The following is a 71,501-nucleotide window of genomic DNA, read 5'->3' on the forward strand; positions in this document are numbered from 1 at the left end:
AGGTAGCTGGGTTTTGCAGTTGAGTCGTTGCTTTCTTTGTCTGTTGAACTATTTCGATTCCATTAAATATGATAAGGACTTTATTTTGTTGTTGGCATTCAAATATTAATCTCTATCTTTCCAGGTTCGTGCTGAGAAGTCGAACAAGTTAGAGCTGTATTTTCGTCCTGAAGATCCATATTCACATCCAGCTTCTGGGGAACTTCAGACATGCACCAAATTCCTGTTGAAAATTTCCAAAAAGAAAGTTAATGATATGAAAAATGTGATTGACCGTTCTGGACATGCATCAGCAAATCCGCTTCATCTTAATGAGGATATTTTAATTTCTCAATCGACTGAAACTACAGAAAATATCGTCAAGCCCAACTGTGAATATGTGTTGCCTTCATCAGAAGCCAAACCACAGATAAACAATGGACCTCAAGAGCAGCTTTCTGCTGATATCGTTGCAAGGGTATCCGAGGAATATCACTTCAATGGTGATCGATTTTCATATTGATCATCTTATTTCCCATCTTTCATGGATGCTATGCTCCTTTGATTATGCTATTCATATTCCGTCTTTATTCTATTTTGTGAAGGAATGGTGGATTATCAGCATGTTCTTGCTGTTCATGCTGATGCAACTCGAAGAAAGAAAAGAAACTTGGCTGCTATAGAACCTGAATCAGGTCAGCTTCTTTCTTGATTTGAGTTTTTTCTTAGGATTGGAGTTGCTCTTCTTTGTCTCACTTTTTCTACACTCTTTGTAGAAAATGCTGATCCAGTGAATGTTGATCAGGACGATTTAATGATTTTAGTCCCACCACTCTTTTCATTGAAGGTTCGTCCACAAAAAATAATGTAAGATGCTTTTGCTTTGTGTGGGCTTTACTTTGCCTGAACTAGGTGTCATTCTATCTCTATTCTAAAATGTCATTTCTTGGACCCTATCTTCATGTGTTTCATAATCTATCTTCTCATTTATGAAAACTTGGCTTCTTTGGTTTCCTGTCCTAGTGATTGTGTGTGACTGCAGATTAAAACCATCTGGAGATCTGAGTTTGAAAAAGAAACAAGACACAGTTGTCCAGAAGCGTTCAGAGGTAGATTACTTTGTGGGGAAGAAATAAGTTGTTTGAGCTTTTTATATTACATCACTATCTGTTCTGATGTATTTACTTTCTACTGGTAAACATGTGTAGCAACGAATAGTATATTGAGTAATAATTTTCAGATAATGCTGAATTACATCAAATACTTTGACCATCTTGATTAGTCCTTCCTATTATATTCTTTGTTGTTTCCCATCTGGATAAAGATTTGGTTTTCTGTATCTTCTAAGATGTCCGCTTAGCTATTGAGATTTTGAATATTTTCATTAATTTGATGCAGTTGGAGATAGACCAGTGTCTTGCCATTGACTTCAACATCAAAGATATCCTTATATATTTATGTAATTGTGGTTATATACATAATTCTCTCATGCTTAATTTTCTAAAAATTAAAATAGTTCGTTGCTTCATTTCGCAAAAGAGACTTTTATGTGAGAGTTTATGTAAAAGCGGAGAGAAAAGCTTGGATACTGGTGTATCTGCAGCGACTGAAGGTGGACAAGTTTAGCCAGATGAACTAGATTTAATCCTTTGTCAGAATTACAAACTGAATCTGAAATGATTGCAGAATGTGATCTTTTTGAGTTTGCAGTGTCTTTCTTTTGTTTGGACTTAACATTCTTACAGATTCCTAAGAAAGTAGATTGGGAAAAATCCATAGCCAGAGAGTCAGATCTATGGCAATGGCAGACAATTGTGTGTGAATTGTTTGAAGAACGGCCAGTATGGGTGAAATATTCGTTAGCTGAACAGTTACTTGACCGAGGCGTGAATGTCGCAGACAGAGTTCTCAAAAGGTGCCTTTTTTAACTGTTTTGTAATGTGGGCCGAGTAAAAATAACCTGACTAGACTCAACTTGCTCATCGAGATTTATTTCCGATTTCTAGACTTCTTTTTCTGGCAGCATATTATTTCTCAAATGGGCCATTCATGCGGTTCTGGATAAGAAAAGGATATGATCCCCGCAAGGATCCTGAATCTCGCATGTAAGTTCGTAATCAAATCAACTTAAAAGTTTCTAGAGTTATACATGCATCTTCTACATTCTAGAGGTGTAAAAGGTTTTTAATCGGTACTGATAAAGAATTGAAATCGAACTTTAGAAGTTCTTTCTCTTGAGTGTGCTAACTTCCTGTGACTTGATTAGATACCAGAGGACAGACTTTCGAGTACCACCTCCGATAAGAAGCTATTGTGATACCAACCTGGTGTCCGGGTAAGGGCCTGTATAATCTTTAAAATTCTTGGCATTTGTATCTTTTCTTGTGGTGATTAGATTACATTTTAGATAGGAAGCCATGAATCATGAGAATTTCATCTTTCTCTATTGCAATTTTTTCCAAATTAAAAGTAATGACAAATCTCATATGACTTGTTTCTCATTACTCAGTGGTCTTCTTATACTAAACAAATTGCCTTCAATGTCAGTCTATAAATCAAAACTGTGACATCCTTTTTTTTGTATCAGTAATGATGAGGAAACTCTGAAACATACAATTCATTTATGTCCCTTAAAGTGCATGATAAGCAAAAAGTGACTAAGGTAACTGGAATCAATACAGCACAAAAAGTACTTAAAAGGGGTTTCCAGTGGCAAATTCTCCAATATAGAAATGATAATGATGTTGCAGGTTGTTTTTTAGGACAGTACATATCAAGATCATAACTGGCAAACAAAATCAGATCCATTTACCATGCTAATCAATGTAAAGCTCGACGAGGAAGCCATGCAAACATTTAGGTGGGAAATGCGACCAATGTAAAATTGGAAGAAACCCTTGCATACTTGGTGGGAATCATGTAGTATTACCATGTAGTATAGCAGCAAACTAAACCCATTAAGCCTTTAGGAATTTTTTTTTACTGTATAAGTTAATTGAGACAGTGCAACTTGATAATTTGTGGACAATCAGGTCTAATATGCTTCTCTTCTTGTCATTCTTGGACAGATCGAAGTGCAGGTGGAAGGATATTTGTGAATTCCGAGTTTTTCCTCGTAAAGCTCAACTTTCATTGCAACTCTTTGAACTCAGTGATGACTATATTCAACAAGAAATCCGAAAACCTGCCAGTCATGAAAATTGCAGTGTATGATTTGTTTACTATCAAGTATTCTCTTTAAGGGAACATGATTGCAAACTTTTTACAGAAACCCCCTGACTCCACAGTATAAATATTTATAGCAGAAAGATAACTAGAAAAGCTTGTCCCGGTAAATACTGAAGTTATTTATTCGCAGATGCAGTTTCTGAAAGCATCTATTCTATCTTCCAACTTCTGCTTCAATTTGAATACATATTGTTAGCGATTTTTGTAGTTCTTCAATTGGATGTCATACCTAAGACATAATTTAATATTCTTGCTGTAAATTTTCAGAACAATGACCAAATCTACCAAATTTACTTTTAGGCTCTGTAGGAAGACATCATCAGCTCAGGAAAATTAACGTTCTTTCTGTAGTGTGCTTTTGGTTACTAATGCATTTTCTTTTTTCTTCAGTATTTATAATTATACATAGTTCTTCTGGAGGGGATGTGTTATATCTAACTCTCTCTCTCTCTCAATGTAATTATATTGGTTTTTATATGTCAGTTTTATATCTGTCATATTTCTGTGTGTGAGAAAATATTAGTTTGCCTGAGTAGGTTTTGAACATATTGTATTTTCTGCAGCTGCAAACAGGTTGGTTCGCATCACAGATGCTTGACATCTTGCGATTACGTGTTGCTCAGAGGTTTCTGTCAGTATATCCTGAGGGTGGTGCACAATCATTGTTGAGATCTGTTACTAATCGGTTTGAGAAATTGAAGATATTGCATCTTACTATGAAGGATAAGAAGGCGAAACAAGCTGATAAAGGTTCAAATAAAATCACTAATTTAACAATTAGCTTCTAATTCTTTTTAATTCTTTTGGAGGGATATGTCATACTTATTTAATTCACATTAATAATATTAGATACGAAAGCTGCTTCCCAGTATAAGTAGTCTGCCATGTTAGTCTGGTACTCCCATGTCCAATGCCTCATATACTTGACCTTTCTCAAGTCTTTTACATGGTCCTGATATTTAATCAATATATTTGTTCATATTTATATAGGTTACCAAACTAATGAATAAAATTTCTGATTGCTCATTTGGTTTCTCCTGTGATTATGGTTTTATATTTCCATGTTGCAGAAGTTTTAGAAACTGAAGATAAAGAAACTAATGATGAAGCTGAAGTTGAAGTTGAAGTTGAAGATGAAGAAGATGAGGAAGATGAAATGGAAGATGAAAATCTTGGTGAGGATGTGGATATAGATGAGGCGCTCGATATGGTGAGTCAAAAAATCACTTGGCTCATGTGCCTCCCAATGTTGCATCAATGACAACAAATAAAGTAATCACTTCATTTTTTTTCCCAGGTTGATCTAGAGAGGGACTTCTCCCTACCAGATACATGTATCCTTGCTACCATTCTTTACTTTTCACCTCTATCTTCCGTGTTTCTTTGCTTGCTTCAATTTCATACGTTCTCTCGTGTGAATTGGTTTCTTACAAATTATCAACAATTGCTATGGTGGATCACATAAAACTCTGTGTCGTACCTGATCTCTGGTATCCTATACTTCATTTAGATATAGAAAATGATAATATCTCAAAGGACTATCTGCAAGATCTTTTTGGCAGTTTTCCCTTTGGTTCTGCTGGGGCCAATGAAATGCAGGACGACCCCTATGATGAAGAATATCAGATTTATGATCAAGATAGTGATGACGACTTCTCCAATAACGAGGATTAGTTAATTATCGAATGAGATGGGGCTTCTTATGGTACAACCTACTACCTCTGCTTTGCATTAGTTTATAGGAGTATTGTTTTACTTCACAACTGTACATCTTTAAGTTTTGATGCGAAAACGTCTTCAAGCTTCTTGAATAGCTCTTTGCATGTGCTGCGATTAGAATTGCTGAAAAGCTTGGAATATATATGATGTTAATTCCAGGTCTTAAGTTGATATTAGCATGCATTGAATCCTCATTATCCTTTTTTTAAATCCTTGAATGTTTGAATCAACTGTTTCGTGTTTCCATTCTAGAACTGTGATTTGTTGTTAAATGCTATGTAATTTTTAAGATTATGACATTTTTTTGAAGATTTTGGCAAACCTAACATCTCTATATGATTTAGGGCTTTTTACTCATCTAAAAAATGATGGCGGTCAGCGGGTTATGGCTCACCGAGACGGAGCGAAACCACCCTACTTCTTTAGGTTAGATATAGCAGTTGTAGATCAAGTAGGTATACTTTATTTATCTTCGAATGTAAATGAGGTTGTTTCAGTGATTTGTGTCTTGCTATCAACTTATATACTATTCGACACGTTCTTTCACAAGACACTAGAGTAAATGGGTGAGGAATACCATTTTTGGGTGATTGATAAAAGGTAAATCATGCTTAGGTGTTCTTGTACTTATGATTTAATGTTTCAATTACATTTTTTTTCATTTTATTAGGTTCTTTTAGTTATATAATCCATATTATTAGATTCTTTTTTAATAGACTTATCAAATTCTTTAATTTTTTGGTATATTACACATAAACTAGAGTTGGTCTCCTGTACAGGAGTTTGTACCGAACGATTCAAAGCTTTGCATGTCGATCCAACTCGGCCCATTATCGCATAGCTCCATTCAATTATATTACGTAAATGACATCTTTATCAACAATACATAATAGTATTTTTTTATCAATAACAAATAATACTTTTATTAATATGATAGAGATCGAGCAGTTGATAGAGATCGAGCCCGAGTTCCGTGGAGGGTCTATACTCGCGGGAAGAGGGCTGTGGCCCAGTACTAAATTATTATTTCATAATAGTTTTGGTTATTTCCTTATTATGATTATTTCCTTTTATTGTTCTTTTAATTATTTGGGTCAGCCCGCTGTGCATGGGCTTAGGGTTAGTATTTATAGGAGTTTTCTGGATCATTCTAGGTATTGAGAATTATTATTGTGTTTGGGACGGCTTGCCGTAGGCCTCAGTTGAGGAGAGATATTACAGTACGTATTTTACTTCTTGAGTTCTGCCTTAACTCTATCAATTTGGTCCGACCTGCCGGATCGAAAGATGACGATGACGAGAGACCAACAACGCATGGAGCAGATAGAGAAGGCACTGGAGGAACTTCGCGCTACCCAGTCTGCAGCGGCGGCGAAGCAAGCAGCGTCAGATTCTAAACTTGACGCCATTCTCGCCCAGTTGAAATCCTTTGATCACTTTGATCGGGGCCCTGATCCCTCGCTGTCGGAGTCAGAAAGTTTCCCCACTCCGATGTTGCAGAAGATGGAGATGCCCAGTTTCGACGGATCTGATGCTCGTGCATGGCTTGCACGTGCAGAGCAGTATTTCTTGGTGCACCAGACACCTGCGGCGAAGAAGGTGGAGTTCGCCGTGATAGCCTTGTCAGGGTCATCGATGTCTTGGTATCAATTGCTGATCAGGAGAATACCTAATCCCGATTGGGTAACTTTTCGTCAGGAATTGCTGATTCGATATGGCGATGAGTCCGCAATTAACGGCTATGAAGCCTTGCTTGCAGTCAAGCAAACAGGTTCTCTCGAGGAATATATCGCCGCTTTTGAGAATAGGGTTTCACAAATTCCTGATTTCTCGGATGCGCATTACTTGGGATTTTTCTTGGGTGGGTTGAAGAAGCATCTGCGATCCCAGATTCAAGATAGTGTAATTTTCAGCTATTCAGCCGCTTTACAGGCTGCTCGAAAGATAGACCATGCAACATCGCCAGCCCCACCGTCGAATCCTACAAGGTCTGTCCCCACGATGAACTACTCGACACGGCCATCTTACACGCGCCCGAGCCATTCGGCGTCACAAGGTTCCATACCTCAGGCAAGCACATTGCCTACGTATTCCCAGGGTTCATCAGCTCCGCGGAGTTCTAGGAACTTTCGACAGGTCTCCAACGACGAATTTAGGAAACACATGGCAGCAGGAACGTGTTTCCGTTGTGGAGGAAAGTTTGGTCCTATGCACCGTTGCCCTCCTAAAACATTACAGGTGCTGATCGGTGATGAGGATGATGAGCAAAGTGACGAGCTGCAACAACCCTAGGGGGTGAGTTTGGAGGAAAAGGAACTGGAGGAGGCAGCAGAGCTACAGCAGCTCCAATTATCAGAACTAACGTCGTTTGGTTTTGATGGACCTCAGACCATGAAACTGTTCGGTAGAGTGGGAGACACAAGGCTGTTACTGATGGTTGACAGTGGGGCGAGCCACTGTTTTGTGTCCGAAAAGGTGGCCCGAAAGCTAAATTGGCAAATTGAACCCACAACTTCTTTTTCGGTGGTATTGGGTGATGGCTCTCGAGTTCACACTGGAGGAATATGTAAGGATGTTCCACTCACACTGGATACTGAGACATTTTATATCTCTTGCTATGTTTTTCCTATTTGCAGTGTGGATATGATATTGGGTGTGTCGTGGCTGGCTACCCTAGGAGAGGTGAAAGCAAATTGGAGAAATCTTACCATGGAATTTTCGTTGAATGGGCGTTTACAATGCCTGCGTGGAGATCCCTCACTCACTCGCAGGGCCTGTTCCATTCACGAGCTCTGTTCAGGTGAGCAAGGAGATGAGTGTTGGGCGTTGAGGTCTTTGAATGGGGGTGCGACGTTGGAGCGATTCGGGGTTTCTGAGTCCCTTTCGCCATCTGCTAAGAACGAACTGGAGGCTGTTTTGGCAGCCTTTCCGTCTGTGAGTGCGCCCTCAGCGAGTCTTCCTCCAGCAAGGGAGTGTGATCACCGAATTGTGCTTCAACCAGGAGCTGGACCTGTCTCGGTGCGTCCCTACCGATACAATCATTTGCAAAAAGATGAGATGGAGAAGTTGGTGGCCGAGATGATTGCAGCAGGGATTATACAGCCGAGCAACAGTCCGTATTCCAGTCCTGTGCTGTTGGTTCGCAAGAAGGATGGATCATGGCGTTTCTGCGTTGATTACCGTGGGTTGAACAAGATAACAGTACCAGACAAATATCCAATACCAGTAATCCAGGAATTATTAGACGAGTTACATGGAGCAGCATGGTTCAGCAAATTGGACCTTCGAGCTGGGTATCATCAGATTCGAGTGGCTCGAGCCGACGTACCCAAAACCGCCTTTCGAACTCACTCAGGACATTATGAGTTCTTGGTCATGCCCTTTGGTTTGACAAATGCTCCAGCTACGTTTCAGAGTTTGATGAATGACATTTTTCGACCATTCCTACGCAGATTTGTGTTGGTATTCTTTGATGATATCCTGGTTTATAGCCGTTCCTGGCCGGAACATTTAGAGCATCTTCGACAGACATTTCAAGTTCTCCATAACCAGTCATTGGTCATCAATCCCAAGAAATGCCTGCTTGGACGGCAAGAGGTGGAGTATTTGGGCCACCTCGTCTCGAGCCAAGGAGTGCAAATGGACCCAACGAAGATATCAGCTGTTTTACAGTGGCCGATTCCAAAATCTGCCCGGGGATTGAGGGGTTTTCTAGGTCTCACAGGATATTATCGGCGCTTCATTCGAGATTATGGGAAAATTGCAGCTCCCCTCACTGCACTACTGAAGAAGGAGGCACTGCGACCTTGGGTGTGGTCGACCGATGCCGAGCTAGCTTTTCAGAATCTCAAACAAGCTCTGACCATGGCACCAGTTTTGCGTATGCCGAATTTCTCAAAGGAATTTGTTGTGGAATGTGATGCGTCAGGGAGAGGTATAGGTGTCGTGCTTATGCAAGAGCAGCAACCTATAGCTTATTATAGTAAGGGTCTCTCTCCTCGATTGTTGTCCAAGTCGGCCTACGAGAAGGAATTAATGGCACTCGTTTTAGTTGTGCAGCATTGGAGACCGTATCTGTTAGGTCGCCGATTTTTAGTCCGGTCTGATCAAAGAAGTCTACGACACTTACTCACACAGCCTTTGACAACTCCAGCTCAGCAGAATTGGGCTGCTAAGTTACTGGGATTTGATTTTTCTGTGGTGTATAAGGCGGGTGATCTTAATAGAGCAGCTGATGCATTGTCGCGCCGGGATGAGGAGGGAGAATTAGCTGCGGTCTCTCTTCCTCAGTGGGTAGACTGGACTGCCGTACAACGAGAAGTGAGAGCAGATTCACGCTTGTCTCAGATTGCTACAGCATTAGAGGCGGGTCAGGCAAGTACTAAACACTACACCTTGGTCCATGGTTTGCTATTTGATAAAGGGCGGCTGGTCATTCCACCGCAATCTGATTGGATTCCTAGACTTCTCGTGGAGTTTCATTCGACTCCAACAGGCGGCCATTCAGGTGCTTTCCGTACTTATCGCCGTTTAGCTTCCAATGTTTATTGGCCGGGCATGATGAAAAGAGTGACACAGTTTGTGGCCGAGTGTGAAGTGTGCCAGCGGAATAAGTACAAAGCAAAGTCACCAGCAGGATTGTTGGCCCCTCTGCCTATACCTTCGGCTGTTTGGGAGGATATTAGCCTTGATTTTGTGTCAGGATTGCCTCGTTCTGGAGGGGTTGATTGCGTGTTGGTAGTAGTGGACCGGTTTTCCAAATACGGTCATTTCCTAGCCTTGCGCCATCCATTCACAGCTAGGACAGTGGCTGAAGTATTCACTCGAGAAGTGGTGCGATTACATGGCATTCCTAGTTCTATTGTATCAGACCGTGATCCCATATTCTTGAGTTTTTTTTGGCGTGAGCTATTTCAGTTGGCCGGCACTAAACTGAAGATGAGCTCGGCGTATCATCCGAAAACCGATGGTCAAACCGAAGTGCTCAACCGTTGTTTGGAGACGTATCTTCGTTGCTTTTCCTCTGAAAGACCAAAACAGTGGGGAAAATGGTTGTCATGGGCCGAATATTGTTACAATACAGGATATCACACTGCAGCAGGTACCACGCCGTTTGAGGTGGTTTATGGTCGGCCCCCACCTACCTTGATGCGTTTTTTGCCGAGGGAGGTTCGAGTTCAGGCCTTGGCGGACTCATTACGTTTTCGTGACGTCATATTGGATCAATTACGGTTCCATCTTGAGCGAGCACAGCAGCGTATGGTTCGAGAAGCAAACAAGCACCGCCGGGATGTTGAGTTACAGGTGGGCGACTTCGTTTATCTAAAATTTCGACCGTATCGACAGACAACCTTGTTCAAGGCTGGTAATCCCAAGTTGGCGCCTCGTTTCTTCGGGCCTTTTGAAGTTGAAGCCCGCGTGGGTGCAGTGGCTTATCGTTTGAAGCTGCCAGCGACTTGTAGAGTTCACCCGGTATTCCACGTTTCGCTGCTTAAGAAGGCCATTGGGCAGGTACAAGCCGAACCGACGCTACCTGAAGATTTGTTATCTGTTGACCCTCCTTACTTGCCGGAGGCAGTGCTACAGCGTCGAACGACAGTACGAGAGGGCCAGTCGATTGAGCAAGTATTGATCAAGTGGAATGGATTACATGATGATGAAGCGACTTGGATGGACATTGCGGACGTACGTGGTCAGTTCCCTTACTTCAGCCTTATCAGGACAAGGCTGTTTCAGTGGGAGAGGCAGTTGATAGAGATCGAGCAGTTGATAGAGATCGAGCCCGAGTTCCGTGGAGGGTCTATACTCGCGGGAAGAGGGCTGTGGCCCAGTACTAAATTATTATTTCATAATAGTTTTGGTTATTTCCTTATTATGATTATTTCCTTTTATTGTTCTTTTAATTATTTGGGTCAGCCCGCTGTGCATGGGCTTAGGGTTAGTATTTATAGGAGTTTTCTGGATCATTCTAGGTATTGAGAATTATTATTGTGTTTGGGACGGCTTGCCGTAGGCCTCAGTTGAGGAGAGATATTACAGTACGTATTTTACTTCTTGAGTTTTGCCTTAACTCTATCATAATAACAAATAAAATTGTACATGTAAATCATCATATTGTATCTTCTTCTTTGAGCACTCCTTTTCTTGTAAATTTTTCTCAATTTTTTTCGAACTATTTGATTGTCTTTTTAGTATTTCCAAACAAGTCTCAAATAGAAACATAAGCTTTGAGGTTTTCCTTCACATTCTAACTACAAGTTTAACGATAAATTTTTATGCGCAATATAATTAATGGAAAAGTTAACGGATTTATAAATCCCTTAAAAAAGATCCAATAATATGGATTATAAAACTAGAATACGTAATAAAACGAAAAAAATTATACAATGGTCAATTGGAATATAAAATCAAAGTACAACAACGTTTAATTGTGTTTTGATAAAAAAAAAAAATTGAGTTGAGTATTAGTTTGAAATATAAAACTACAAAATCAAAGTCTTCAAGGTGTCTCTATGGATCATTTTCGGGCAAATCGCTGAATTTAAGCAAAATCTATGTACAAATATTATTTGACTAAATTTTCTGCTCGATTAAGGAGGAGGGCGGTCTCGGGGTTAGGTCATTCGAAATGATGAATAAGAGCTATCTCATGAAAATGGCATAGAAGGTGGTTGGTGGGTGTGAGTTCGGATATGATTTGATTAGAGATAGATATCTCGATCGCTTTGGGCGTTGTAAATCTCTGGTGGCTGCTTCTACTATCTGGATGAGCTTACGTGAGGAAATTGATGGCTTGGTGGCGGATTCGTACTCGTATATTGGTGACGGCACTTCTACTTCGTTCTGGTATGACGACTGGCTTGGGTATAATCTTATGAATAAATGCGGTATTCCGCTTTTCATGCTTCCGTTTCTTACTCAATCGGTGGCTGATTATTTCTACGATGGGGTCTGGCATTTCACGCAAGCCTTTGTTAATGCTTTTCCTGAGATAGTATGTGATATTTTACTCACTCCTCTTGGTTATGAGGGAGATGTGCGTTTCTGGAAACCCTCGTTGCAAGGGAATGTCACTACTGCGTTGGCCTTCAACAAGCATTGTCATCATTATCCGAAGGTGTCTTGGGGTTCTTGGCTTTGGGAATCTTTTATTCCGATTCGACGTTCTTTGATCTGTTGGCGTCTTCTTCATTATAGAATGCCGACTTATGATCGCCTTATCCGCTACGGTATGATCATGCCTAACGTCTGTTTGCTTTGCTTAAAAGGAAGTGAGTCTCAGGATCACCTTTTCTGGAATTGTGAGCGTGTGAAGAATATTTGGGCTACGTTACTTGGGTGGTTTAATTTCACGCAAGGGTTGCAAGAGAATGATATTCATAGTTTTTTGGTTGCAGCTTGGCAGTATAAACTTAGTCCCCTCACCGGTAATTTCTGGAAAGTGGGTATCATCACGATCATCTGGGCCATCTGGATGCAGAGAAACAATTGTATCTTTGATAATCAAAAGTTCGAAGCAAGTCGTGTCATTCACACTGTGAAAGTTGCTTTCAAAGAGATTGATGATAACTTTTCTAAATTAGGCTACATGTGGAATTCTTGGTCGGATTATCTGATTCTCCGGGCAGTGGGTGTTACTACCAGGAGTGCTCCTCCTCCGGAGTTTGTCGAGGTGCATTGGTGGCCACCTGTGGCGCCGTGGATCAAAGTGAATACTGATGGATCGGCGACGGGAGCTCCGGGCACTATTGCTGCAGGTGGGGTGTTTAGAGATAACTGGAATGTGGTGCGTGGTTGTTTTCACTTCAAAGGTGGCTCGGGTTTTGCCTTCGAAGCGGAACTCCTGGCTGTTATCTCAGCGATTCAAATTGCTCACAATCGTGGATGGCACAAGCTTTGGATTGAAGCAGATTCCACCTACGTGATATCCATTCTTAATTCTCGTTCTTTAAATGTGCCTTGGCGTTTTAAGGTGGCGTGGAATAGGATTTTAAAGATGTTAGATGCTTTCTCGCTGCAGGTTTCTCACATCTTTAGAGAAGGAAACAAGGCGGCAGATTTAATGGCTAACCAACAACGTTCGGAAGGGTGGTGGCCGCACGAGATTGAGGAGATTAGGGCTGCGGTTCGCCTTGACATGGCTTCGCATAGCCATCTGCGTCAGAAACGGTAGTTGGGGCTGGTGGGTTGTTGTTTGGTTCGGCTTTTTCTTGGTTTTGTCGCCATCTGTTTGGGGAGATCTTGGTTTGGGTTTTTCTTCGATCAATTGGCCGACGTTTGGATTTGGGGTTGGAGGTTGTGGAGTGCTCACGGAGATGGCATATACCCGGATGTTTTGCTCTGCTTTTTCTTTGTTTGGGTTTGTTCTTCTTACGGCGACGGCGTCTAACCGGCCGTTTAGTTTTTTTTCTTGGGGTGAGAGCCGGGATAGTTTGGGGACGATGGTTAGGCCGGAGTTCCGGAAACTTTCCCTTCCGCTCTTTCCTTCTTTCGTTTTGTGTTTAGACGAGTACTCTTTTTCCTTTTCACGGTTTTTCCCACTGGGTTTTCCGTGAAAAGGTTTTAATGAGGTTCGGCCCTTAGTCTGCTCCTTCTGTGCTTTCAAGGGTTTTTTTGGGTTTTTTCTTTTCTTTTTTATATATAAAATCGTCATTTAATAATTATTTGACTAAATTCACTCATTTGAACTCTCTTGTACGGATTATTCTAGGTGAATTTACATATTATTTTATAATTATATTTTAAGAATAATACTTTATCGGTCCACAAAACAACTTCCTATTTTTTCTTTTTGGGACGTGCACAAAAGAACTTCCTACCTATTTTTGGACTATACCCCACCACTCTCAATACTAATTAAAACAACTTTTCATCATTCTCAATACACTCAATAACTTTTTCTTCACTTTCAATACTCTCTACGACTTTTTTTCTTAAAACCTGTGTCACTCCCTTCTAAGAAGTTATTTTGTGGATGGAGGGAGTATTTTATTCTTGTATAAAAGATAAAAATAAGATCATTCAACGTAATGAATATAAATAACTATTTTGTTTTTATATGCAATTTTGTAAAATAACTGCCAATTTAATATTATAAAACTCATGGCATTGACTATACTAAACATACTAAATATAATTTCTTAAGATATCATAATAAAAAAGCGAAAAAAGGTAAATATGATTGCAATTATATTCTATAGTAACTAAACGTATATAACTTCATTGCTAAAAGTATAACTTTGTACCGATGTTTTACATAATATGAGTATCTTATAGAATTTTTTGTGTATAATTGAATATTTATATGCTAAGGTCAAATATTATAAGACAAACATTATAATATATATTAAAATTAATACAAAATATATTGATTTGTTCACCAATTAATTACTCCCTCCGTCCCAATAATCTTGTCCCACTTTCTTTTTTGGTTTGTCCCAATAATCTTGTCTCATTTCTTTTTAGGTAAATTTTAATTAAGGCTAATTAACTTCTACTTAAACATGATTCTAATTAACCCCGCCCCTCCCTAAATCACATCTACTCGGCTCTCTCTCCACCACCTCCCCCCTTCTCCCTCTCTAAATTCGCTCCACCATTTCCCCTCTACAAATCAACCGGCGCCGCCCCTCCCTTTCCCTCTGTTCCGCCGACGCCGCCTCCCACCTTCCCCATTTCTAAATCCGCTGCCGTTTTCCCCCTCTGTAACTCCACAGCCACCGCCGCTCCCTTCCCCTCTGTTCCGCCGGCGCCGCTGCTTCCCCCTTTCCCCCTCTGTAATCCCCCAGAAATTAGGGCTTGTCGGACTCGTTGTAGTGACAACGAAGAGCACCCTCCGCCTCTTGCCTCTCTTCCCATGCCGCCTCTAGCCGTCGGGTCGCCTCTTCTCTCATCCACCGTTCATGGTACTTCGCCTCTCCTACTCTATTTTTCTCAGAAGTGGTGGTTAGTGGCGAATCTCGTCTGGAATTTAGGAATTAAAGAAGAGGGATAGAAGGGGATAGAAATTAGAGATTTTGTTCTTCTGTTCTTGAATTTGCAGAGCATTCCTTGAATTGGTTTTCTTCTTCTTGTTTACTGAATTTGCAGAGTGTTGATTAGTTCTTCTCCTTGAATTTTTTTTTGTTGAATTCATGTTTCATGTTTCTCACCGGAAATAAAAAATTCTTGCCTCTTCTTCACACGAATTAGAAAGACACGAATTGGCAGTGGCTGCTCCCGCTACTGCTCGGCTTAATCAGAGAGGTGGCTTCGCCTACTGTTGTCGTCGCCGGAGTTAAACATGGTGTCGCCGGCGGGGTAGCGTCTGCATAATGTATGTTGAGGGAGAGAGTGCCGAGTGAGAGAGACATGTTTGAGAAGGGGGTTAAGCTATACTTACTTTTTCTTAAACATGTGGACCTTCTATTTTTTATAACACTAATTTCACACTCCTTAATCTCTGTGCCCAAAAGAAAGACAACAACATTATTGGGACGGAGGGAGTATAAGAATCAAGAATATTTTAAAACATAAACAATATTGTAAACATAAATTATGAGTATATTATTCTTTTATTTTCTTTCACTGCCTATTTTATTTAATAGATGAACTCATCACTAAATGATACTCCCTCCCTCCCCATATTTATGCATATATTTCCTTTTTGGTATGTCTCCTAAATTTATGCACATTCTATTTTTGGATACTACCATATATATAATTTTTACAATTTTATTCTTATAACTTACACTATTTACGCACAATTAATCTACTTAACAATATTCTCAATGTGATATCATTTCTCAACTATCAATACTTCAAACAATTTTTTTATTAACGTCCCGTACCATGGTCAATTATGCATATTTATGGGGGACGGATGAAATATAAAATATACTTTTAAAAGATACTTTTATTTATATATCAATAAAGTATTTGATGGATAGCAATCATGATCTATTAATCAAAAGTAAAAAATATAAATCTAATATTCATTAGATAAATCAATGATAGTTTTGGAGAGAAATTTTTGCAACTAAATTCTTTACTTTAATATATATAGATTATTGTTTGTTGATATATTTCTTTGGGTTAATAGGCGGAAAATACATGAACTATCACCAAATTTGCAAATTGCACATGACCTTCAAAAATAGCCTCAGAATACATCACCTTTTAATTTTGTTGTAATTTGCACACGGCGAAATTTCCGGCAAAGAATAAGTTTGATCGGTGATTACGTGGACATTACATGATATATTGCGTGGCATTTTTTACACGTTGTCAAGACACGCGTTCAAAACCACGTCGTTTTGGACGTCTTCTTAAATTTTAATTAAACTAATCCCCAATTATGCAGCACACGCAGTCACCTCCTCCGGCGAACCCGCCACCAATGGAAGCCCCATTTCACAGCAGCACTCTCTCACAGCAGCACTCTCAAAGCAACACATACAACATCACAATCCATAAAAATTCTTCAAGATTTTCGAAACACCAGCCCTCGAGAAACAGCAACCTTAATCTCGAACATTTTCGAAACACAAGAAAAAATCGACGATTGCGGGGGATTTGGGGGTTTTGCAGAGGCGGCGTTGATTGGGGGATGGAAGACCGACGGCTGCAAACTTGGTAGATCTATGATAAACTAAACTGAAGATCTAGGGCTCGGTGGTCGCCGGGAATTGAAGAGAGAATCGAGGGAAGAGACTGAAATTGGGTACCTAGGGTTCCAGGCGGCGAATCGTGGTGTAGTGTTTGTGTCGTGTCGTCGCGTTGTGAGGTGGTCATGGTGTGGTGTTTGTGTCGTGGCGTGGTGGTGGAAGGCGACGACTGGAGACAAGGTCGCGCTGTGCGGCGCAGCGGAGATGGAGGATGGCGGCGAATCTGGGGCGCAATGGGCCAGGGAAGAAAAAGAGGGCACGCTCTAGCGGCTGGCCTGAGCGGTGGTAGCAGAATCCGGTGGCGGAGGTTGGCGTCCGGCGATGGTGTGCAGGGTGCGGCGGCTAGGAGTGATAAAAGAGTGGGCATGTCGGAATCCGGCTGGCCTGAGCGATGATGTTTCCCTCTTTTTTTATTTTTTATTTTTTTATTTTTTTAAGTAGACTCACACAAAACGACGTCGTTTTGAGTGTTAGAATATAACTACAAAATGACGTCGCATTACTTGAACGCCGGAGCATCCACGTCGGCAAATTCCGGGAGCCACATCAACACCGATTAATGTGTTGGTCAACGCGTGTGCAAATTACAACAAAATTAAAAGGTGATGTATTCTGAGGCTATTTTTTAAGGTCATTTGCAATTTGCAAATTCGATGATAATTCATGTATTTTTCGGCTATTAACCCTTTTCTTTTGTAATGGTTAGCAGTATATTTTTACTCTAATAGGATTCAATATAGTATCTTTCTTTAAAAAAAATGGAATTAAGTACATCTTTTGATATTACATGCAGAATACAATAATCCTCACGAAATATAGAAAAGTGCAATTTTGTTCTTATATTATCATCGTTTTCTAATTGAGCTTTTATATTTATTGTTTATTATCTTTGAGCTTCTATACTATTATTTGCTTTAAATAAATTATTTACTATATGTAATGTTTGTTCTTTTTTTATATATAAATTACTACTTAACTACTTATTTTTATAAAGAATATATAATTTGTGTATATAATACTTCAAATCATATATGTATATGTTTCAAATAACACATCCATAATAACTACCAAAATTTAAATAATAACTAAGAATACATTAAATTGTAATTTTAATTTTATTGAAGTATTATTATATATATATATATATATATATATATATATATATATAATCATACAAAAAATAATGAGTAAAATTTTGGAATAGCCAAAATGGATCATAAAACACAAATTTTGGCCACTCATTGAAAAAACATAAATTTTGGCCATTTTTATAGCTTTGGGACGTTTTTGCCCTTAATTGGGCGGACTGGGTAGGGTCAGGAGCGCGGGTCGCGTGCCGGGTAGGATCAGGCACGCGGGTCGGGTTAGGCACTTATGGCACTATTAGTGCCATAAGTGCCAACGAAATTTTTTTTACTCCCCTTGCCCTGTCTACCCCCCAGACCCCCGACCCCACCCACCCCCAAGCCAAAAACAAAAATTTTTTTACTCCCCCTAGATAAAAATAAATCAAATTTTACTTTTGTTAAATTATTTTATTGCACTAATAGTGCCATAAGTGTCAACGAAAATCCAAAATAAAATAAAGTAAAATGGTCTTTTTAGCACTTATGGCACTATTAGTGCCATAAGTGCCAAACATGCAGAACAAATATAGAAACAACAACATCATCTAAACCCTAAATGGAACATTTAAACCCTAAATGGATAATCTAAACTCTGAATGGAATATCTAAACCCTAGGGGAAGTGTTTAAAAAGTTCATTTTGGCTTGGGGGTGGGTGGGGTCGGGGGTCTGGGGGGTAGACATGGCAGGGGCCGGGGAGTAAAAAAAAAATTTCGTTGGCACTTATGGCACTAATAGTGCCATAAGTGCCTAACCCGACCCGCGTGCCTGATCCTACCCGGCACGCGACCCGCGCTCCTGACCCTACCCAGTCTGCTCAATTAGGGGGTATATTAGGCATATTGCCTAATTAATGACCATAATTTGTGTTTTTTCAATTAGTGGTCAAATATTGTTTTTGCATGTTCAATGTGGCCATTTGACACCATTGTTTCAAAAATAATTGTACTAATACTTTTGGACTATGTTCTTGAAAGCTCAATAAATATTCTAATTCAAATTTAATTAAATTGAAAGCCTAACATACCATAAAGCCCATTTTTCTTTTGAAGTGGAACCAAAAAGCCCAAAATTTGATTTAATTATTTCGAAGAATGATGATAAAATAGCAGTACTTCACTTAGTAATAGGGTTGTAAACGAATCGAATAATTTTGCTCGATTCGAGATTCGATTCGAAATTGCCCGATTCGTATTCGAAATGGTGATATTCGCTTCGATTCGATTCGATTACAACCCTACTTAGTAACCCCCCCTTTTTTTTCCTATGCGCCTCTCTTCACTTTCCCAAATCTCTCAAACTCTGCAAATTAAGAATCCTCCGCATCCAACTTATACTGTCGTCTCCAACTCGTCAACTCCCTCAAGGCTCAACGACTTCATCTAGGCCACACATAATCACCGTCTATTTGTTGTTTGCACTCTTTCTCGGTCTCTCTCTGTCGTCCGACGGTAGCTGCCGCCTAGCCCTCGCCGGCTTGCCCCGTCCCTTCGACCGACGACAGAAGTGAGGTAAGGCGGCAGCCTATTAGGGTGTTTTCGAAGTTTGATTTTTTTTCCGCCTTACTGAAGAATCCATGGATTAAGTCGAACATTTTGTAGATATACAGAAATACTTGAATATTTTGTAAATCTCCAAATAATCAGACATTAGACAAAATACTTGATGCTCATTGCTTTTATTCATGGATAATGTTAAGATGTATGAAATCATTTGTTGAAGACAAAAAAACAATATAAAGCCGCCCTAATTTTATTTCTAAATCAGTCTAAATTATGTCGTTTCTTCATCTTCACTCTATTTTTTGTTTTAATTCTTTCATCATAACTCTGCTTCTCTATGCGCCTCCTTTTTCTTCTCTTCTTTATTCAGACCGTCTTCTTATTCTTTCTTCTTGCTGGCAGAATGTTTCCTTCCTTTTCATCTCTTTTCTTCAGTTCCTTCTTATTCTTTTATTCTTTATTCTTGTTGGCATAATGTTACCTTCTTTTTCGTCTCTTTTCTTCAGTTATCACGGGTTGGTAGTGGTAATAGTAGTGTTGGAGTGGCGATGACAATGAAGGATGAATGTTGGTAAATTTGAGAAGCTACGATTAGAAAGTGTGGATCTCTATCGTATTTATTATAGAGTCAAAACGTGGAGGCCACACATGCTTGTCCTCCGAGATTAAAGCTCACATATTCATTTGTTCAACGGAATGAATTGGGTCAATTTATTTTTTACACATATATTTTTTGATTAAATAAATACTAATCATTAATTTTTAATTATATAAAAAATTAAATTCGAATGCAATCTGAATCATTGATTGTGATTCAATGAAAAATTTAGTCTTTATTCTCTATCTAGGGGAGTGGCCTATATATATATAGATAGATTCTTACCAATAAAGTTAGATCCCTCTCACGTAATTGGTTTCTCCAATTAAAATAAAAATAAAAATAAAATGTCTAATTAATAAATTTAGGTGTTTTGCTCAAAGGATGTAGGATTTAAATTCAAATTTGAATTTATCGAACATCGAAATTTTACATACTGATAATCGTCAATTTTTTTTTTTTGATAAAATAATCGTCAAAATTGAAAATAGAGAATTCAGATCACCTCCCCTTTAAACCCCAAGAAAGGGAGAATACAAATTTATTTAAAAATAGTAAATAAATATAGATACATCATCCCCTTTAAACCCCACCCTCTCTTCTCTATTATTGTCACCCGCTTTTTATGCTCTGAATTTTTGTGTGCTGAATCATCACAAATTTGGACGGACAAAATCTTATGCTCTGAATTTTTGTGTGCTGAATCATCAGAAACTTGGACAAAATCTGAATTTTTATGCTCTGAATTTCATCGAATTTGACAAAATCTGAATTTTTATGCTCTGAATTTCATCGAATTTTTATGCTTGTGAATGTCTGAGTTTGTAATTAAATCTACTCTCAGTACTTACCACAAAAAAATTCCCCTAAATTTAGGTTTACCCTTATATATTTTATGATAAAATCTTAAAATTCCCCTAAATTTAGGTTTCGACAAAATTACCCTTATATATTTATGATAAAATCTTTCTTAAAGGTTAACATTGTATATTAAAGGCATTTCCTTTTTATGCAATAATTTTTTTTGACAAGATATACGCACTATGTAATAAATATATTATATATTTATATTTATATTTTATTTGAGAATTTAATAAAATTAATTAAACTCACACACTCTCTCTCTCACTATCGTCCCTTTCTCTCACAGCTTTATTAATTAAACCCTCAAACCCAGGCGCTGAGAACCCAAATTTTCAGTTTTCATTGCAGCAGGGCTTCGGCGCGAGGTAAATCTCTCTAAAGTTGGGGTTTTGATTCTTGATCTGGCCATGCATCGTATTAAAGAAATGGATTTCTTCCGTGATTGAAAATTGAAGGCATTTTGGCGATTCAACCTTTTTCAGATAATCTATACTTTGTGCTAACTCTCTGCTTGTGATTTGTAATTTTTTGATTTGAAATGTTGGGGGTTTCATACTTTATTTGGTTTAAGTTTGCGACGAGATAAGTTTTGGAGGTTTTCGAATTTAGTTTTGATTCGTGCAAGAATTCATACAACATACTGCACAGTTTTATGGCATATATGTTGTTTTATGCAGCTCAATATTGTCAGTGACACCGTATTATCCGATAGAGGAGCTTTGATAGAATTGTAGAATTGTGTTTGAAATTTATGTTTCTACTGCAGTTATAACCATCATATACCTAGAGCATACATTGTTTGAGTTGCACACAACATTGCCTTATTCATATTATCTCGAAAATCTTTTAATTCTCGTCTTATCAGGTTTTGACTGTTAATCCTTTATAATTGAGATGGGCTTGACACGGGGCATGAAGCGTCCGGTTGAAATTCTATACAAAAGACTGAGTAGTCCGGTCAATCACAGTCATGGTTCTGCTTTTGCGCACAACAAAGGAGCGTTATTTACTATGCTCTCGGAGAGAAATGCAGCTGGAGTTCCAAACTATTCCAAATGTATCAATGGCTTTGGAATACACTTCACTCGGAATTACTCATCCGAAGTATCTTCATCTGAACAAGTTAATCTCATAAAACAACTGAGGGAGAGAACAAGTGCTCCAATAAAGGAAGTGAAATCCGCTCTTGTTGCTTGCGACTGGGATATTGGTGAGCCTACAAATATGCCTTCTTTCCTTTTCTTTTCAAATTTGTATCTGTGCATGCATGATTTATGACGTGTTGTTGCAGAGATTGCATTGATTCCTTTTCTTTTCAAACTTATTTTGTATCTGTGCATGCATATTTTATGACGGGTTGTTGCAGATGCTGCACAGAAGGAGTTAAGGAAAAGAGTCTTTTTCTTTTCAAATAGTACTTATTTTGTATCTGTGCATGCATAATTTATGACGGGTTGTTGCAGAGGCTGCACAGAAGGAGTTAAGGAAAAGAGGTGTTGCACTTGCATCAAAGAAATCTTCTCGAACTGCTGCCGAGGGTTTTCTTGCATTGGCTCAGGATGAGAAGAAGGCGGTACTTGTTGAACTCAACTGTGAAACTGACTTTGTCGCTAGGAATGAAATATTTCAGCATTTGGTATGTATAGTGTTCAACTGATCTCATTTGCTCTCTATTATTTCATTGTAAACTGACTTCATTATCACTATAAATTGGCTACTATCTTTGTATTAAGTAATATTCTGTAATCATAAAATGACATCAAAATGACATCATATTGGCTAGTATTTTTTTTTATTAAGTAATATCCGGTAAACAGAAAAAGACATCATATTCTTCAAGGATCTTTTGTTTCCAAGATTAAGTTTTCATTTATGATTCCCGATGTTTGCAGTTATTCCGTTCCTTTTTCTTGATCTGTTCACGAATATGTCTTTTGTGCAAACTATGATTCTTCTAGGCCTTATGCTTGGCAAAGTCTGCGTTAGTGCTCGAAGGTTCTCCACAAGCATCAGCAACTATTCCAGTCAGTCCTGAGTCTCTGGAGGTGAGAAACTTTCTTAGGAATGTATGGAAAAGAGCACACATTTCTTGACTAGGGATGATGGTACTATTTGTTTTTCCATTGCGCTTTATTCTAACTTCAAATTCTACTTGAAAATCTCACTATGTTATTCCTCAGGTTTAATTAACTTCAAATTCTACTTGAAAATCTCACTATGTTATTCCTCAGGTTTAATTAAAGTTCATGGTTCCTATTATATTGCTTTTACAGGATTTAAAGATAAACTTTGACCATCCTAAGTTAACTGGAGAGAAAACAGTTCAAAATGCAATTACTGAGGTGGCTGTAATGACGGGCGAGAATGTAAAACTTGGAGGGGGTTTTGCAATATCTGTACCTTCATATGGTGTTGTGTCTACGTATCTTCATACAAGTCCCATGCCAGGTAACTTTCTATTTTGTTGTAAAGGTTTGACCTAATTTCTTGTACGAGTCTTCTCTTACTAATACGAGGAACTGATACATGTGTCTTTTCAAATATTGGAATTAATTAATATGAAATGCTATGTCATTTTTAATATTAAATCGAAAGTTCAGGTATAGGACGCATTGCTGGACTTTTATCTCTTGAGGTAGAGGATAAGGATGCTCCTTTGGATGCTGTTCAGCGCGTTGGATCACAAATAGCAATGCATTTGGTTGCTGCGAAACCATTGTTCCTGACGAAGGAAGATGTTTCTTCTGATGCACTTGGCAATGAACGTGATATTCTTAGGTCTCAGGTACTTGTTGGATATTTTATCATCTTGTTGTGGCAATCTTTTAAGACACAACTTCTAGATATGGTTAACTAAAAATATATGTCATTACCTTCAATTGTACTAGTGTGAGACTGGATGGTCTAGATTTTATGTTTGAGGATGTTAGCTTTTAACCCTCTCCGTAAAATTCTCTGTCCAAGTCATGGAGCTTCTAAATGTAAATCTTCGTTGCCGTGGATGTCAATATTTCAGTATTGGTAGTAAATGTATGTCGCTATATTACGCAGGCAGAAAAAACGGGGAAGTCTCAGATGGCTATAGATAAAATGGTTGAAGGTCGACTAAGAAAGTATTTTGAGGAAGTAGTTCTCTTGGAGCAGAAGTTTATCGTGGATGATTCAGTAAACATAACAGTGAGTTGGCCTTTGAAATTTCCTGTCTTCTCTCTGGCTTGTAATTTTGCCTCAACTATTTGATTGATAAAGCATCCCATGCTTGATTCTTCTAAAGCTAAATGGAATAACGATGGAAGGGTTACAAATGATTATTATAAGGCTCTTTTAGCTGTTGATCTGTAGCATTACTGCAGCTTTTATGTCCTATTGATGGTGCTCAAATTACGAAGCATTCATTGGCTTACAAGTCAAATGCTACTCAAATTTGAGAAGTCTCTGTGTATGACAATAGTTGGCTTAAAACCAATTATGAGTATAACTTCTCACAGGAGACTTCTTTTTAGTAGCATTACCTACGGTTGTGTGGCGTGTAGAATGGTTTTGTGGACTATGTTTGCAACTTTACGGTTTATATCATTAATACATCATGCCACTATTGCAGAAAGTGCTGGAGAATCTGTCGAAGGAAGTTGGATCCACCGTGAAGATCGGGAACTTTCTCAGAGTTGAAGTTGGTGAAGGGGTTAAGAGGTAATTTCTGTCTACATTTATACTCTTACTTCATAAACATGGATAATGTAGTAAGTAAACATTTGGTATTTCTTGGTTTATGTCATTACATGTATTATCACAATTTGACCATCATATCTTTTCTAAAGCTCATTCTTGATCCACTCCGTTCTTTTATCGTGCCTCCTTCCCGTTCCCTTTGTTTGTCTTCAAGCAGACTTCTTCCTTCATCATCTTCTCCAAAATGAAGCCATTCATTGTGTATACATTATTTTTGTATTCATCGTGTAAACAGAGGATTAAACGTTTCACGCTCATGTAACTTATTTCGTGCATCCGTAAAAAACAGGAAAACATAAAAGAAGTACAAAACAAGGATTACAAGTCGAGATTGTTGGTTGCTTTTTTGTTATTTCATCTGTTTCTCTCCCTTATTCCTACACATCTGATTGGCTTTCTATGTACAGGCTCGAAGCTGCCGGTGCAACAGAACCTCTGTCTCAGACTGCTTAAAGACGGGAGCGCAAACCCGTCCGTGTTAACATCACAGAGATCGGGGCGAATAGCTTTCTATAACATTGAGAATATTAGGACCTTTATGCATAACGCCTGAAGGATTTCAAGGTGATTTTTGAGGTGTCACTGTATTTTTGCACATTTCTCAACTTTGATAAATTTTGCTAAATATCTAGGAGATAGTTAGAACTAGAATAATCACCATTTTCCATTTGCATTTTCATCTTGCAATCAAGCATTATGGCATGTCCTAGGTGAACTACATGATTTATGATCCAATAACATGTTTTATTATGTCCATAAAAGTTACAAAAACTTGTGATTTTTATTTTTGAATTTACCCAAAGTGCTACACCTTCAAATAAATGAAAACAAATAAATAGGTATTTCCGCTGCTATTCCCACAATAAAGTTTATGATGGAATAAAATAAATATATGACGACGTACTTATATTATCGAGCTCTGAAATCACTCAAGTCTCTAACTAATAATGGTGAGACTATTAGTCTGTGAATCAAACTAACTCGTGTTTCATCAGCATTAGTACACCTATACGTGCAACACGAGCGTTATTCTTAAATAATAATTTAAATAAATAAATATAAAAATAAAATATTGTGTGTAAGTTAATAGAGTTTTAAGTCATTTCTTGATTTTGCACTTTTGACACTGCAACGTATAATTAATCATGTATAAAAATTGGTCTTGACAAAAATAAACCAACATGAGAAAGAAATAGATGTCTTGACTTTTATCGTAATTGCATAAGTGACAATTAGAGGGAATTTTCATCGTTCAAACTTAAATGATAATTTTGGATCAACATGAGTCAATGATTTTTTTTTTTTGGAATTAGAAACTTTTTTATTTGCATTATTTCCTATAAGAATTGCGCTTCCAAAACATCGTATCCCCGTCATGTTATCATCAATCAAGTTTTATTACACAATTCATTTGCATGATCATTATTTCTCAACAACATAACTGGAGTTCCAACCTTTAAGTATATTTCATGATGTGGTATACTCTTGAATATTTGATGTTATTCAAGAATTATAGAGTACGTACATGTAGTACCAAAAACATAAATAAAATTAATCAATATTTGGTTTCCTAATTTTAAAAATATATCATTAAGTATTAAGTTATAAATATGTAATGTGTTTAGTTATTTAAGTATTAAGTTGCAAATATTTATAATGTTTTTGGTAATTTAATATTAATACTATAAATAACATTAAATAAATTTAAAAAATAAGAAAATATATTGATATAAGAAACATATCTGAATTCGTAACTTGAAAATATATTACTAAATAGTAAAGTGTAAATTCATTATATACTTAATTTTAATTTAGAAAAACTATTATTTAACGTATGGTAAACTAAAGTATAAATAAAATAAATATAAAAATATCGAGATAAATAATTTTATTATCAACCCAACAATTTGTCTTAAAATAGTTATTATATGTTGTTAATTTAACACTAATAAGTATGTAAATAGTGTATATCATATTATTATTATTATTCAAAAACATAATTAGAAATAATATACAACATTGCATGCACAATTCCGCCCATTCAAATTCTGCAATACAAAAAAGAAATAAAACTTGAATTCAAATCCCATAAAAAACAGTTTACTAAAATTGTGTTCAGAACTTTCGAAAAAGTCGGTCAATTAGAATTTTAAAAATGGGCGGCAGTTATTGGCAGGAAAATATAGCCGTTAAACTGCTCTTTTATATAATATATAGATATATACATGTCGTTGACTGTGACCAATTGGAAATTTATTCTCGAACTAACACTTAGGATGTGTTTGCTTTTTATCCCTCTAAATAGAGGGATAATATAATGTGATATAAATTTATCGCTTAAAGTGAGGATCACGTTTTTTATATTATTTGATTTGAGGGATAATATATTTATCCACTCGTTATAAAGTGACATAAAATTATACCACCATTTTTAGGGGTATAAAATTATCCCTTTCTCAAGGGATAAAGAGCTATTCGAAAAATTATACAACCTAATTGAATTTTTCATACATCAAAGTAAACGAGGAATAATATGATAAATATAGTTTATCATTTTCTTATACCTCAAAGCAAACACATTATGATATGAAATTCTATTCTCATGTTGGAAAAATGATGCGTATCCAAACGCGTCGTTTTCTTCTCCATCATCATGCTTGTTTGAAACCCTCTTCACTCTCCTTTATCAAAAAATCGTCTTACAAGGCGTTTGGGTAAACTTACTTTTGAGAGCTTAATTAGATTAATTATAAGATATTTTAAAAATTTATAAAATATAATGTATAAGATGATGTTTACTTTACGTGATTAATAAGATATATAATTGAGTATTTTTATTTTCAATACTAAGATTTTCCTTTGAAATGATTTGGTACTTCTACCATTAATCGTGTCTAGAATTTAATTTACCTATATTTTCATTTGTTCAAATAAAATTTTAGTATTCATTTTTTTTATTTGGCCTTCTTGATTACCTGAAATTGAACAATAAAGTTTATATTTGAAATTGTTATTTTATATTTTTTTTAATACGGGTTATTAGCCTGTAAATACACGAACTATTTATATTTTCTAAAATTTAATATGATTTTTATTTTTAGCCCACAAATACATGAACTTAACATTTTTTCTTATTTTTGACATCGACAAGAAAAAAATTCTAATTTACTATTAACGTGAAGGCCGATATACCATGTCATTCATTCTCTATTCAAAATAATGAATCAAATTACTCTATTCAAGTGCATATTTTGTAGTCCACATTATGTATTTCGACCTCCACCTCAACAATAAATAGAGTTTTTTTATATCGATGTCAAAAATCAGAAAAAAAATATTAAATTCGTATATTTGTGAGCTAATAATAAAAGTCATATTAAATTTTAAAAAATATAAAAAGCTCATGTATTTACTGGCTAATATATAACCCTTTTAATACACTTCACATTTTGCAAACGAAAGATTATTGGCACGCGTACACTCAACCTAATCATCACATTATTCATTAAAGAATATATTTTTTTTCTTCACAATACAAAAAAGTAACTAAATATCTATTAATATATTTTAATGACTTGGGCTGTCAAATGTAACGTAATTTTTTTAATTAGTGGATTCGTTTTAACCACTAATGTGACCAATGATTATCCTTAAGAAATTAATTTATGTTGCATGTCAATTACTCCTTCAATCCCGCGAAGCTTGAGCAGTATTCTTTTTTAGGTTATTCTACGAAACTTGAGTACTTTCTTCATATGATAAATTTTTTCCCTTATTCACATTTTTCACTTTTTCACCTACCATACTTAATACGCAAAATACTAATTCTTTAAAATTTGTGCCAAAAATAAATTGCTTAAACTTCATAGGACGAAGGGAGTATTACTTAAGAAATAGAGATATGTTTTTGTTGTGCCTGGTTCGCTATCATAATGTTTTACTATTAATATGTGACTGTGAAACATTTCATATGCTTACACATATAAGGTTGTAATGAAACACTATGTCACCGCCCACAAAAAATGTCCTAAACATTGTGTTTGGCCGGTTCTTTTATCACTCGGGCGGACAGATTTTTTTTGTACTGTCTCCTGGGTTTTAAAAAGCCCGAGGCGCACGAGACGCAAACATGCCTCGGAGCCTAGGCGCCGCAGGGCTTTAAGCGCAGGCGTGGGCTTTTCGTAGGCGAGGCACAGTAAAGCCTAAAAAATTCTAATATATTTACCTACATTATATTTTATACCAAAAACACAACTTAAAACCACAAATAGTACTTAAACACACATATACTTAATCCAAAACACACAAATACTTAAGTTTTAAAATACGCAAGTCTAAAAGTACGATCAAATATCAAACAAGTAATCAATAATCATCATCCTCAAGCCCATCATCCTCAAATGCGTCATCCCCATCTCCATCATCTTTGTCTTCACCAATGTCCTCTTCCATCTCATTCACTTCCCTCTCCTCATCCGCATCTTCATTCTCATCTAAAAGCCTTCTCGAACTCGAAGCAACTACACTCTTTCCTTTATCAACTCTAGATGCCCGTCTAGTGCTATAAATAGGATCATTAGCTCCCGAAGCCTTACTAACGACATTCCATGTCAAATCACCATCCTCAAACACAAGATCATCTTCATTAGAAGATTCCCCATCCATATGTCCAACCAACCATTCATTGCTATCATCAATCTCTTCTAATAGAATAGGATCTATTGTGTCTTTCCTCTTGTATCGCCTTTCCAAAGTACGATTATACTTCACATAAACCAATTTATTGAGCCGATCTTGTGCCAATCGGTTTCTCTTCTTGGTATGAAGCTATAAAAATATAAAAGATAATAGGTTAAAATCATATTTATGTATTATAGTCAAAGTAAAATAAAATAATAGCTTACATGATCAAAGACACTCCAATTTCTCTCACATCCGGTAGCATTACAAGTGAGGCTAAGAAATTTTATCGCAAATGATTTGAGGTTGGGACTTGAAGATCCATAACAAGACCACCATTAATCCGCTATAGACATTTTAAAAATGACGGTTTGTTAGAATATGAAACATTAATTAATTCAACACTTAATTAGATTTTCAAATATAAAATGTTACATGGTGATTTGACCTTTCTATGTCTAATTTCCATTGCATTGCCAAATAGACCCTCTGCATTTTTGTAGGCATCCAACTCAACCATGACCTTGTCTTGAGTTGCTTCATCGGGAATCAACCTTTGAATGCATTCATACAAGCCTTGCTCAATCTCTTGGCAACTCACTTGATCCGGATTATCATAATAGATTTCCGGATTAAGAAAGTATCTGGCCGCATGTAAAGGACGGTGAAGTTGGCAATCCCATCTTTTATCAATGATCCCAAACGCTTCTTGTAATGCTCCTCCTTGTGACCAAAACTCTTAGCAATAGCCTCCTTAGCTCTATCCATAGCTTCATAAATGTACCCCATAGCCGGTTTTTTATCCCCATCAACCATCCGAAGTACCGTTACAAAAGGACCTCCCAACTTAAGAACATACAACACATTCCTCCAAAATGTGTCTTGCAAAATATAAGCTGTCACCTTCTTTCCCCCCGCTTCCTTTGCCCACTTTGAAGCATTCCACTCTTCCGAAGTCACCATCTTCCTCAAATTGTTCTTTTGCTTATGATATTGTGCAAGAGTGATAAAGGAAGTTGCAAACCTTGTGACCGTCGGTCGATGCAAATTCCTTTGATTTGTGAATCTTCTCATCATGTTGACAACGACGACGTGGTTATATATATAACCATTCATGAAGATCGCCTTCTTGAGGGCATTCTTGATCTTTGGAAGCTTTCCAATATCCTCCAACATCAAGTCCACGCAATGTGCGGCACATGGAGTCCAATAAAGATGTGGTCTTTTTGTCATAAGCAATTTCCCTATCATAAAAGATTAAAAGCTTTAATACTTAAAAAAATAATAAAGTGATTGTATAAAATTGAAGATGATTTAAATTTCTTACCCGCTTTGACATAGTTAGATGCATTATCCATCACCACTTGCACAACATTTGCCTCTCCAACTTCCTCAACAATAGAATCAAGCATTTGAAACAAAGTGATTGCGTCTTTCACAACTTCGGATACTTCCACCAATTTGATGAACACGAACCCTTTTGGAGAATTGACAAGGAAGTTCACAATATCCTTTTGCACCACCGAATCACGCCATCCATCGGATAAAATAGAACATCCCTTTGTGGCCCATTCTTTCTTGAACTCCAACACTTTGGTGTCCGTGTCTTCCACTTCCTTTTGAAGAAAAGGAACTCTTAGCTCATACATGCTCGGTGGTTCCAATCTGGGACCATATTGTCCAATTTCTTCAACCATGTTCTTGAAACTATCACTAGTGGCCGGATGAAAAGGAATAGCATTGTCATAAAAGAACCTTGCAATTGCTTTACAAGCTCTTTCCCTACATAACTTGTCACTAGCACCAAAGACTCATTTTCTTTCTTTTCTTCCCTTCAATACTTCATGAGTTTGAGAACTAGGTTGGCTACAAGCAAGATAAACATCTAAAGGACCTTTCATCCTCTTTGGAGCCGGGGCCTTCTTACTCGTCATGGTGCGTGAGCTACCTCCAATTTCCATCTCTTCATCCTCTTCTTCATCATCAACATCTTCAACACATTGAGGTGGATTTTTAGCAAAATGCTTCATCACTTTGCTAGTTGCTTTCTTTATCATATAAGCATTCACTTCTACTCGAACATGTTCCGGAGCCTTAGGATATTTCTTTGCATTCCTATAACCACCCATTATATGTTGTTTCATGCGAAATGCTCCTCCATTTGTCACTTTTAGACAAAATTGACAAGTCCACGCATAAGGATTGTTTGGATTCGGTGTCCCATATTTTCTAGCCGGATCCCGCTCATCATCAACCCCCGTTGATGATGATACACGGGACTTACCCGAAGACATTGAGATTTTGAGAGTAAAACTGAAATTAAAAAAATAAAATTTATTCAATTATAAATTTATAATATCAATCAAAACTGAAATTATAAAAAAGAACTTAAAAAACTGAATTTAGTTAACTACAATATTGAAACTGAAATTAAAGAAACTAAACAAACTTAAAGCCTACCAAACTAAACTAAAGAAATTAACAAAACTCACCTGGAGGCTGGCGGCGGCGGAGGCTGGCTGGCAGCGCCGGTAGGTGAGCAAAGGGGGGACAGGACGCAGAGGAGAGAAGAGAGGAGAAAGTGAGGCTGCTATGTTATGTTTTAATTTCAAAAAAAAGTGTAACTTAAAACCCTAAACCTAATTCTACAAAAGGCGTGCGCCCTAGGGAAAGCGTGCCTGGGCGCGCTTTTAACGCCTTTCTGCGCCTCTGCTGCGCCTCTTGTAGGCTGCAGCACCTACATAAAAAAAGCCCTCCACCCATGCGCCTTGCTTAAGGCGCGCGCCTGGGCGCGCTTTTTTAAACCCAGACTGTCTCACGATCGATCAGCTAGTTATTTCGTAATTTAAAAAAAATTACTTCTTACGATTATTTAATAATATTTTTTTCTAATTGAAGAGGCAAATATCTCCTATCTTCGTCCAGAAACTATTAACCAGGACGTCGTCGTTAGGGGTGTGCAGCGGGTTGGATCCGGACCGATCCGTCAGGTCCTATTTTGAGAGGACGGACCGACCCGATCCGAAAAATGTGTGCGGGCTGACTCGGACCGAACCCAAGAAACGGGTCCGGTTCGGTCCGGGTTCGACCCGTCGAGGTGGGAATAATTTTTTTTTCCTGTTTCGCACTTAATTTTCATACATAAAACATAATAAATACGATACCAACACATATCAATATCATAGTTCCATCATTCGCAATCCACAATCACAACAAAAAACATAAATCAAAATCAATCCTCCTTTAGTTTTAAATTTTTTTGAAATTTAATATTATTAATATTATTATTAATATTATTATAAATATTAAATATATAAAATAAATAATTAATTTTTAATGATATGGGTCGGTCCAGGTTCGACCGGGTCTCGACCCGAACCGACCCGGAAAAAACCGATTCTAAGAATTAGACCCGACCCGGATCATACATATACAATGGGTCGGTTCGGTCCGGACCAAACCCTTCGGTCCGGTTCGGGTTTGCTCACCCCTAGTCGTCGTGAGCACCTACTACAAGGAAAATGATTTTCCGAAACTCATGCGCACGTTATCAAGTATTGGTGGTGATCAATTGATTGGTAGGTTTAGAGCGTCGATTTTGGGCATTTTCGGATTGCTCAAGACTTGAAGCCACTGGTATAATACGTCGTACCAAAAATATATTGTTTGATGAACAAGTTGTTATAACTTTGCATATTTTAGCTCATCACCAAAAGCAAAGAACGGCATGAGTTAATTTTGAGTGTTCTAGGGAAATAATTTATAGAAATTTTAGACAAGTGATAAACTTTATAATTTCACTTCAATGAGAGTTACTTAAAAAACCTGAACCAATACTTGATGGTTGTACACACGAGAGGTGAAAATGGTTTAAGGTATGCATTTACTTTTAATTTCTTAATTAGCTTATATGTAAAATCAATATACTTATTTTTGTTTTTTGGTAGGGGTGCTTATGAGCACTAGATGTTACCCATATCAAAGTTCGTGTTCCTAGAGAATACAAACCTAGATATCGAACATGAAAAAATGAAATTGCTACCAATGTGTTAGGAGTATGCTCCATGGATATGCAGTTTATCTATGTTTTATCTGGATGGGATCAGCGGCTGATGGGAAAGTGTTAAGAGATGCAATCAGTAGGCGAAATAGTTTGGTCGTTCCTTGTGGTAAGATTGTTATCACACTTTAAAAAATGTAAAAGGACTGTACAAAAAATAATCAAAACTAACACATGACTATATGATTGATAATGTTCATATTATTTGGTGGTCGCTGGATACACAAATGGTGAAGGATTTCTTGCACCATTTCGAGGTCAAAGATACCATTTGAATGATTGGAGTGATAGACACGAACCTACTGCCGAAGAATTCTTTAATATGAAGCATTCTTCAGTTAGAAATGTGATAGAAAGAATGTTTAGCTTATTAAAGAATCTTTGGGGTATCCTTAGAAGTCCTTCATTCTATCCAATAAAGTTTCACAACCGGATCATCCTCACATGTTGTTTGTACTTCTATTAAAGCTCCTCTATCGGATAATATGGTCTCACTGACAATATTGAGTTGCATAAAACAACATATATGCCAATTCAAAAAAAAAAACATATATGCCATAAAACTGTGCAGTATGTTGTATGAATTCTTGCACGAATCAAAACTAAATTCGAAACCCTCCAAAACTTATCTCGTCACAAACTTAAACCAAAGAAAGTATGAAACCCCCAACATTTCAAATAGAAAAATTACAAATCACAAGCAAAGAGTGAGCACAAAGTATAGATTATCTGAAAATGGTTGAATCGCCAAAATGCCTTAAATTTTCAATCACTGAAGAAATCCATTTCTTGAATACGATGCATGACCGGATCAGGAATTCAATTTGATGGACTCCGGAGATGGTTCAACGGCGAAGAACGTCGTTGCTATAGCATCCGATTTTAAGGTATTTTTTAACGGTTCGAAGTTGGTTAATTCGGGGAAGAAGCTTACAGACGCTTCCGTAGCGGAGATTCCGTCACTCCATGGAGATTCCAGAGATGTATCTGGATTGCTCCATTTGAGAACTAGAGTTCAGTTGAATTTCGGATTCGGAGCTGGCTTCGCCAAGGTTTTGTCGATGGCATTGGGGTCTTTGGCTTTGTCTTCGTCGCACCAAGCTTCTTTTCTCCGATTCAATTTCTGATGTGGAATTGCGTTCCCGTCTGTGAGAAATGTTGGCGGCTAAATGCCTACGCCCTGTTGTGGAAGAGCTGTATGCATCTTCTCAAGCTGCTCGTTTGAAAGAGGATTATCTGTTGTTCGTCCACAAAATTTATGAATTGCTCGATGTGGTGAGGAATATAGTTTCGTAGGAGGATGAGGATGCAACGCTGGGACTGAGTAAGTGGCGGAGGTGGCGGTCGCCGCCGCATGTGTAGCGGCGAGGAGACAGAGAGGGAGAGAGAGGCGGTTGGCGTGAGAGAGAAAGAAAGAAAGATAGAAGAAGAGAGTGAGGGGTGAGAGGCGAGGGGCGGAGGCGATATGCCGACGGCGATTCCAGCGAGAGGGGGAGGCTGTCGAGGAGAGAGATTGAGAGAATGGTGGAGGTGGGCCCCGCATTTAACTAAAAAATAATAAAAAAAGGTTGACTAACGGAAGAATTAACTGCGTTTGGTCAGAGGAATTTAATTGAGCGATTTTTAAGATTTCGGGAGCCTATTTGCACACACAGTGAAATAAGGGGAGCTATATGCTGTAGGAACTACTACTTGAAGGGCCTATTTGCACATTTTCCCTAAAAATTATATAAAGTAACATCTTATTGTTTATTTGGGATATGTTTTTATTTATTTAGATTTTAGTAGTATGTTTTAGTAAATATCCATACGTAAAAAAAAGAAATTATGTCATTTAAAAATAAAAGAAAATTAGAAGATAGAGTAAATGATGGGATAATTGTAGTGTAAATGATGATGAAGGTATGAGTGGCACATCAGAAATGAAGACACTCTCAAGTTGAGAGAGAGAGAGAGAGAGAGAATGGGCGTGATCGGGCGTCCTGCTCCTTGTTGTAGTCCGCTGGTTTATCCGAAAGCTAAGACGAGTGCGAGAGTGAGTGTGAGTTTATCAATTGAATTCCTGAAGAGGAGGAGGAAGCAAATTGGAATGGTGAAGGCACTGGAGCAACCTGGGGGTAAGATGGTGGTGGAGTTGGTTGGGGCCTTCAATGAACTGACGGAGAGGATGAGCGTCCTCTCCTCCAGCTCCTCCCGCCTCCTCTTCAAGACCCTCAAGCTCTCTCTCCCTATTCTCCATTCCCTCCCCCTTCTCCCCGACGGCCGCGACCCCCTCTCTAGGGCTCTCTCCCTCGCCCTTTTTCTCGCCCATCTCCAGGTACCTATTTCCTTTCATTTCTAACTACTAGGCTTCAATTCACCTTCTATCTAAATTTGGGGATACTCAGTGTTATCTTTATCTGCTTTGTTTAAAATCTGTATGTCTTTAAGAATTTGTCTGTAGACATGTATGTTGTTATCTATCTAGCTCCATTTTGGGTTGTGGCCTGAGGGTGTATAGTAGTATTTTAAGAGAGAGAGTATTGATGCTGGTGTGGCTGCAGATGGATGCTGAGGCCATTTGTGCTGGAATATTGAGACAAGTAATCGAGGGAGGTATGATATCCATGAATGAAGTGAGGGAACGCATTGGCATGGGCACTGCTCATCTTCTACATGAAAGCATGCGCTTAAACAACATTTCTTCCAAGGTGGAGGCGTTAGATGACGAGAGTGCATTTGCATTGAGGAAATTCTGCCTCACATACTACGACGTCAGGGCCATCATACTAGACTTGGTTCTAAAGCTTGACATGATGAGGCACCTTGATCATCTCCCGAGGTACAAGCAGCAAATGGTTTCTGTACAAGTTATGAAGATATACGCCCCACTAGCACACGCCGTTGGCATCACCAGTTTATCCATGGAACTCGAGGATCTTTCCTTCAGATACATGTTTCCTTATTCATACCTTTATGTCGACACATGGTTGAGGAGCCATGAGACTGTAAGCAAGCCTCTGCTGGACATGTACGAGGACCAGCTCCTTAACTCCCTCACATCTGACCAATGTTTAACTGAAATGGTGCAGCACGTCTCTGTTGAAGGTCGTTTCAAGAGTCGTTACAGTACTATGAAGAAACTATTGAGAGATGGGCGTAAACCTGAGCAAGTGAACGACATCTTAGGATTAAGAGTAGTTATAACTCCATTATCTGGAGTTAATTCATCTGAGATTGGAGAAAAAGCTTGCTATAGAGCACGTGATATCATCCAGTCCCTATGGAAAGAAATTCCTAGCAGGTTCAAGGATTATATCACGCGGCCCAAGTTTAATGGATACAAGAGTTTACACATGGCCGTTGATATCAGTGACAATGGTAGGAATAGGCCGCTGATGGAAATACAGATACGAACAGCTGAGATGGACATGTTGGCAGCTGGTGGAACTGCATCCCATGCATTATACAAAGGTGGCCTTACCAATCCAGAAGAGGTAAGACCAAGCTAGTACAGAGACATGCTTATCTTTAGAATCAGTAATCTTGAATATAGCATCCTCTTGTTTCATCAGTTTGAAAGTTTACTATGATTACTATTACCCTAGGTAGTTATATGCAGGACTAAGAATAAACATGTGTAAAACTAAAATCTTCGGCTACTACTGAGTTTCAGGCAAAGCGGCTTAAGGCTATTATGATGGCTGCGGCTGAACTAGCAGCACTACGTCTTAGAGATTTGCCTTCCTCAACTCCAAAGGGTCTAGATGATAGCAGAAACCGAGTGTTCCATCTTCTAGATAAGAATGGAGATGGTAAGATCAGCGTTGAGGAACTTATGGAGGTAATGGAAGAGCTTGGTGCTGAAGGGGAAGATGCCCGGGAGATGATGCAGCTCCTTGATTCAAATAGTGATGGCCTGCTTAGCTCGGACGAATTTGACTTGTTCCAGAAACAGGTAGCTGTTTAGTGCCATATTACTGTATTAATCTTTTATTACCGATAAGCATTCATGCGATTCTAGGAGGAGATATATGCATTTTGGTATATGATTTGATACCTCTGTGCAATGAAAGAGTGATTCCGCTTGTGTTGCACTTGCAGGTTAAACTCATTCGGAATTTGGAATACAGAGATGGGCAATACAAGATTGAGTTGGATGAGATTGAGAAGCTTCTTCAAATAGAGGATACAACTCAACCAACTCTAGGGTAATCGAGTGAACTGCCATTCCACCATAGATACGGTCTACTCAGAAGCTTTTAGTTGTGTGCTTCCCAGTAGACTATTGTATATGTGAATCATGTAAATTAAACTCACTAAATATCATATGCATGTTGCCAAACCAATAAAATAGACTCATGTCACGGTGCTGAGGCCTCAAAAATTAACAGACTCATGTCACGGTGCCCCTGTGGTCCATAAGAATGGTCTGCCTTGATTGCAGAATAATCAGGGAAACAATCAAGCATCTCCTGATTACCCATGCCACTCCACTGTAGATTAAGTTTACGATAGAAATGGATTAGTGTACCATCAATTCAATAAATTTGCATAAATACTGTTGGAAATACAAACTTCTATAAGAATTTCATACTTTCATTTTCATCTTTGTCAAGCTTGGTATTCATAATTACCACCATGGGGGGCCAAACAATTTCTTTATCAGCTCTCTTGTCCAATGAGAATTTGCGCGTAGCTCCTGGTCTTTGACATCAAAAAATAAGGTTGTAATAAAGAAAGGGACATGTCATAATGAATTCCAAGCTAGTGAAACAAGAAAGGCATGGATCTTCAATACGCAATCAAAGGATTTATCTTATCACCCAATACCTCACCAGCTGGCACTGCCGATGTTCTCCTTCTTTTAAGTTCCTCATCCAATATTCCTTGGCATGCTGGGCAATGCCACTGTCTTTCAGGTTCATTAATCTCCTTAACAGTTAAATTGTCCAAGCACTGAAAAAGCTCCTTAAACCACTTGTTCTTTTTTTTCGTCTCATGGCTTTTCTGGCTTTGATCTGAATCAAAGTCATCACTCAGAGCATCATCTGACTCATCATCAACTTCATGAAAGGCCTGATTATCAGTTGCTTGAGCTGAGGGCTGAGAAGAAGCGGCTCTAGTGTTCCATACTGGAGGTGCTGCATCATAGTCAGAGTTAGGATTACGACCAGATGGCTGTTGTTTAGTATACCCTCTGCCGGAGCCCTGTCCAAGCCCTCCATCATCTCTGAAGTCAAGTTTCTTCACAGTGTCAGTATGCCATGCCTTAGGGGTGGAATGCTGGGGAAAACACTGTCTTGAAGCATTATTCTTGTTTTTGCCTTTGACTGATGGATCAGAAGTAACTGCATCATAAGGATTCCTAATCCCTTTCCTCACAATGATCAATAAGAGAACCAAAGCATCAGTTTCCAGCATATGCAGGGTAATATTTAAGACAATTAAATACTATGGTATGAATGGGTTTCAAAAAAAAAAAAATACTATGGTATGAACTACAATTAGCTAAGCATTTAACCATTTCATCTCTAAAAGATATGACCAAGAAGAATGCTTGTGAAGAAAAAACCATTGCAAAAGATGGCGCATTATGCATGCAAATTTATCATATATCAACGCCACGGAAGAGAATATAAAACACTCTTTGAGGAAAACGAGGGTCTCAGAGGCATTTCCTGGTTCTAGACCAATAATGCTTGCAGAAAATTACACATTTACCAAGCATCATCTATTATTCTGAAAGTCTTTTCTTCATTTTTTTTTCTGGTAATTGTAAATAGTTGCAGATAGAAAATAAGCAAATGTAGACCAACACTTGAACGGAAATCGTAATAATTAAAGCAGAAAGCGTGGAGAATTCTGAAAGCAAACCGCAGAGTAAAAGAAAAGATAAATAACCTAGAGCAGACAATCGGACGACGGAATGAAATCAGCGTGTTCGACAAGCTTAAAGGAGAGTCTCTCTCCTTCCTCGCAGTTGCAGACTGTCACTGTATTCGTGCTTATATTTCTACCCTGGACTCTTTTCTGCCAATTTGATTTAATTTGCGTCAAAACTGCAAAAAAGTTTAGCAAAATTAGTTTTATTGGCCAAGATGAATTTTGAAAACCCAAATCAAATCTTTTGTCTTCATTTACTACGCCTTTAAGTTATCATATTACAAATCTCTATTTTTTAAATTATTATTCGCTCTGTACATAAAGAATATATGACAATTTATTCTATTCTATATTTATTAGTATATATAATGTTTTTCTTTGAGTTATTAGCCGGAAAATCTATGAATTTTTTTCATTTTCTGGTTTATATCACGATCCTAAAATTTGATTTTTTAATACATCAATTTATAATTGAGTCGTAATCTTCCCACGGTTAAAACTTAAAACCTCCGGCCAAATTAAAGCTGATGTGTCTCCTATGTTGCAAAATTGAAACTGACGTGTCAATTTCTTAGACGAAACGACGTCGTTTCATTAAGAATTAAAAATAATTAAGAATAAAATATAAATTAAAAAATCTAAAATATAAAATCCTACACGTCACCTTTCCCCTTCCCCCCTTCCCGCCTTCCCCCACCCACCCCCACAGACCGTCCCCCTCCCCCGTCGGCCACCCCGCGCCGCCACTTCCCTCACCTCCGTTGTCGGCACTTCTCCAGCACGGCGGACCTTCCCCATTCCCCCAACCCCGCCGCCACCACTTCCCTTCCCCCACCCCACCTCTACCTTCACCCAAAGTCGAGCCCTAGTCCACTTTCGATCTTTGTCGCCTTCACTCAAAGTCGAGCCCTAGATCCCCACCGGCGTTGAGCCCATCTGAAGATAGGCTGGATTTAATTGTTGGTTGGAGTAATGAAGATAAGGCGATGGCCGCGGCGGTTTTGGGAAGGGCCGAAGCTTAGTTTTTGCTGAATGCACGTTAATGGCGACGAGAAGTTGTGAGCACGTGTGGGCCCAATGGTTTGGGCCTCGATCCATGTTGCCAGACAATAATCGTCAGGTGAACAACCATGTGCACATTTGGGCCCAACGGTTTGGGCCGAAGAATCGGTGGTCCAAAATAACTAGTCCGTTAACTGTCATGTGCACGTATGGGCCCAACGGTTTGGGCCACGATCCATGTTGCCAGACAGTAATCGCCGGATGAACAACCATGTGCACGCATGGGCCCAACGGTTTGGGCCGAAAAATCGGTGGTCCAAAATAATTAGTCCATTGGGGGCTAAGGCTTAACTCAAAGACCAATTGTCAAAATCTAAGGAAAGACCAATTGCCAAGATCTAAGCGCGTGTGGGCTTTGCAACTCATTGCTTGTGCACATAGATTTATTACATTTACGGATGTATAACTTATATACTATATTAATTATTGTCTACAAACTAATGTGGATAAGCATAAATATCTCTTTAATGCTTATCACTTTCCCACAACTCCATATTTCAAGTACCTAACTTTAATCAATATTATTTCTCACTCACCATAAATCGGTTTTGAGTAAATAAATATACTGCGATCATCTGCTCGAAACGTAAATTGATCATGTGCCATTTAATTGTGCTAACTTAAATGCTTTCGTACTCGAAAATTAGCCAAATATTAATCAACTTAATAACCAATTTCCTACATAATACGTGTCATTTTTAATATTTTGAATTCGTGGTTGATCACCAAGATCATTGCAGCAATCAGAGAAGAGATGAGATCGTGGCAGCAAAAATGGTGATGCGTGACAGGAGCATATATATTCTATGAAGTTCGGTTACTTAATTTAAGGGTTTCTTTTTGTGGGATGCAGCAATATTTGTTGAGGAAGAAAATGTGGATAACTACTACATGGGAATTCAAGATTGGTGAATCTCTTAAGAAATAGAATTCCTCAACAAACCAACAAATCTCTTGGTTTTATAAATACCTTAAATTGATCACACCATTTCTCTTGTATTACTTTATTTAGTTCCCTAGCTTACGGCCGAAGTATTATTCTTAAGGAATTCTGATTAATATAAAATAATAGCCTCGACATTGTGACACAAATGACCCGAATCTTCTAAGCTCACACATTTGCAAACAATTATTTAAACTCGTCAGCTGCTAGATTGTGAAAGCCTTTTGCCAGATGATAAAATTCAATGGGTATCTCCAGATTCTCCACTGTCAAAATCCTAAAAAAACAAGGAGAGATGAAAAGAAAATGAATAATTGTGTTAAACTAACAGGCCAGCTAGCTGGTCTGGTTATGTTGGCTGTCAAAACAAGAAAATGAACGTACTTGTATTATAATTCAGGGTTAATTATAGTTTTTCTTTTCTTTATTTTTGAAAAGATCAATAATAATTTAGGGTTAATTACAGTTTTTTTCCCCTTATTTTGAAAAAGATCAATAATAGTTCTTTATTCCCCTTGATCATAATTTGATGACCTTAACTTTAAGGGTTTGTTCTTTTTTGTTGATAAGTTTATTATGAAAATTAAAAAAGAGGGATAATAAAAAATTCTCCCTTTAAATTCTCTTTTTCTTTTCCCCATCATTCTCTACAAAAGAGAATTATATTTCACAATTTTTCATTTCTTCTTTTCACTTCAAGAAAGAATAATTAATATTATCACATCAAAAATGAAGGGATGATATTATCTCTTCTTAGACTGAAAGAAGGAGAGAAAAATGGTAATTTTTTTTAGAAAATGAGGGACAAACATATATTTAAAGAGAAATTTTTTTGTTATCCCTCTTTTTTCCTATGATAAATTTAACAACTAAAGATAACACACCGTAAGTATTTTTCAAAAAATATCCTTAACATATATTTTCATTAGGGTGGTAAACGAGCCGAGCCGAGCCGAGCCGAGCCGAATACTAGCGGGCTCGAGCTCGGCTTGTTTAAATACTTGGATGTTTGAGCTCAGCTCGAGTTTGATTAGAACCTTTATCTTGTTACTCGAGCTTGGCTTTCAAACTCGGCTCGTGTGATACTCGATAATGTCGAATTCGAGCTTGAGTTCGAGTTCGGCCTGTTAGATGTTCGAGCTCGAATTTGTTAAAAATTTATGAAAATTTTCTTAATTAATATGTTGCTCGAGCTTGTCTCGTTTAAGGCTCGTGTACTAACTCGATTGAAGGTTCGTGAACAAACTTACAAACATGTTTGCGAACAATCGTATTCGAACATGTTTGCGAGCTAAACGAGCCGAGTGCTGGCAGGCTCGAGCTCGACTCGATAAAATTATCTAGTTCAAAATCAGGCTCGAGCTCGTCTCATTTACTATCGAATCGAGCTCCAAATGAGCTTTTTTCTAGTCGAATCTCGAATAGCTTGCGAGTAGCTATGTTTATTTATAGTGCTAATTTTCACTTCAGAACCCTCAAGTTTGCAAATTGTTTTATTTTTTGGATGACAAAATGATGAATCGCCTCGTCAGAAGCATGTTACAACGAAATGTAACTTATGGACACAAATTATAATTAATTTCATAATTTATATGCAAAACCAGGTGACAAAAATATATCTTATTTGAAAGCAGAAACGAATATTTGTTGTGTGAGTCGGCCTCCTGTGAGACCTGTTCCCATAGGAGAGTATAAATACAATACTCCCTCCATCCACGAAAAAACTTCCTAGGAGCAAGTGGCACGAGTTTTTTTTTTTAAAGTTGTTGAGTGTATTGAAAGTGGAGAAAAAATTATTAAATGTATTGGGAATAGTGAAAAGTTGTTTTAATTAGTATTGAGAATGGTGGGGTATAGTTCAAAAATGGGTAGGAAGTTCTTTTGTGGACGTCCCAAAAAGAACAAATAGGAAATTTTCTTTTGTGAACGGAGGAAGTATATATGTGTTATTTTAAAAACAATTGATGCTAGCCTAATGGCAATCTCCTTCAATGATCATTCGTACAGCATGTATTCAATACCTAGGAATAACATTTTTTATTTGATTTTTGAAACATTACTTTTTTCATACCAATGATTTTTATTTGATTTATGAAATATTACTTTCTACATATCAATTTACTTTTTTTACGCCCTTACTTGCGCTCAGACCTTTTTTGATCAGAAAAAGGCATATTATAAAAAAGAGAACGGTACCAGCGGTACCAAAACAGATTACAGAAGAGAGCAAATAAACTTTGGAGAACACCATTCCAACAAGGATGGTTCCCCAGCAAAAAAACCAAAAATCTTATTCCAACTCCACATTCTAGTCTTAATCTCCATGATCAAGCTCTTAAACTCCCACACCTTATCCTCGAATCTACTAACATTCCTCGTTCTCCAAATCACCCTGATTGTGCACATCCACAAGGCCTTTAAGAACTGAGTACTCTTCTTGCCATTTGCCAGAAACATAAAAGAAGAAAAATGTTCAAGAATACCTTGCGGTCGAGCCCAACTGAATCCCGTCCAGCTAAGTATATGATGTCCCAATGACTTGAAGCTGTGAATTTCCTTCTGTTCCAGATGCTTAAAATTCCTCCTGATCTCCCCTCAGAAATCCGAAAAGCCATCCCAGAATTATTTGGACCCCACCATCCATTGCAGAAATTAAAGGATGAGGTTTCTAATTTTGTCTCTTGCACAAAGCATAAATCAATATTCTGCAATCTGATCTGGTCTCCCACTTCCTTTTGTTTCGCCACACTTCTCAGCCCCCTTATGTTATATGATAGGATCTTCATGAGATAACTTTGCTCCTCTCTCCCAGCTTCCCTGCATCGTTTTTCCTTAATTGTTGTGAGAGAATTTGTTCTGCAATCACCTCATCTTGAAGGTCACTAGAGAATCCCAGATTTTTCCCAAGATTCCAAATTTTCGCCCCTTCTTCCATCTCGTCTGCCCTCCTTCTATCCGGACTCACGGCTTGTCGATCTTCGTTTGAAACTGCATCCACTCCGACTGTTTCATCTTTCTCTAAATCGACAATGAATCTTCCCCAATTCTGAATTTCCTTTCCTTTAAATTCTGCTCTTCTTTGCTTTTTGGCGAGCTTTTGGCAATTTTTCTGGAATTTCGTAATCTTATCTTGATTCCCTTTTGCCCTAGGTAGCTTTTTCCTGTGCTCAAGCTTCTCCGAAATCTCCTGCGAAGACACCACTCTTTTGGCCATCTCTCTTTCTTTCGGCATCGTGGGAAACTCGCCGGCTTGTGGAGTCGACGGAATGGAACTTTGAGAAGAGCCAGAGAGGTCACGAGTTTCGCTTGGATTTGGTATCTGGGGAATGGGTTCTCTGACCTCCCGATAGTCTCTCTCTGGATCATCTTGAACTGGGCCGGACCAATGGCATTGGGCCTCTTTTGACACAGCCCCTATTCCTTCGTTTTTCTCAATTCCTTGGTTAAGAATTTGGGCCTCAAATTCAAGCTGGGCCCTCTTGGTCCAGACTTTCGGCGGGACTAATAGTTGCATTAAAAGTGGGGGAACAATCAGCCGCTTTTTTGATCAAATCTGCCTCGGGACCATGAACCCTAATAGAATCCAACGAAGGATTCGAAACGATGCATGCCTGAGAAACTGAAGGGTCACCCTCCTGATCCTCGGAGGCCGCTGGACTTCCGATCTCCGCAACTGCCGGAGACGATGATAATTCTTCCCACGACCACTCCGATTCAGAAGGAAAGTCCTCACACTTTTTGTCTTCTTCCCAGGGTAAATCATCATGGTATGGTATCTCCTCAATCCTAATTTGGAAATTGGCTCCGTCGATTCTGCATTGCAAAACATTGTCAATCGAGTGCAGACCAGTTGAAATTTGGACAAACGCTGCATCAAGATTTTTTCTATTTTTCGTTCCTTCCTCCAGCTTGAGAACTCTACCCAGCTTTGCACTTGCGAGATGAAAGAATCTGGAGTTCCACGCCTGAAGTGGAACCCCCATCCATCTGGTCCACACGATCCTCTGTTGGTGTACATCCACATACCTCCATGGTCTAGCCCATTCAAGCCAAAAGGACCTCCATTCATCAAGCTCCGACAGAACCTCTTTAACTGATAATGTAGTTGGCTGAATCAAAATCATATTACCTCCAAGAGTAACCACCTTCAACTTCCCTGCACACTCACAATTAATTTCTTCTCCAACTTCTTCCCACAAGAATTCCGCTTTTAAGCACCCAGTAAGGGCTCCTTTAAACCATTCTTTTTCGGCTTCATCAGACTGAAACTGTAAAATCTCGTCGTCCGGAGATTCATTTGATTTCCTACCGGTAAGAATCTCTTTGAAAGTAACACCTTCTTTTCTATTGTTGTTTGCAAATCTCACCTTTTGGTTTGTCAAAGCGACGTTTCCATTGTCAGTGTCCCTCAGAGCCTTCTCCTCCTTGTCCCTTCCAAACTTTGGCTCGTAAACCTTAATCTTGTACGAGCCGATCCATAACTTGTTTAGGTCTTGTAGAAGGTCTTGCTTGTGTTTCACATTCTCAAATCTCACGAACCCGAAAGATTTTCCTTTTAAATCTTTTTTCTTTGGGCAATAGACATCGGCAACTCTCCACACTGTTCCAAATTTTCGTTTAAGAAAATCTATACTACATTCATCCAGTATATTGTTGAAGAAAAATGTGGTTGTTTTGCTGAGATCAACTTTATGCCTCCCAAGATTGCCAGCTGTGGATCTTAGAACTCCACCTTCTTTTTGTCTCCATCTGACAGAGCTTCTCCACCCTCCTTGTTTTGAAAATCTGGTGTCCTTGAAGGAATCTCTCCTTGCCGGGGCGTGCTCGGAATGAATAGCCGGGTTCCTTCGTCTCCTGACCTCTCTCCATTCGCTCTCCTGACCTCTCTCCATCGAACTAGCTTACATGACAGTAGGAAACCAGACTCGCATTCTAATTTTGATATGGCCCGTACTCCCTCTGTCCACGAAATGTTGTTTTAAGGGAGGGAGATACGAGTTTTAAAAAAATTGTGTTATTTATTTAGTTAGTAAAGAAAGAGGCCCATAAATAAAGAAAAATGTAAAAAGTTAATTAAGTTAGTTAGTGGAGAATGAGATCCAAAATACTACTCCATCCGTCCCACTCCAATAGGATCATTTTCTTTTTTGGATAAAAAAGTTGTACTTAATTGGTGTGGACCACACCACTTTACTATCATTTTTTTACTAAAAAGTAAGTTTTCTTAATCTCCGTGCCCAAAAGAAGTGAGCTTATTAGAGTGGGATGGAGGAAGTAATAAATTAGCACTTAGCACAATATTTCATGGAGGGAGAGAGTATATATATTTGGTATGACTCGAGAATTTGTCTTAGTTACAGCAATATTCCGTGTTTATAACAGACAACATCATTTGAAATCCCAAAGTCCAGAAAGAAACAAAAAAATGATTTACTACATTACATGCTACGCCTTCACCGATGTTTGGTCCTCCTCCTCCTCGCACTCACCGCCCTCCCCAACTATAAGATAATGGGTTGATCCAAATCAACAACCCAAAAAATGATGGAGACCTCGTTGCGCCCCAGCAGAATCAGAAGCGGCTACGAGCCCTCCGACACCGAGAACGAAGTCGACATCCCTCTGCCGCGAAGCCCCGCTCCAAGAAGAAACAGCAAGTCCCCTTACAGACCGCGCAGAACTTACTCCGATCTCCACATCTCCCGGACTAACTCCGTCGACTGCCCCTTCTCGCAGTCCGAGCGCAGGCCTTCTAATCCTCACGATAACCCCATTCTCTTCACTGCTTCTGAGCGCCGGAGGTATGCCTCTCCGCTCAAGAAAGACCGCCCTAGCTACAGCAGAAGGGCCGCATCCGCGCCCAGGTCAAGGCTAAGGCCCAGACCCAAACACACCGAGCTGCCCGAGATCAATGAAACCGTCAACTTCGACAGCATCGACTCCCTTTTCTTTTCTCGCGCCGACGGGGATGCCAATCAGCCGGCGCCTCTGCCTAAGCCGCCTGGCTACGTTGCTCGGAGCTCCACCTCCAGCTTTCTGAATCAGAACACTTCGACCTCTGGCATGAGCAGGCAGAGTAGTAATATAAGTGAGCGGACGAGTGCGAGCACTGCGAGGTTTGTGGCGAGCAGAAGGAAGAATCAGTCGGAGACGACGACGTGGTTCTTCTGCATCAAGAAGGGGTCTTGCAAGACTTCTAAGAAGTCGCCGGAGAAGGAGAGGCCCTTCGACGAGGCTTCTTTTATCAGTAAGGCTGTTGTGCTTGAGAGCTTGAGGCCGCTCTGGGCCGACAAGCATCAGCCTGTTTCTTTGACTGGATTCGCTTGCCACAAGAATGAAGCTCAGCTTCTTCACCAGCTCGTCAGTTTCTTTCATGTCTCCATTATGATTAGCTCTTCTTTCTGCTTAACTCATTCACATTTTGGTTTTGTTAATTGTGTTATTAGGCAAACAGTGAAATGTTTCCACATATTTTGCTGAAAGGGCTGCCTGGTACTGGTAAGAAGGCACTCACTATGGCTCTTCTCCGTGAGCTTTATGGTGATTCTGTTTGGAATGTAAGCTTTTCTTTTCTTTTTCTTTTTTGGAAAAAGAAGAAAAAACGAATGACAAATTTGGATGCTTAATTAGCTAAAGTTGTGTTTTCTTTGATTTGCAGATATCTCATGACTTGCGATACTTTCATATTTTGGTAAGTTTAAAATCTGTTGCATTAATCATGTGTGCGAAGATATTTGAACAAACAGTATAACTGATGTTAGTCGAAGCTCAACCTTTAGATTTTCTCAAATTTTGAGTGAGAGTTGATATGGATGCAACAAACTGATATGCCATTCCCTTTCAATTGAAGAAATCAAACATGAATGCAACAACATTAGATATAGTCATATAGATATGAGATGGAATAACGATTTTGGAAGAGAGGATCTCATCTGCATATAAAGAAAGCAACAGAGTAGTTTCATTATAACTTTCATGATATGTAAATCATGATATATATTGTATGAAATAACAATCTTGAGATATATCCAATTTTTGTTGTATGAACAGGAATCGAGGCCAATGCAAGTAGTCGTTCCGGTAAGTTCGAGTCCTCACCACATGGAACTCAATGTCTACACAGAGTCTAAAGCAGCATATGCACTAACAGCTCTAGTGAAGCAAATCAGCAGCGAGTATACCGTCACCCCTGAAATCAGTGTAGCTCCTAACAAGGCACATTACAAAGGTCCACCTATCTAACTCCATTATCAAATGGAGTAATATATATAAGTAGCATTCCATCAAATTACTATTAACAGTTTCCGTCGATATATATGCAGTATTGGTTCTATATGATGTTGATAAGGCTGCAGAGAACATACAGCACCTCATAAAATGGATCATGGACTGTTACTCAGATTGTTGCAAACTTATCCTTTGCTGTGAGGACGATGCAGACGTCCTCGACTCAGTAAAGAGCCGCTGCAAACTCATCAGTATTGAGTGCTCCACAACTCATCAAGTATATATGCCACCAATATACATATATTTCATCCAGGAACACTTTTATTTACTTATTTGGTTTGAGTTGTTTCCAAATATTGACTTAGGTAATGGAGGTCCTCATCCAGATAGCCAAAAAGGAAGGTTTTGAGCTATCCACAAGTTTTGCTTCAAAGATTGCTAACAAATCAAAGCAAAATTTGAGGAGAGCAATCATGGCACTTGAAGCATGCAAGTTACACAAGTAAGATGACTACTCATTAGAAGTAAAAATATGTTGATATTATTTTCGATTCAAATAAATAATTAAGAATTACATTTTTTTAGCTATCCTTTTGCGGAGGACCAACATATATCAGTTGCATGGGAAGAGGCCGTTGTGGAACTTGCTGCCGACATTTTGGCAGATCCTTCTCCAAAGAGGTAGTGAACTCTTTTAGTTAGTATCCTTTTTCTTTTTCTTTTTATTTAGAAAAATAAAATATTTTTTTTCTTCTCCTTTATACATCTTCTGACTTAACTTGTTTAGATTATTTACTGTGCGGGGAAAGATTCAAAAAATTCTGGCGGATTTTGTTCATCCAAAACTATTACTCCTGGTAATTTATTGATTAAATTAGTGAGGATTTCAGTTTCAGATCATATATAATTATATATTACTTGAAAACTTATGTCTAACTTCATGAGGAACAATTAAATTTTTAAATTTTTTTCCACAGAAACTAGTTGAACAACTCCTTCGAGGAGTTGATGCAAGTTTGAAAAGGGAGATATACTATTGGTATGCATACTATGTAAGTCTAGTCTTTCGCCTCCTTGTTTCATTTGAGACTTATGTAAAAGAAGGAAAATATTGAAATATGGAAAAGGATAAATATATAGATGCCTTATATGAAGTTAGTTCTTTCAAAATTTTGCAGGATAAGAGACTCCCTAGTGGAACAAGTGCTTTACTCAAGTTAGAAGGTAATTATGTTTACAATATTTATGCCTATTATAATAACATGAGCTGAGAAGAGAAGAGAACTGAATCTCCCTCGCAGACTGTCTAAGTCTATGCTTAATTAGATACCGATGAATTAAATTTTAAGATATATAGAGGCCTTATATAGTTGTGTTGCTTAATTAAATTTTATATATCGTAAATTTTAAGATATATAATTGATGAATTATTAAATTGCGTGTTGGTAACGGTGCAGAATTTGTGGCCAAGTTTATGAGCATATATAGGAAGAGTTTCAGCAATCGGCATTAATAATGTTAGACAGAGAAGATACCCCTGCATTCAGCCATGGGGAAGAGGTCCCTATTTTTAAGAGGAGATATATAATTGTGAAGAGTAGTCGACCAAATTTTTGTGGATTAATATGATTTGGACTTCTCATCTCTACAAGCAAATACATATTACAGATGCCTTTTAATATGTCCTTTATTTCAGATAAGGCATGAATGATGTATCTCACATGCAGAATAGGACGACAAAATACTAGTATATTTGAGCAACGTATGCACATTTAACAAAGCACCAGCACAAAGAACGGACTTTGTACGTGTAATTAATGTTATTTTATTTGATAATCTATTATTTTAGAAAATTTATTAATTCATTACTTTTATTAGATAATTTATCGAATGGATATATTTATCTTTAAGCCTTATCAATAACTATAGATATATATCACATAGATTAAGTGTAATATTTAATGAATTAATATATTCTTATAAATATATAATATGTAAAATAACTTTAAAATAAAATATGTAATATGGGTAAAATAGGTAATCCACAAGTTGTGCCTTAGGATGCCTTAGGCTCTTTTTCTATTAGTATATAGATTCGCAACTTGAAATGCACATGAAATGTTTTTATATTTTTTTTTTGTATATACTCCCTTCCCTTTGTCCCAATATAAATATCCCATAATTTTTTAGCACGGAAATTAAAAAATATGTAGAAAGTAGATAAAGTGGGTTGGTGGAAATTATTTAAATATTAAGTATAAAGAGATAATATATTGTCAAAGAAAGAAATGAAACATTTATATTGGGACGTCCCATTATAGAAAGTGGGACATTTATATTGGGACAGAGGGAGTATAAAATAAATATTAACTTAATTATAATATAAAAATTATAAATATAATAAAAATATAATTTTATTATAAATATTTAATATAATTAAATATTTTGTGGAATTGTAAAACGTTGAACATATCAATAATTTTGATCAACAATTCAATATAAGAACGTGAGAAACAATATTAAATTTTAGTTTGGGGTTATGGCCAAAAAATACACTTTAGCTAGACATCATAAAATAAAGGGTTAAGGTGCAGATAAGCCTCTCAAGTGGAGGCCCTTAGAGCGTTTTAGTCCCCTTACTAACTGTGTGTGCAAATTGGCCCCCGAACTCAAAAAAACGGTGCAGATCGGCCCCTCTGACTTAACACCGTTATGGGCCGTTAGTCAAGGGGGCGATCTGCACCGTTTTTTCGGAGTTCAGTGGCTAATCTGCACCTTTTAACTTTTTAATTAATTCATCTATCTCGCTCAAAATTTGATCGTCGTTGTCGCTGATTCAAGCTCCGGCGAGGCCGGCGGAGGGCACCGCCCCTTTCTTTTTGTCTTGGGCCCTAAACCTCGGAGCTCGCTCGACTGCACATGCTTAGCGTCAAGGACGAGCCATAATTCTCCCATTCCGTCGGAAATCGCCGCCGCAATATCCGGTGAACCCGCCGCCTGACTTTTCTCGATGAGGAGTCGCCTAGCTTTTCTCAATAAGGAGTCGCCTCTTTATCTCAAATTCGGCGAAATCCGGTGATAAAGGCCGACGATGCCCGTCGCCATCTACACTATCGGCGTGCTGTTGAAGAAGGACGCCTTCAAATCAGAGACCATGGCCAACATGATCTCGATCTCGATTGGGGTCACGATCACCGCCTACGGCGAGGCGAAGTTCGATTCGTTGGGGGTGATTCTGCAATTGGGGGGCGGTGACGTTCGAGGGAGAATTCGAGTTTCCATTTCGATTATGTGATTTTCGGGAGCAATGACGCCGATTTGGAATTCTCGATTTAGGGCTTGGGAACTTGATTTCGTGATTTTCCTCATCTGACGGCGATTGACGCCGGAAAAGTTGGTCGGAGAAGATGAGATGTGATTTTTTTTAATGAACGGTGTGCAGATTAGCTCCCGAACTCCAAAAAGGGAAAATGTGCAGATTAGCCCCTGAACTCCAAAAAAACGGTGCAAATCACCCCCTCTGACTAACGGCCCATAATGGTGTTAAGTCAGAGGGGGCGATCTGCACCATTTTTTTGAGTTCGAGGGCCAATCTGCACACACAGTTAGTAAGAGGACTGAAATGCTCTAAGGGCCTTCACTTGAAGGGCCTATCTGCACCTTAACCCTAAAATAAATCAAACACATAATAAAGAAGAAAGCACTAAAAATAAATGAGATTGATAAAACGCAAAAAGAATGATAGCAAGAATCTTCAAGTCTTGAATCTTGCAGGAAAAACACTCTAATATATGAAAGCGATAAAATTCTAAGTCTAGGAGAAAGAAAATAAAAATGCGGTCCCTATAATAGGTCAATAATGAGACCTATTTATAGGCACAGGGAAAAACCCAGTCAAAAAACGAATATACAGATAAAATCGCGCACAATGTAAAAAAACGCGGTCATTTCGGCGATCGTTGTTCCAATCGCCGAAATCCTTCTTCTCCTCTTAACAATATCGGCGATCACCAATAGTCAAGGCTAGGTGCCGAAATTGAAACAGCAAGTTTGGCGATCGCCAATTTTACTCTTCAAACATGCCAATATTGGCGATCGCCGATCTTCACGCCTTTTCTGTTTTTTTTCATTTCTTTGTCATTTTTCTTGATTTTTGAACTTTTTTCTCCACGCTCTCGCCTCTCGAACATAATCCTATAAAAATATTGCTCCTAATCACTAATTCCTACATATAATTAGCCAAAATTAATTATACCAAAACGTGACATCACGAAACAATATGAAATTAATTTCAAAAGATATCACACTAGACACAATTCGAACACAATACTAAGAATAAAAACCATTAAAACTATGCAAAAAATGAGTGTTTATCATACATGAACTTTGAATAAAATTGCAATTTTCACCTGAACTTTCAATTAAGCAAAAGAAAAAAATACATGAATTTATATTTTTGTTGCAATTTTCATCTAAGTTTGACTTTCAACAAAATTAGAGCTTAGTTGACAGTAGAAATTAAGTCAAATATATTAATTTTACCTTCGAGCTTCTAAATACTCCTCATCATCAGAAGTTAGATCAACATCAGGTGAACTTCCGACTGCCAACTATCAAACTCAAGTGAAAATTGCAATAAAAATATAAATTCATGTATTTTTTTAATTTAATTAAAAATTCAAGTGAAAATTTCAACTTTTTACAAAGTTCATGTATCTTTTAGCCATAACCACTTTTAATTTGTATATATACACGTAATTTGATCGAACTTCATATGTTCCTATTATATTTATATATGTCATGAAACAATTCCTCCTTTTTTTCTCGCTTCTTAGAGGGTGTTTGGTTGAGCTTATAAGCTCCTCAAAACAGCTTATAGTGTTTGGTAAAATAAGCTCTTAAACAGTTTATAAGCTCCAAATTTAAGTTCCAAGAGCTTATAAGCTCCCAAAAAAAAAGTTCATCTACCTCAACTTTTTTTTTTATAATCTCATATGTAATAATTATTTTACAAATATTTTTCAACTATAATTAATTATTTTCATCATATATCATTCAAGTTCATTTCTCTTCGATTTTCTCTCTCTAAATTTTTTTTCTCTCTCTAGCTTATAAGCTCAATTATCTAAACACTTTGACAACTTATAAGCTCTTAGAAAACTACATGTTATAAGCTCTTGAAACATGTTATAAGCTCTTTAAAATAAGCTTAGCCAAACACCCTCCCTTCCCATATGATCACCTCCAAATAGAGAGTCTTTATTCGAAAAATCGGTGTATGGCATATTTACACGAAAAATATATAGCCATAATTTATACCCGTTAGAACTTAAGTGGCTATTTTTCACGGTTACCAACCAGATGAGATCATCTGTTCCATAATATAATGTGTACCACGTGTATCATTCTTCATTTCTTCGTTTTATAAATTATTTTTTTATAAAAATAAAAATTATTATTATATTATAAACTCTAATTAGTATTTATCTTTGAAAATTAAAATTTAAAAAATTATATACCCTAACCTTGAATTAATGAACCCAAATAATATATTATTAATTCAAACAAATATAAAAAAATAATTATAAAATTCTAAATGGATGAGTGAACCCTTGTTAATTATCTTTTTATTATATAAAAGCATAATAAATTAAAATTGAATAAAAAATAATTAAAAATTATAACATAATAAGAGTGGTTCACAGTGATACACACTATATACGTATTAAGGCAGAAAATATAACATCAACTTTGAAGTTGAAAAGATAAAAACCGTTCAGTTTCTTCTAAACTAATAAGAAAGAAGCGATGAAACAAGAAGCTTGCATAGGTTTATAGGACTAGAAATTAAAGATTATATTGGGTCATAACTTGGTGAGGAGGAGGAGAGCGGTAGTGGATTTAACATGGCGTTGGGCGAATTCTCGGTCGATCAATAGGGCGTAGTGGTGGAAGAGCTTGTCGAAGATGGGCTCCCCAAACCCAAAGTGGTGAGCCAACATGGATTCCTGAATGGACCTGACCGCCTTGGCCACCGCGCTCCCGCTCACGTCCTCGTCCCTCATCTCAACCATCTCTACCATCTCCGTCTTGAACGAACCCTCCTTCCTCACCTCATCTTCCAACTCTGCCTTGGACGGCGCATAGAAATGGACGTCGTAGCTCTCCAGCTTCTCCTCCTCAATCTCACCCTGATCGAAACACTATATAATTAATTTCCATTAACTAAAAAAAGTAGTACTCAACTAAAATCATATATATATATATACTTGAGCAACGAGATGTGCTAAAGACTGGTAGAGGAGCTCCCAAAGGAAAGAATTGGCGCAGTGGGCGTGGTCGGAGAGGGTCCTTCCCAAGAGAATGAGCAGCATTCGGCCACCGCGGATGAGCTCCTGTGAGCGAGACTTGAGGAACAAGGAGAAGTCGTGTTGGAACTGCTCTAAGTATGCCTTCCTCACCACCGGAGGGCTTCTCTCCGATATGTAAATGCTCTTTCTGTTCATCGACCGTCCCTCTTTCTCGTAGATGCCCGCTGGGACCTGATCAATCTTATTTATTCTCGCCTTTTTTCACTAAAAACTCTATTTCAAACTATTATCCATTTCATTTTTCTATGGCTACCATAAAAAAAATATAATTTTGCTTTTAATTCACGATTAACAAGTTTTGTAGGTGCTAATTATAAACAAAATAAGACAATTCTTGATTTAAAAACTGTGGTTTTAAATTATTATAATAATAAGAGTAATATTTAACCTTACTTTTATATCTAATTATGAATTAATCACCCTAATATTAACTTTAACAAATGAAATTAAAATGCTAAAAATAATATCCTAATTGGGTATTAATCCACCTAATCAGCAACTATAAAATTATGCAAATACAATAGAAAAAAAATTAAAGAAAAAAAATAAAAGATTACAAATGGGACACCAAAAAGTGATGGAGAGTATATTAAAATATAGTTAGTTACAAGATGCTATATTCCATGGTATTATTTTAAGGTTATTTTACAATATAATATTTGTAAGAATATATTACTAATTAATTAAAATTACACTAAATCTATATGATATATATTTATAGCTATTGATAATGCTTATAATTAATAAATATATCTATCTAATAAATTATATTTAGTAGAAGTAATGAACTAATAGACTTTCTAAAAAAAATCTTGTAAGAGTTAATAGAATTATATAGACTAAATTGTTAATTGAAAAATAAAATAAAATAAATATTATATTTATATCTTTTATTTTATCAAATAAAAATAACATTAATTATGTATACAAGGTAAGCTATTTTTGCTAGTATTGTCAAACATCGACAGTTTAATCCATGTAGACAATTATATCATCTACCTCAACATTAATCACATGGCAATTTATAACTTTGTGAAAACTAGAACAACTAAAAGTTAATGTATTTGGAGACAAAATATTTAGTTCATTTGCAAAATTAGATTTTAGTGAAAAATTCTTGTACTTGAACGCAATCAGCAAGAAAAAAAAAATGGAGGTTTGTTAATTACCGTAGAGAGCCAGTGCAGGCTGTTGGAGGAATAGACGAAATGCAGGGAATGGTCAGGGAAGAGCCTGCCGTAGAATGTGCCTGGGCAGGCGGCTATGTAAAGAGGCGGCTGATTTGTGCCTCCTCTCTTGAGGTCCCTGTAGAGATCGGGCAGCCCCTGAAATATGGTGTTGAAGTCATTGCTGTGAAGATCGTTTAGGTACACTCGGAATTCCGGCGGCGCTTCTCTCATGCGGCGGCTGGCCTTCTCCACCGCCTCCACTACTTGTTTTATGTTGGACAGAGCGTTGGGCCCCGACGAGCACCCCAGGTCCGCCATGCCTAAGCTCTTGGGCTTCTCGCTCATGAATACTTCTTCGATGGCCCACGCGGTTATATGCTTCAACCTTTCAGCCACTCTTTTCTGCCAACAAATTATAAACCAAATCAGAGACAAAACTAGAGAGTAGAGATAGAGAGAGAGAGAGAGATCAACCTGAAGTGAAGAGTTCTTGGAGTAGCTGTTGTCTCCGACTCCTCCCTTCATATGGAAAGCTTTGTGGATATCCATCAATGGTGATGACTGATCAAGACTGGATTAATAGGCTTTGTGTATGGAGGTATTTGCCTACATTAATTGATTGAAGGAGAAACTAGATTTATATATAGAGTGTGGTTATAGCAAAAATTACTATAATTTTAGAACGTGAGAATCATTAAAATTATTGCATCTGATGTAAAACTTAATGCATTCGATGCAAAATTTACTACAATCGAATAAATATAAATAATTTGCTCATTTTAGGATTTGAATTCAAGTACTGCATTCATCCGCCAAGACGATGCATCCACTGTAGATTTTAATGATCAAAGAGCTGAAAATAATGATTCTTCATTCTTATTTTATTTGGTTCTTATTTGAAAATCCCCGTCTCATTCTCTCTATCACAATATATATATATATATATATATATATATATATATATATATAGGGGTGAGTTACCGTGAGAGCACATCTTAAAATAAGAAATAAGAGCAATTTTTAATGTATGAATTTTATGTAGAACACGTATGAATTCGCTGTATAGAGGTACGAATTGTGAAAAATAAATTTTTGCTACCTTTGGGATTCGAACTCAGGATCATAAATTCATCCAACAAGATTACGAATCAACCGTAGATCTTGATTATCTAAGGACTAAAAATGATTCTTATTTTATATCTTAAGAAATGCTCTTATTTTAGCTCTTATATATATATATATATATATATATATATATAGGGAGAGGTGCAAGAAAGAACCACTAAATAAAAAAAGAACGGAGAACCATTTTCAGTCATTCGATCATCAAGATTTACGGTGGATACATCATCTTGTTAGATGAATGCAGATCCCGGGTTTGAATCCTGAAGGGAGCAATTTTTTATTTTATTTTTTTTAGTGTATTAATTTTAACATCAAATGCATTAATTTTTACAGTGTATGCATTAGATTTGATGGTTCTCACGTTCATACAAATAATGTAGTTCTCTCTAAAACCACACCCTATATATATATACCTCCATTCACACACAATATTTATAAAAAATTATTTCACAAATGATTTATTAATTACCTAGCATATCAATTTTAATGAATTCTTTTTCACTTTTTTACATATATTTTGATATTTGAAAAAAATATTTTCTTTTATTCACACCATATTTATCACGGATGATATGAGTAATAGTATTTTAGTACAAACTTAATTTGTAAAAGAGGGAGTGGGTGACTATTGAGCGGCTGGAAATGAAACTCCCAACTCCCCCAATTTTGGAATGGGCTCCTCAGTCCTCCCTTTGTTGGATTTGACCAATACCAGTGCTTTTGAAATACCACACCACACCACACCTACTGCAAAATGGAGCATATATGCCAAACTCAACATGTCTGCATTATTTTATTTAACTGCGTATTATTTTATTATATAGTGTTGAAACTTTGCAGTGTTGACATGACTACACATTGAGATAGTAGCCCCTCCTAATCAAATCTGCTCAACGATACTCATCTCTTCGTAGCCCTATTTTGATTTTTGACCAATTATATTTATCACGCCTGTCCACCACTTAGCCATTTTTTGCATCACAACGTAACACATTATTCATCCATACACCCACTTTCAAAAGAGCCACTCTTGTAATTTCTAACCAATCGTTTCTCGGTTTAGTGTTTGGTTTGGTACAATTGCTTTATGCAGTGTACACGAAATAATTTGGTTAATAAATAGTTAACCATAACTTTTTTTTTTTTTTGTCATTAGTAATCAATTTTAACCAATTAGTAATACTTACACTACGAGAAATTATGCAAATATATAATTCGACAAAAAAAAAATTGTATCTAAAAACTGAATAGGATTGTAAAAAGCTTAATTACCTTAGCTCAATCACTGTAAAATCATATGACGGTCCTACTCAATTTTTAAATATCGAAAAATTGTTAAGGATAGATCATACTTAGCCTTTAGCTACAACTAATTGATGAATGGTATATGCTTGATCCATTTAAGTTAAAAAGAACTTAAGGGGATGAGGAGATGGGGCGATGGTCCAGAGAGAGGGATGAACGGTGGCTAGTTTATTGATGAATCCATACAATTTAATAAGTATGAAAAAAAAAATATGAGTTAACTAGCAGTAGTATAAAAATAACTTATATACTCACTCGTACTATGCACAATAATTAATAAATATAATTTGTAAATTAGATTGTCAATAAATTCAATAAAAAGAAAATAAATAGTACATAACATTTGTGGCAGTACTATCACCATTTCTATCATCCTTACAAACTAAATTTTTAGTCCATTGCAATTTCATGCTCTTCATATAGAAACATACAATTAGTCATGATAAAAAAAAAACATATCATTTCAAATAGAATAGTTATATCAAAATATGACATCAGACACGGCAAAAATTATACAATTTAAATTTAATGTATATAATTAAAAAAGATCATGTAATATGTGCCAAAAGATATTTTTCACCATATATTTCATATTTATATTTTAAGGGAATACTGTTTTAATATTACTAAAGTAACAATATGTTTAAAATAAATTTTTTACATGCATTTTATTAAAAGTGGGTATACTTATGAATTAATACAATAAATAATATAATGCTATCATTTTAATTAGATCTTTCAAAGAAAATATATCTCATTATAAAAATTCTTGTAGTGCATATCCCTCATGATGAAAGTTATTATAAATTGATATATATAATCATTTATAAAAATATTTAAATTGTTTGATCATTGTAATTAACATTATTTATTATAATTATAGAGTAAGATACCACAAGAAAAAAAAATTAGATTAATTTGTTTTTAATATTTATCAATGTCAATTTAATACCTCATTTGTGCCTGAAAAATGTTTCATTTTTTTCATTTCCGCCCATCTCTTAAAAATGTATCATGCCTATTTTGGGACATGACACCACACAACTTCTTACTCCCTCCGTCCTGCTTCAAATGTCTCTTTTCTTTTGGACACGGAGATTAAGAAATGTGTATAATGTAGATAAAGTGAGTATAAAGTAGATAAAGTTGGTTAGTGGAAATTATTTAAATATTAAGTATAGAGAGAGTGTGTATTACCAAAAAAGGGAGTATATTTTTATTCTTTAAAAATATTACACCTAAAAAGTAGTGGGTTCCTTTTTCCACTAAACAAATAATCTACCAAATATTTCTTAAAACTATGGGCGTGTGTTGGCCTAGTTGTAGAGTGGTTAATGCATAAAGCTAAGGATCTTGGGTTCGAGTTCACCGTGGTATGATCTTTAAATTAGCATAATTTACTTATTTAATTGTTAATTAATAGAAAAAATCTTAAAACTTGGACCATCCACCAAATGATACATTTATCAGAGGGGGGATGTAATATAACATTTGATTGAAAAAAGACAATAACAAAATGTTTATATAAAAAATAAAGAAATTCGTACTCAAACATATATAAAATTAAATAATCTAAATCATAGTATTTAAAATTTTATTTTTAATATATATAATTAATTATTCATCCACAAAATTATACTAAAATTAATACAAATTTTCCTTCTAGAAATTTTACGTATAAGATTAAAAGATTATAATTGAATCAATATAATTTCCTACACTTTAGTTATACTAAAAACTATTATAATTAAAAAAAAACTTATGTAAATAAAAAAGCATACAAAATAAACACAAATGAAAACATTGAAAATAAAATAAAATCAACATAGAAAAGAAAACAAATATAGTGGATACGAGGAGAGAGAAAATATAGAAAATGAAAAAAAAGGCATTTTACTAGTTTCGAATCTTTAGACAATCATAACTTCTTTGTTTCAGAATTATTTGTTATGTTTTTTCGTATCAAATTAAAAATCTTATCATGGCCTTTAGTTTAAGAGGCATATTGGATATTTTATTATAAATCATATTTAAGAGTTTCTAAATGGCTATCAGGCAGGCTGGCAATTTTCGACATGACACGAAAGCACGATACGAAATCGCACGAAATCAATGGATTAGTGACACACACGATAAAGTTCGGGTCCTTATGGGGTCAACCTGATAAAGACCTGATAATTTCGTGCTAGGTTCGGGTCGGGTTCAGGTAACCTGATAGAATTAAATTTTTATTAAATATTTATTTTAAATTTTTATTCATGATTTCTTTCTACATTTTAGTTTAGCCTTTATTAAATATTTACTTGTATTTATTATTATTATTATTATTGATGTGAATGAACTTGGGCAAATCAGATCAGATTGTTATCAGATCTGCTCCAAATTCGTGTTGTTATCAGGTTGTAATCAGATCGTGTCGTGTCAACACGCTTTGAATCGTGTTGTTATCGGGTTCGTGTCGAGTTCGGGTTTAGGTAAATCGTGTCGGGTTTGTGTCGGGTTCGGGCATTCCATTAACAGGTCGTGTTTGAGTTTGGCCTTATCAGGTCGGGTCGATATCAGGTCGACCCGATAACGATCCGATCCGCACGATTTGCTAGCCCTATCAGGCATTGATTAATCCGATAATCGAACTGAACCGATTCGAGTTTGATTATCTTTCATTTTTTAGCATTTCCCCCAAATAATTTTCTATTTATTTTGGGACACTACCCTACCACTAATAATATTCTATTTATTTTTTTTATTTTTTTTGAAAGGGAATATCATGTTTATACTTACTTAATTTTCAAATTTTCATTACTCTCAATATTGATTATAACATATTTTGACCACTTTCAATACTAATTATAATATATTTTCACTATTTCCAATATACTCAATAACTTTATCTTAAAATCCGTACTCCTCTCATCTCTTAAGAAGTTATTTGGTGAATCGAGGAAGTATAAATCAATACCCTTTTCTTCAAAAAAAAAATCTCTATATGCAAACAAGGCAAAAAGAGCCCGAATCCGATTGTTAGATTATAAGTGTAAAACAGTTGGAAAATTAGGGACTAATTTGTTAATATGCTTATGCTAGGACACGATTGTAAAAAGTTGCAAATATTTAGATATTAAGAGGGTGTTTGGCTGAGCTTATAAGCTCTTTAAAACAACTTATAAGAGCATCAACAACGGCGGGTGCAATGACGGGATCGAACCCGGCCTATCGCACCCGCCACCGTTGCCGCACCCGGGATTGATGGCGCCGCACTCGGTGCAAAGGAGGGGCCGTGGCAAGACACGCCCCTTTTGAAGCAAAAAAAAAAAGGAAAATTGAAAAATAAAAAATTAAAATTGAAGCTCTTCTATTGCACCCATATGGGTGCACGGTTGTTGATGCTCTAAGCTGTTTAGTAGCTTATAAGTTTTTTTAAAAAAACCATTTGAGGAGCTTATAAGTTCCTTCAAAGTGTTTGGCAAAATAAGCTGCTAAAGAGCTTATAAGCTGTAAAAATAAGTTCTAAGAGTTTATAAGCTCCCCAAAAAATAAGTTCTTCTACCCCAACTTATTTTCTCATTATCTTCTAAGGAACTCTCATAATACAAAAAAAATTCAATTATAATTTTTTATTTTCATCATATATCATTCAAATTCCATTTTCTTTTATTTTCTCTCCGTTAGAGTTATTTTAACTCTAATAATTATTTATTCATTTTTGAATAAATTCTTTATTTTATCTTCTTCACTTATTTATTATTAAGAGAACTAATATTGATATTTTTGGATATCACAAATATGGAGGAGAAGAATTAAATCCAATCAAAGATTTGGTCAAAGAGTGGATTGAATATCATAGATTGAAGAAGAAGATTTGAAGCTTGAAGACTTGGTCTTCCATGAAAGTAGGGATATTGGTTAATTTGCTTAACCAACATGACTACTTTGGCTCCAAGTTAAACCTACAAGGCACGTCCATTACCTATTTTCCCAGCCACGTTTTTCTTGCTCACCAAGTTCATTCAAGCAAAATACAAGTGAAGAAGCTCATAAGGTAATGTTCAAACATCTGTACGACGTCTAGTTCAAAACACACCTTAAGTGAGAGACTCGTGTGCCTAACAATCCTTGAGTGGGAGACTTGTTTGTTAGGACTAGTCGGTAGGTTTGTATGTTTGACATTCATAGATTAACTTCATCAAAGTCTAATTGTTGCTAGCATAGTTGATAGGATTATAAGAGATTTCTTTTCTTTTTCTTTTCAACTCCACTCAATTAGAGGAATTTTATTGAGTGATTCATGTATCTTCATTGTAAAAGGAATTTTTATAGTAAACATACAATTGCAATTAATTAACATTGCAGTATAAAATCATCCATTGTGCGTACTTTTATTTTATGTTACTTTTTTGTTTTTTCATACGATAATGTTGGGTTTATATTGTTCCATCACTCTATCCAATAGTTCTGTGTTTGCGAGAGCAATCACTACAAAAAAAGAGCTTTTAGTGGTAACAATACAAGTGACGATCGTATTTATGTCACTACAAATAGCTTTTCAGTGATAAAAAAAAAAAATCGTTGTCACAAAATAATGTATCAGTGACAAATTTTATTATTGTCACTATATATCAGTGACGAATTGAGTGTTGTCACTGTAAATATGCTTATAGTGACGGTACGATATACAGTTGCAAAATAGTGTAGTAGTGACACATTTAACTGTTGTCAATATTTATTGTCACTACAGGTTAGTGAATATTTTATTTTTATCACTACAAAATATATGTATAGTGACAATATTGTGTATCGTGACAATACAGTGTAATAGTGACAAATTATATTGTTGCGGATATTTAATGTCACTGTATAGCAGTGACAATTATATTTTTATCACTACAAGTTTGACAAGATCATCTGTCACTATACTTGAATATGCAGTGACATTATTTTATCGTTGTCACTAATACTTTTAGTGTCGGTGTATACAGTCTCGACTCAACGACGAACACAAAAATCGTCACTAAGCACTTATAATGACAATTTTGATACATATATTGACAAGAAGCGTCGCCACTAAAAATTGTTTTTTGTAGTGATCAAAACTTTCACTCTTTCTAACAAATATTTTTTTTCTCATTAACTAAAAATTCTTTTTTTAGCTTATAAGCTCAATTACCTAAACACTTTAACAACTTATAAGCTTTTAAAAAACTACATCTTATAAGTTCTTGAAATATCTTATAAGTTTCAAAAGTTTATAAGCACTCTAAAATAAGTTTAGCTAGTAAGACCCTCTAAGTGGTATTTTTACGTATCAATTTGCTCTCGTTCTTGAATCTTGATCTCCGCAGATGATGCGTTTTGGCAATTATGTTGTTTCTTGCTTCATCAATTCAAATAAATCCCTTCAATTACTCCTTTTCTCATGCCCACTTGAAACTTTATCCAACCACTAGCTTGCAACTGTTGATGTTGCTAAATGCTAGCTAGGATTTTTAGATTCTATATAGTTTTAGATTCTATATGTGTAATGAAATTTGGAAAAGTTTGACAAGACAACATTAAAAGGAGTATGAGTGTATGACATAAGTTGCAAAGATACATCAAGTTAGAAGCGTGCCGAGCTATTATATTATGATGGAAGTTTGACTAGAAGCTTTTAGAACCCTCATCATCACATTAATTTTCAGTACTTGTTAGTTGTTACATTATTGAAGTACAAAATACATTCATATGATTTGACCTATTACTTTTCCCAAGATACGGAATATATATATATGTCTTTGTGATATGTGAATATAATTTTCTTTGGATAATATTGTATTCATTTTATAACTTCTCGTTCAAATATAACTACTTAAAAACTCGTCGAATTTCGACAAAAATACATTATAATTTACAAGTAAAAATTATAATTCGATGATCAATTATTTAGATTTTGATGATTTCTGACTATTTATTTTTTACGAGTATTGGTTCAATCTGATTAATCACTCATGTGCATTTGCACGAATGGGGATCAATTAAACGAAAAATAATGGAATTCAAAAAGCTTTGTAACCATTCAAATTTCTGGCAATAACTTCGTCCCAACTGTTTTAATTTTTCAAAGTAAATTAAACAAATTGAGAATACAAAATATACTTCAATATGGAACAAAACAAAGGACGAAAGTTCACAAAAATGAAGAATGATTGACGTGACTTAGAAACAAAAGTCTAACAGTCAACACTTACAAATAGAATAATTAATACTTCGTCTGTACCATAAAGCATGACTCAGTTCTTTTCGATATAAAATTAAGAAATTGATATTTTGTATGCTAAATGTGGTAGGTGAAAAAGTGAAAATATGAATAAAGAATACACTTTTTGTCATTTTTAGAAACAGGTCAAGCTTCGTGGGACAACTCAAAAAGACGAAATTGGGTCATGTTTCGTGGGACGGATGAAGTAAGAAAAAAAATTGATAACTGACTAACAAAATTAATAAGAATAATAAAATGATTAAAAGCAATCCCTAAAAAAAATTATTAAAATTACTTAAATAGTCTTATACGCATAATACATTGATAAATAAATCGGCCTCAAGCAATGTCTACAGCAGAGTAGGGTGTCTTTGCATTTAATCTTTGACGAAAAAAATGTGCAGTGGAGGTCTTATCATAAAAACGTGCAAAATCAGACAAAAACGATAATATTAGATCTTCAAATGCTGAACATGAGATTTATGCATAGACATGTTTCAACACTTAGCTTTCAAGGAAATATCAACACGCATAAACACAAGAATAACACAATGGAAACACGTCACGTCTTAACTTATTTTCCCACAAACGACGCTAGTAGTGAAGGCGGTTTAACTAACACGACTTTTTCATATTAGAGTGTGTTTACTTTGATGGAAAATGAGAGAAAAAATATATTTTCACTCATTTTAATTATTTTTATATGTTTACTATGATGAAAAATTTTCTCTGGGTAGAGTGAAAAATTTTCTCGACAGCCCATTTTCACTCCAATGTTGGATAATATTATTTAAGGTAGGGGTGTACAAATATTTTTCAACATTTTCTCATTTTTTCATCTCTAATAAACATATGTGTAAACACAAATTTTTATTGTATTCAATAGATGAAATACAAAAAAAGTATACAAATCCAAAATATATGGATTGAAATGAATTTGTTGCTGGTTGTGATTAGGCCTGGGAATCGGGTCGGGATCGGGTACCCTACCCGAAAAAATCGGGTACCCGATCCCGAATAAGACCAAAATCCTATACCCGAACCCAAATCCGAAAAAAATCGGGTACCCTAATACCCGACTCGGGTACCCGAGTCGGGTATTCGGGTACCCTAAATTACCCGGTCAAAATAGAATCTTTCAAGTCAAACTGTGAAAATCGGGTATTTCGGGGTATTAGGGTACCCGAATTACCCGATTTGGCTTAATCGGGTACCCTAATACCCGAAATACCCTATTTTTAAAAAACAAAAATCGAAAATTGTAGCCCATGTTTTCAGCCTTTCCCTATATAATTGTATATGTTTTTAATTCCATGTATTAACAAATAATATATAATATCAAATCAAAAATCAACAAGCACAAATCTCAACTCCCAAGTCTAAAATTTTAAATTAAAATTAAATTTTAATTCAAAATTTTACAGAATTTTAAATTAAATTTAATTAAATAGTTTAAAATTTATTAATTAAAAAATTGGGTATTTCGGGTATACCCGATACCCGAATTTTTAACACCCTAAGTACCCGAACCCGACCCCGAACCCTAATTTTTCGGGTATAGGGTACCTGATACCCGATTTTTTCGGGTCGGGTAATCGGGTACCCTATACCCGAACCCTATCTTCCCACCCCTAGTTGTGATCATGTGATTCTTCTCTTCAAACTTCTTGGAGGGAAATATATTTCTTGATCTCTTTGAACTTGAATGTTTACTAGAATTTGAATTTGATGACTTCAATCCAGAGGGCTTCCACCTTATTTATGAATCAAACATTGACTTGGATGATTTTAACGAAGAACATGATGATCTTCTTGGTGAATGCTTTGGTTGTTGGAGATGACTTCGTTGTATTGAATTACTCTTTCAATGCATGAGATTAGGGCTGGTAACCGGTCTGGTTCGATTAAAACCGAACCGGTTTACCGGTTAATCGAAATCGAATAAGAGCCATTTTGTTAACCGGAAACCGAACTGGTTTGTACTCCGGTTAACCAATTAATCCCTTGATCTCTGTACTTGCTCTGAATTTGCGGCGGATTCCGTGGAAGAAAGAAAATAGGGCTCGTTGGGGGTGCGTCTTCCCGGAGCTTCCAGAGGGGATGAGAGATGGGGAATGGCGTCGGGCACACGGCGTAGCTAAATTTAGAGAGAGAACGACGACTGACAGTCACTAGATTTATAGAACGCGGTGGCGTCGGAATGAGGGAAGTGATTTCTGATTTTGGGATATTATGGTTTCTGTCATTCACCTGACTTGAGAGATGAACGAATTGAAACGAGATGAGAGGGACGACGGACGAACGAGATGCCGACTGTTCACCAAGGAAATTCTAGGGATGGCGACGACGACTTCTGAGCATTTATTTGGGGCTTCTTTTCTTTTCTTATTTCACTCGATTTTGAAAGAGAGGTAGTGAGGTGAGGATGAAGCAGCCGAGGATCGGCGCCCTCAACCGGCATAACCGCGCGGCGGACTCCTCAAGTGAGGCAGACTGAGAAACAGCGAGAGAGAGGGATCTGTTTCAGCCTTTGAAGACGTGTTTGAAGAAATGAGGGTTGGGCTATTCTTTAGGCCTTTTCTTTTTAATAAAAGAAATGAGGGTTGGGCTATTTTTTTAGCCTCAAAAGGTTTTTATAATAAATAAATAAATTAATTAATTAATAGTGCAAACCGATTAATTCTGTTTAACCGATTAATCGACCGGTTAAACCGATTAATCGGTTAATGAATAATAGTATAATCAATAACCGAACCGAACCGGTAAAAACCAATTTTCGGTTAATCGATAATCGATTTTTTCGGTCCGGTTACGATTTTAACTGGATAATCACAACCGATTTACCAGCCCTACTTGAGCTCTCAAAATGATTTTTGTTCTCCTTTGACTTCACAAATGACCCCTATTTATAGGTGATGAATGAAGTGGGGTTGTGGGCTTTGGGCTCTCATATTGGGCTTTTAGGATTGAGGTGGTGCGATTTGAATGGCTCCTCAAGATTTGTATTTATCTACATAAAATATTTAATATTTTATGTAGATCTGCCACATGTCAATTTCTGATTGGTGAATAAATCCACATAATCAAATTTTGATTATATATTTATTTAATCTTAGAATTATATTTAATTTAATTCCAAAATATAAAATAAAATATATAATTTCATATATAATTTATAATTTTCACAGGCAGGATTTAATAGGCTTAAATTTAATTGCCTACAATATGATAAAGAAAAGGGAAAAAGGATAATATTTTCTTATCTTTTCTTATCCATCATTTTTCAATGAAAATTTTACAATCAAAGTAAACATAACCTTAAAATAAAAAAGATGAACTTGTCAAGTCGATCACTGATATTTCTTTAACCTGAATGATAGAGGGAGAGAGAGTGTTCTTCGCCGGAAAAGAGAATCCTAGAATCGATCTTTACAAACTATGAATCTTATCTTTGGCTTGAGTAATGTGACAACATAATGATGTTTCAATTTGAATGAGGTATGAAATCTTAAATACCAACAGTAATGAAGAGCAATGAAAGAACTTTGAATCTTAAGTTTGTATTGATTTTGGTAGAGTTTCTACTATAATATTAAATGTGTGTTATAAGGTGGTTCTCGCCATATATATAGACTATTACAACTGATGATTAGTTTTAGCAATTTTAACTTTGAATTGTAAGGAGAGTATTTTCATCAATTCAACTTTGTTCATGTTGAGATTAAAGGGTAATTTCGTCCCTTTAAATGCCACGTCGATCAATAATTAGTACTTCCTCCATCCACAAAGAGTGTGTAGTGAAGTGGAGGGCACAAATTTTAATAAAAAAATTTGAAATATGTGATTTTAGTGTTAAAGGATAATATTTGACTCAGTAAATTGTACGTAAAAGTAAAAGATGAGTATTGTAAATATTAAGTGTGAATGAGGTTTACAACATAAAGAAAGTTTCTAAAAAAGGAAAACACACAATCTTTATGGACGGACGAAAATAGTAATAAACACACAATCTTTGTGAATGAATGAAGTATCTACTAACTAGAGATTTAATACAATCATTATCAATTTTAGTATCTACTAATAATTTATTCTACCTCTGTCCACGAAAGAACTTTCTATTTTTCATTTTTGAGACGTCGACAAAAGAATTTCCTACTTATTTTTGGACACCACCACTTATAAATATCTCATTTACCCTTATTTTTCACATTTTCACCACTTTCAATAATAATTAAAACACAGTTTCACCATTCCCACGACACTCAAAAATATTTTCTCCACTCTTAATACACTAAACAACTTTTTCTTATAACCTGTGTGACTGTGTCACTCTCTCATAAGAAATTTTTTCGTGGATGGAAGGAGTGATGCAGCCCAAGGTTCGTCGTTGAAGAAGCAAGAGTTGAAGAGAGTTGGCGCTCCATGTTTATGTTTGATTTTGATTTATTTGCTTTTGGGCCGGAGTTGAAAGACTTTATTTATTTTATTTTCAGCTTTGTTATCTTAGAGTCTAATAGTTTAGCTTATTGGGTTATTTTAGAATTTTAAGAGTAAGGGTCATGTTTGGCTCATTAGGGTTTTATTTAAAGTTGTTTCCTTATTAGACTTGGTTTAGTTTTTGTCTATATATAGGGCTTTAAGATGTTGGCCGAAATTGAACATTATTTATATCAAAAACTGTGACTTTTATTTCTCTCTTGAGAGTTTCGAATTCCTCTTGAATTTTCTAAGAGAATTCATCTATCGGCATAACGACGAGTCAACCAACCCTTGTCGGGTGTCATTCATCGTCCCCGAGTTGCTGCGTCAACGTCACGTAGGGATTCCATCACCTATATCATTTCCGTGGGTTAGATTCAGAGGTTTTGGGATCTTCCATCATCTATCGTTCGTTAGTTCTTTCTTCAGTCTTCCGCTAGCGTGTTCTTTGAACGGTCATACAAAGTTCGTATCAAGGAGTATTTTTCAAGGTGAATCACTTAATGAAACGGGTCGAATACTACTAAACTTAAGTTTGATTTGCTTATTTATCGAACTTCTATAAACGAATTAAAAAAAAACTCGTTTCAAACCAAACTCTAAATAATTTGCGAGCGACTTGATTTGTTTAGGACTCTAACAGTCGGATGCTGCTTTATTTCAATACAACAAACGAAATTGAGTTTGGGCCTCTTCTAATGTCGGGGTCTAGAGGGTCTCATTTCTGACCTATCTTCTGGGCCGGGGCAGGCCTGTGTATCATTTCATAGAGGCGGCGGCAGAAGCGTCCCATAAACATGCTGCTACGCGGACGAGAAAGAAAGAAAAAAAGCGGAACTTTTCCGTACGTTATCGCTGTGGAAAGAGAGCAAATGGGCCTTTCTGATTTGAGTGTTTTTCTTTTAGTGGGTTTGTGATTGGAAATAGAAGCAAATGAATAAATAGGCTTCAGTTTTCTTATTGATGGGTAGAATTACTATATCATTTTATTTCAATAGCTCCTACTTTAAAATTAATCGAAGATTCCAAAATTCAAATCCCTATAAAATTTATCCATCCATATTCGTCCAAAATCATGTTGAAAAAATCCATATAATAATACATCTTAGTTATCTATTTTATTCCATTTGAATTTATAAAATATATAAATAATAATAAAAATAGGGTTAATGATAGTTTTTATCCTATTTGAAAGACAAAAACAAAAATATACCCACTATAAAAGAAATATATAAAATATACCCATTTTGGAGTTGAAAGGACTAAGATATCCTTAAGACAAAAAGAAAATACCAAACAAATCCCCTTGCTCGCTACGCTTGACATCTCCGCATTGCTCGACAGTTCAATGTTCGACGCTCCTCACTCGACAGTTCTTAGTTGCTCGACACTCGATGCTCGAGGTGTCGAGCAATAGTTCAATTTGAGCTATTGCTCGCTTTGCTCGACAGTTCAATGCTCGACGCTCGACGCCTCCGCCTCGCTCGACAGTTCTCAGTTGCTCGACATGCGATGCTCGACACCTCGATGTTCGACAGTTCAATGCTCAACACTTGAGTGCTCGACGTTTCAGTGTCGAGCAATGCACAGATTACAAATAAAGGTAAATATGTTCTAAGTGAGTAGATTTTATTATTTTGAAAAAAGTGGGTATATTTTACGTTTGATCTTTCAAAAAGGGTATATCTCATTTTGCCTCATAAAAATATTAGTTGTTATAATAATTGAATACCCATTCCAGTCACTACAAAAAAACGCATGATTTCCGGCCATATTTACCGGCGGCACACCGATGACAAAGGAGGCGACCCCTTTTTTTTTAAATATCAGCCAAAATACCGGCGGCAACTTTGCCGCCGGTGATCACCGCCGGTAACCAAGCCGGCCGTCACTATTATTATTATTATTATTATTTTAATAATACCGACGGCAATAGCCGCCGATGATTAGCGACGGGACCAACGCCACCGGTAAATTTAAGAGCGTGTCGGCTATTAGCGGCGGTATTTGCCGCCGGTAATATTTAAGCCCAAAATCGCGCTTAGGGCAGCAACAACAGCACACTCGCTGCTGCCACCGCCACCGCTTCGCCGCCGACCACCACCGTACGCTTTCATTCTTGTCATTTTATTTATTTATTTATTTACTATTATTTTGTTAGATTAAAATTAATGTTAATTAGATTAATTTTAATTAATTTATAGTATGATTAATTTGATGATTAATTTTAATTTGTTAGAATAATTTTAATTTTATTTACTATTATGAAGTATGATTAATTTTAATTAATTAGATTAATTTGTTAGTTTATAAAATATGATTAAGTATGAATTTGTTAGATTAATTAATTTATTTTAGATAATTTTGTTAGGTTAAGTATGATGAAGTAAATTTTAAGTATGCTAGTATGTGTTTAGGATGAAATGATATGTTATTATATATTGTGTGATAGATTTAATTAATTTCTTAAGGATCTTCTCTAGGGATGGCAACGGGCCGGATCTGGACCGGATTTCATCAATACCAGATCCAGATCCGTTTTTATCTATAAGATCCATATCCGGATCCAGATCCACAGATCCAAAAATTT

The 71,501-nt window shown here is 36.5% G+C and overlaps 6 protein-coding genes and 2 pseudogenes across 9 annotated transcripts in view; 4 read left to right on the forward strand and 4 right to left on the reverse strand.

Moving 5' to 3' along the window:
* LOC131021636 (uncharacterized) overlaps positions 1–5,592 on the forward strand; it is a 6,844-nt gene extending 1,252 nt beyond the window's left edge. For 3 of the 4 annotated variants that reach the window (XM_057950889.1, XM_057950890.1, XM_057950891.1), the window contains 14 exons: positions 125–482; positions 585–674; positions 756–846; positions 1,022–1,088; positions 1,378–1,420; positions 1,723–1,894; positions 1,986–2,084; positions 2,246–2,314; positions 3,048–3,186; positions 3,771–3,957; positions 4,278–4,417; positions 4,505–4,541; positions 4,718–4,912; positions 5,271–5,592. In XM_057950889.1, the coding sequence (XP_057806872.1) occupies positions 125–482; positions 585–674; positions 756–846; positions 1,022–1,088; positions 1,378–1,420; positions 1,723–1,894; positions 1,986–2,084; positions 2,246–2,314; positions 3,048–3,186; positions 3,771–3,957; positions 4,278–4,417; positions 4,505–4,541; positions 4,718–4,881 (1,656 nt within the window). In that variant the 3' untranslated portion in view covers positions 4,882–4,912; positions 5,271–5,592. Of the gene's footprint in view, positions 19–124; positions 483–584; positions 675–755; positions 847–1,021; positions 1,089–1,377; positions 1,421–1,722; positions 1,895–1,985; positions 2,085–2,245; positions 2,315–3,047; positions 3,187–3,770; positions 3,958–4,277; positions 4,418–4,504; positions 4,542–4,717; positions 4,913–5,270 lie in introns of all 4 variants that reach the window. The other variant, XM_057950892.1, reaches the window with a different exon arrangement.
* A 14,925-nt stretch (positions 5,593–20,517) lies between these two features.
* On the forward strand, positions 20,518–25,151 carry LOC131021638 (elongation factor Ts, mitochondrial-like). Its single transcript, XM_057950893.1, has 9 exons — positions 20,518–21,026; positions 21,527–21,871; positions 22,125–22,297; positions 22,620–22,706; positions 22,935–23,109; positions 23,262–23,446; positions 23,713–23,838; positions 24,263–24,351; positions 24,798–25,151. The coding sequence occupies exons 2-9, from the start codon at positions 21,556–21,558 to the stop codon at positions 24,841–24,843; spliced, it is 1,197 nt and encodes a 398-aa protein (XP_057806876.1). The 5' UTR covers positions 20,518–21,026; positions 21,527–21,555; the 3' UTR covers positions 24,844–25,151.
* Positions 25,152–28,548: 3,397 nt separating this feature from the next.
* LOC131021639 (uncharacterized) lies at positions 28,549–30,490 on the reverse strand (annotated as a pseudogene).
* Positions 30,491–30,881: 391 nt separating this feature from the next.
* Positions 30,882–31,364, reverse strand: LOC131023425 (uncharacterized). Its single transcript, XM_057952966.1, has one exon. It carries the CDS (start codon positions 31,362–31,364, stop codon positions 30,882–30,884), a length of 483 nt encoding a protein of 160 aa, XP_057808949.1.
* Positions 31,365–34,995: 3,631 nt separating this feature from the next.
* On the forward strand, positions 34,996–37,463 carry LOC131021640 (probable GTP diphosphokinase CRSH, chloroplastic). Its single transcript, XM_057950894.1, has 4 exons — positions 34,996–35,447; positions 35,674–36,606; positions 36,786–37,067; positions 37,214–37,463. The coding sequence occupies exons 1-4, from the start codon at positions 35,094–35,096 to the stop codon at positions 37,322–37,324; spliced, it is 1,680 nt and encodes a 559-aa protein (XP_057806877.1). The 5' UTR covers positions 34,996–35,093; the 3' UTR covers positions 37,325–37,463.
* A 10-nt stretch (positions 37,464–37,473) lies between these two features.
* Positions 37,474–38,533, reverse strand: LOC131023426 (protein SUPPRESSOR OF GENE SILENCING 3-like; annotated as a pseudogene).
* Positions 38,534–46,792: 8,259 nt separating this feature from the next.
* On the forward strand, positions 46,793–50,022 carry LOC131021641 (replication factor C subunit 3-like). The gene is made up of 11 exons (XM_057950896.1): positions 46,793–47,360; positions 47,447–47,557; positions 47,659–47,691; positions 48,051–48,228; positions 48,323–48,504; positions 48,593–48,729; positions 48,813–48,908; positions 49,015–49,084; positions 49,205–49,279; positions 49,406–49,451; positions 49,685–50,022. The coding sequence occupies exons 1-11, from the start codon at positions 47,064–47,066 to the stop codon at positions 49,738–49,740; spliced, it is 1,281 nt and encodes a 426-aa protein (XP_057806879.1). The 5' UTR covers positions 46,793–47,063; the 3' UTR covers positions 49,741–50,022.
* A 3,955-nt stretch (positions 50,023–53,977) lies between these two features.
* Positions 53,978–56,396, reverse strand: LOC131021642 (probable methyltransferase TCM_000336). Its single transcript, XM_057950897.1, has 4 exons — positions 56,242–56,396; positions 55,768–56,169; positions 54,497–54,769; positions 53,978–54,418 (listed from the first exon to the last, which is right to left on the reverse strand). The coding sequence occupies exons 1-4, from the start codon at positions 56,314–56,316 to the stop codon at positions 54,092–54,094; spliced, it is 1,077 nt and encodes a 358-aa protein (XP_057806880.1). The 5' UTR covers positions 56,317–56,396; the 3' UTR covers positions 53,978–54,091.
* Positions 56,397–71,501: the final 15,105 nt, after the last annotated feature.

The sequence above is a fragment of the Salvia miltiorrhiza genome, chromosome 4 (assembly GCF_028751815.1).
Source record: "Salvia miltiorrhiza cultivar Shanhuang (shh) chromosome 4, IMPLAD_Smil_shh, whole genome shotgun sequence".
NCBI lineage: Eukaryota > Viridiplantae > Streptophyta > Magnoliopsida > Lamiales > Lamiaceae > Salvia > Salvia miltiorrhiza.

Coding starts and splice junctions, on each gene's coding strand:
- LOC131021638 (XM_057950893.1), top strand. CDS start 21,556: ATGGGCTTGACACGGGGCATGAAGCGTCCGGTTGAAATTCTATACAAA. Junction 22,707..22,934: donor TCAGTCCTGAGTCTCTGGAG/GTGAGAAACTTT, acceptor TTGCTTTTACAG/GATTTAAAGATAAACTTTGA. Junction 23,110..23,261: donor TCATACAAGTCCCATGCCAG/GTAACTTTCTAT, acceptor TCGAAAGTTCAG/GTATAGGACGCATTGCTGGA.
- LOC131023425 (XM_057952966.1), bottom strand. CDS start 31,364: ATGTCTTCGGGTAAGTCCCGTGTATCATCATCAACGGGGGTTGATGAT.
- LOC131021640 (XM_057950894.1), top strand. CDS start 35,094: ATGGGCGTGATCGGGCGTCCTGCTCCTTGTTGTAGTCCGCTGGTTTAT. Junction 35,448..35,673: donor TTTTTCTCGCCCATCTCCAG/GTACCTATTTCC, acceptor GTGTGGCTGCAG/ATGGATGCTGAGGCCATTTG. Junction 36,607..36,785: donor GCCTTACCAATCCAGAAGAG/GTAAGACCAAGC, acceptor ACTGAGTTTCAG/GCAAAGCGGCTTAAGGCTAT.
- LOC131021641 (XM_057950896.1), top strand. CDS start 47,064: ATGAGCAGGCAGAGTAGTAATATAAGTGAGCGGACGAGTGCGAGCACT. Junction 47,361..47,446: donor CTCAGCTTCTTCACCAGCTC/GTCAGTTTCTTT, acceptor TTGTGTTATTAG/GCAAACAGTGAAATGTTTCC. Junction 48,229..48,322: donor TAACAAGGCACATTACAAAG/GTCCACCTATCT, acceptor ATATATATGCAG/TATTGGTTCTATATGATGTT.
- LOC131021642 (XM_057950897.1), bottom strand. CDS start 56,316: ATGGATATCCACAAAGCTTTCCATATGAAGGGAGGAGTCGGAGACAAC. Junction 56,170..56,241: donor CCAAGAACTCTTCACTTCAG/GTTGATCTCTCT, acceptor ATTTGTTGGCAG/AAAAGAGTGGCTGAAAGGTT. Junction 54,419..54,496: donor TAGCACATCTCGTTGCTCAA/GTATATATATAT, acceptor TGTTTCGATCAG/GGTGAGATTGAGGAGGAGAA.